Below are 72,089 nucleotides of genomic sequence, written 5' to 3' on the forward strand. Positions count from 1 at the left end.
AAATAATTTCAGAGTTAACAAATAAGTTAATATAATCACACATCACCTATTCACCAAATATCTCTCAAGTTGCTCTGATACACTATCCCAGGAGCTGTGGAGAAACTGCATATTTATGAAATACAGTCTCTTTATTTAAGGGGCTTAGAAACTATTGGAAAGAGATCATTTGATTCTAAATTACAGTTCTAGGAAATATATGATAGTCATTCTAGGAGTCACAGCTTAGTACTCTCTGCCCAATATCATGATATATCTCTGATTCCATAAAGTATTTGATGCAGTGCCTGGCAAATGGAGGTCCCCACAAATATTTGGCAACTCCCCTTTCTAAAAATTACCTACCAACAAAGTGATTATCGAATCCTCTTTTCATGGCAGAATCCTACCATGTTAGCTCCACCCTATAAATATTATTTACCATTATAAATAATAATGGTAACATTTTTTAATTGCACAGAATCTTACATTTACAAGTATAAGGTTTTTCATATATAATGTATAATATAATAAATTATATATTTACTATATTTCTGTCTATATATATTACATACTATGTATATGTACATGTATACATATACACATATATATATATAACATACATATACATATGCTACATGAATTCCTGGTCCTGGATTTTTTTTTTAAATACTAATTTTCTTTTTTTCTTTCTCTCTTTCTTTCTCTCTCTCTTTCTTTCTTTCATTCTTCTTCTGATGGAGAGTATGAGAGAGTAAGGGGCAGAGAAAGAGGGAGAGAGAGATAGAGTCCCACTCAGGCTCCACACTGTCAGCTTGGAGCCCAAAGAAAGGCTCGAACCCATTGATGTGGGGCTCGAACTCACAAACTGTGAGATCATGACCTGAGCCAAAGTCAGATGTTTAAATGACTGAGCCACCCAGGTGACCCTTGACCCTGGATATTAAGGCTGATAGAGGATTACCTATTTGGCATTTAGAGCTATTTCAAGAAGGGAAGTAGCACTAAGACTTGTAGGGTGACTAGGAGTGTCAGGCCCTGTACAAAGTGCTTCATGCAGCTGTCTCATGTGTTCCTCACAATGGGGCACTAGAAGGCAGGTGTTATATCCAAGCTGGTAAGAGGAAACCAAAGTTTTGAGGAGTTATGACACTTTGACCTAATAAGCAGCAAAGCTGGGATTAAAATTCAGATCACTCTGATTCCAAGGATCAGATTCTTTACAGAGAGTGATTTATTTTTCCAGAGACTGATTTATTAGGAGACTCTAATGACTCTAAAATCTAGAGGTTCCAGGACTTCTTCTAAAGAAGGAGGATTTGAATTTGAATTGTACATCAAAGTCCAATTCAATAGAATGGTCATGCTTCTACTTCCTTTCTAAGTGATAAAATGTTGCCGATATCCTCTAAGAATTCCTCTAAGTGCTTACTGTGAACTAGGCACATTAAATGTACTTTATTGTTGGGGTACCTGGTGGCTCAGTGAGTTGAATGACTCTTGGTTTTGGCTCAGGTCATGATCTCATGGTTGTAAGACTGAGCCCCACATCGGGCTCTGTGCTAGCTGTGTGGAGCCTGCTTGGAATTCTCTCTCACCCTCTCTCTCTGCCCCTCCTCCATGCATTCTCTCTCTCTCTCTCTCTCTCTTTCTCTGTCTCTCTCTGTCTCAAAACAAACAAATAAACAAACATAAAAAAAGAAAATACCTTGAGGGCTTGGGTGACTCAGTCAATTAAGCTTCGGACTCTTGAGTTTGGCTTAGTAATGATCTCATGGTTCATGGGCTCGAGCCCCACATCAGGCTCTACATTGGTAGTCCAGAGCCTGCTTGGGATTATCTCTCTCTCCCTCAGTCTCTACCCCTCCCCCAACTCATGCACGCTGTCTGTCTCTCTTTCAAAATAAATAACCTTTAAAATTTTTCAAAAATAAAAGTGAATATTATCTCTAAAAAATAAATGTATTTAGTTTCATAAGAATTATATGACCTTGATAGTATTAGTATCTCTATTTTAGAGTTGAATTAATTGGGACTTAGAAAAGCTAAGTAACTTGCCTGATTTCAAACAGTTGAGGAGAGGCTGAGCTGACATTGAACCCAGATTCTTTGACTTCATCACCTAAATGCTAGAGCCTCTACAGGGAATGGGTTTTTTGTTTGTTTGTTTGTTTGTTTATCAAGATTTCAGTTCATACTAGTCAGTATTAGAATTAGTTTTGGTCTGTATAAGTCAGCTTAGACTGCCATAACAAGACACTTGAACAAAATATTTTCTCACAGTTCTGGAGCTGGAGGTCTATGATCAGTGTTCCAGTATGGTTGAGTTCTATCTACACTACAGACTGAATGTTTGCCTTCCTCCAAAATTCACCTGTTAAACCCTTAATCCCTAATGTGATATGTGGAGATGAGGCCTACTTACCTTCGTAACTAGGTCATGGTAGTGGAGCCCTCGTCATGGGATTCATGTATGCCTTTTATAAGAAAAGACCAGGGGTGCCTGAGTGGCTCAGTCGGTCAAGTGTCTGACTTTGGCTTGGGTCAAGATCTCACTGTTCATGGCTTTGAGCCTCGCATCAGCCTCTGTGCTGACAGCTCAGAGCTTGGAGCCTCCTTCAGATTCTGTGTCTCCCTCTGTCTCTGCCCCCCCTGCTCGCTCTCTCTCTCTCTCTCTCTCGCTCTCTCTCAAAAATAAGTAAACAATTAAAAAAAGAAAAGACCACAAGAGAATTTGCTTCCTTTTTCTCTGCCATATAAAGATTCAAGGGGATGGTGGTCAATGAATCAAGAACCAAGTCCTCACCAGACACCAAGTCTGTCAGCACCCTGATCTCAGACTTTCAGCATTCAAACTGTGATAACTAAATTTCCATTGTTTAAACCACTGGGTGTATATAATTTTTGTTATAGCTGCCCAAAGGAACCTTGCCGTCATGACCTCAATGAAACTTAATCACCTCCCAAAGACCCCACCTCCAAATACCATCACATTGAAAGTTAGGGCTTCAACATGTGAATTTTGAGGGGACACAGTCAGTCCATAGCACCTACCCTTGGCTTAGTCTCAGTATCCCTTGCTGCAAAACCAGGTCATTCTCTTTCCAGCCTGTTTTTTGTGTAGCCAAGAATAGCCACTTAAGGCAGGCTCTCTCAATGTTGCACTGAGCCAAGCCTGGAGCCTGACTCATTAGGCATTTGCAGTCTTAGAAGAGTCAACTCAGATTATTAACAGGAGGAGACTATTGTCTTTTCTTTCCTTCTTTCTTTATTCTAAAAGGAAAGAGTAACAAGTTAGCTTCTGTTGTCAGAATAACAACAAGGGCATTTTCTGGCATTCAGTTCATAAGGAAATTTGTCTTGTAATTGAAGCTTCAGAGGCTCACTGGGCAATGATGGCATCCATGGTATAAATTAGTCTTCTCTCTACATTTACAAATGTTATCTTAATTATTGCAGCTAATTTGAATATAGCCTGGCTAAATTCTTCATTTAAAATTTAGCTATACTGAGGCACTTGGGTGGCTCAGTCAGTTAAGTGACCGGCTTCGGCTCAGGTCATGATCTCATGGTTTGTGGGTTTGAGTCCCACATTTGGCTCTGTGCTGACAGCTCAGAGCCTGGAGCCTGCTTCTGATTCTATGTCTCCCTCTATCTCTCTCTCTGCCCCTCCACTGATTGTGCTTTCTCTCTCTCTTTCTCTCTCTGTCTTTCAAAAATAAATCAACATTAAAATTTAGCTATAACAGGGTATCCCTAAGGCCAGGGACAAAGTAGGTCCCAGTGCTCTGTAGCCTCACAATGAAACAGTGCTGTGGGAGAGCTAGCCATCCAGCACAGTGTCAATAAAAGCTAAGTGACAGGCTTCTTTATGAACCTGCAAAGGTCCTTTTCTCTATCTCTCCAACCAGTGACTCCTGGACCAACTTCTAGCTCCTACAGAGTACCCTCAGTGCAGAAAATGACCCCATCCAACCTCTGCCTTCCCTCCACAAAGGACCACAAAAGACCTGCAATGCAGCAACTTGCTATCTCTCCAGTCCCAGACCTTTGGCTACCTCAAACACCCCCAGAGCTGCCAGCTCCTTCCTTTCTTCCCAGTGCCAGTGATCCCTAGGGGAGCCAAGGTCCTGAAGCACCAGGAGCAGCTTGTCCTGCCAACAGAGGACTGGCTCAGATACTCCTGGGCCTCAGCAATGGTCTGGCAAAGAATCCAATGCTGGCAATGTTCAAGAAATTCTCTTGAAGGAAAAACGTGTGACCAAGAAATCCTTTTTTTGCCATCCCAGGAGCAAAGACCACTGGCCTTCAGGCATGCAGGGAATTTTTATCTTAGAATGGTAGTACTAGAAAGTAACTGAAAAATTATCTTGTCTAATTTTTGCCTTACACAGAGAAGAAATTTCAGGAAAGAACAGGTCAGAAAGTAACAGGTTGTGCAGTTAAACAGAACAGTACCCAGCTGTCCTAAGCCCACAGCCAGTGTACTTCCCTACAGTTTACAAAGCCACAGAGAACAGGCCAGCAGGGAGAAGCCATGCCTGCACACACACAAACATGGGGCATCCTTAGCTATGTGGGAACTCAAGTTCCCCACCTCCAGCTCCATATGCTTTCCTAACCTCTCTCTCCAGAGTTTTTTCTTCCTTCCTGGCCCCTGCTTTAAAAAAAGGAGCTGAAATCTGGGTTGGGGAATTGGTTTCCCTGGACTTTCCACAGGAGATGAAATTGCTTTCAGACTTGGTTTTCTTTAGTAGAACTGACCCTTTCACTAACTTGCTTTTAGCATAAGGCTTAGAAGGGATGAGAAATAAAGCAAGAAGGCAGGTCTTTCCAGAGCCCATTACCCCACCCCCTCTTTCCAAATGGGCCTGATTTGGGCTCCATATCACCCTCTAATCCATTTCAAACAGCTTAAAACCCACACTAGCAGCAATGAAGTTCTTGCTAACAAATGTAACTCTGGCTCCATTGCTCACTTTTGAAGGGAAGGAGGCCCTTCCTGTTCTATCTTCCAGCCTATTGTGTTGTCTGTGTCTTGTTATGTAAAGTCCTGGATTTGTTAACAGTTTTAGTATCCTATGCAGTTAAAGCCTGGGCGATGGAATAAAGATGGGCAAGGATAGTCTCTGGGCTGATGCAAATTGAAACTGAAAAGATATTAGACTGATAGAGTCAGGAAGAATATAAGAAAAAAAATCTTCATAAATTGGTTCAGTGCTGCTCTGCCAAGAATGCTACTATTTACCAAAATGAAACCACATATGTGAATTTTACTGCTGGCTAATGCTATCACCCTACAGCCTTTTTCCTCAGAAGGGACACAGAGTAATCATAGCTAACATTACTGAGCACTTACTGTGTGGCAAGATCTGCTGAGTGCTTTATGTGCAATAGTTCCTTCAGATCTCATAGCAACCCTATCCTGGAGGGGTTGTTATAATGTCCATTTCACAGATGAGTTAACTGAGGCTTTGGGATTTTAAGAAACTAGATTTGGCTCACAGAGCTAACAAGTGGTAGGTCTTGGCTTTGAGAACCCAGTTATCCTGACAAAATGGGCTAAACCTTCACTCTTCATTTGTTTGCTTTCTCTATATAAGTCTTCAGCTCTAGTGTCTGGAGAATAGACTGAGGAAGATGCTCTGGACTTAGGACGGGTAGCACAAGCTAACATGAAGAAGCAAATCAAAAGAGATGCACTATTTTGTCATTCCATTTCAAGCTTTGGGCTCTAGTACTATCTCTGTCCTCTCTGCAAAATAATTTCCATATATGTAAATAAAAGGGACTAGTTAGAGGGTCTCTCTTCCATTACCACTAGTTTCCATTTCTGGTCAATCAGGAAGTAATGTAAAAATGGTATTCAGGCAAGAGTGTGGGTCTGGCCATATCTTCACTGCTGCCCCAGACCACTTTATTCAAGCTACATAGAGTGAATAAGAACTCCACACCAAAATGAGCAAAGCAGAACATAAAGCATTTTTCCTACTTCACATATTTAAATATATTGAAGTGTAGAAAGCTTTCAGTAACAAGGTTTCTTTTCTTTCATACTCACTGTTGATTAATTCCATATTTTCCCAGCAGTGGTGGTACAATATCACTCAAAATGCAGATGGGAGGACACAGCAGGGAAAGGATGAATGAGGCGCTCATGTCTCAGGGTCCTGATGACTCAAGCTTTGTTCTCATGGTTACTCTGATGTCAGAGAAGCCCTGGTGGGTGTTAATAGCTTGGTAAAAAACAAAATTACCTGCCCAGGACCTCTTAACTATCTGGATACATATTTTTACTAATCTCACAGGATCAACACCTAGCTGACTTACACAGAATAGGGACAGCTAGACAAAATAGCTATCATATTGGCAACAACATGCAGACTTCATAATAATATCATGAACTTTATGATAGAGCGTCCCAGTAGACAGGTCACAAAGGACCTCTATTGCTCAGTGTGTCCAAGGAGCCCTCAGAAGATGGAAAGTTTGAATACCTGATTTCCCAACCCACCAGCTGAATGTTTGAAATTGGGTTTAGGGAGATAAATAGAGATCTGTGGTCTCTGAATGGAAGGTCTGAATTTTAGGTCAATACTTCCCACCTGAGATGATTTCAGTTATGAGCATTTGTCTAGATTCTCATGGAATCACTGATCTATTGGTTTTGCCAACAGAGTAGATAAGCCTCTTTTGTCATGTATAATGAAAGTACCATAATCTCCCACCCTTGGAGGTAGAGGGTCTCATAAAGTGGCAAGGCATGGATACAATGTAAGGAAAAACTTCTTACTGGAACAGCAGAGAGCTGAGGAGCTCCAGGGTAAAGAGGGAAATGGTGAGCACATCAGATGTATCACGGCATAATTATAGATTCACTAAGATTTATTCATTCATTGATTCTCTAATGCAGCACTACTATTCTGTGATAGTCACTGTGAAAGAGTCTGGGGCCAGAGTAGAGAATAAGACAGGTGCAACAACCCTTGTCCTCATAAGGCTCACAGTCTCGACAAGGGTACAGAGGGAGAGGAAATCAGCAGGCAGACAATTAAGTCTGTTTGATAAGTGATGGAAGGAGAAATGGAGGTGTTATTTAGAGGTGCCACCTAACCCTGACACAGACGTCATCAGGAACACACAATCCCACTCTGTCACCCCCCAGTCCCTTCAATCTGTTTCTCCAATATCTCTTGACCACACCTACTATTCTTTTGCCTCTACTTACTCTTCCTCAGTACATCTGTCTCCTTTCTATTCCTCAAATATCTGTTTCTCCAATATCTCTTGACCACACCTACTATTCTTTTGCCTCTACTTACTCTTCCTCAGTACATCTGTCTCCTTTCTATTCCTCAAACATTGCAAGCACTCCGTCACTCAGAGCCTTTGCACTTACTGTTACCTCTGCCTGGAACACTCTCCCCAGACAGCTAAATGGTTTGCCCTTCATCTTTTCCAGACTTTGACACAAATATTTTCTCATGAGGCCTCCCTAGCCACTCTACTTATATTGCCAAATCCCTACTCCCTATCTCCTTTCTTGTTTTATTTTTCTCATTGGTACTTATCGCCATCTGCCATGTGTATATATTGACGTACATATCTTGTTGGCTGTTTATCTACTCCTCCTAAACATAAAGCTCTATGAGAGTAGGGATTTGGTCTGTTTGCTTACTGCTGAATCCTTAGTACCTAGAACTGCATTTGGTAGATACTCAATAAATATTTGAATGTTGAATAAATATTGATTTAATGAAAACTAAAAAATAAGTAGATGTTATCCTTGCAAAGAGACTGAGAGATGACAAGGTGGAGGTGAAGGAATGCAGAGGGGGAGGAGTTCACTCAAAGGAAATAACATGGGCCAGGGTCTGGAGGGGGAGAAAGTGTGGCACATGTGAGAATGTGCTCTGCTCTGTTCTGTTCCGCTCTGACTGGCTGAAAGGCAGAGTTGGCCAGAGGCAAGAAATGAGGCATAAGGTTGAACTGAGGCAAGACTGGTAACCTTGTTGTTGGACTTGGACTTATCCTCTGGTAAATGGGCAAATACTGAGGATATATAATTTTATTATATATACATTATACATATATTATATTATTAAAATATTTTAATGAAAGTTTATTTATTTTGAGAGAGAGGGAGAGAGAATTAGCAGTGGAGGGGCAGAGGGAGAGGGAGAGAGAATCCCAAACAGGCTCTGCATTGTCAGCATGTCACCCAATATGGAGCTTGAACTCATGAACTGTGAGATCATAACCTAAGCCAAAATCGAGTCAGACACTTAACCAACTGAGCCACCCAGACACCCCTAAAATATTTTAAATGTAAACATAAAATTATCAGATTTATGTTATAGGAAGATCACTTTGGATATGCATGACAAGTGAACTATAAAGCAGGGCATGAAGGGCAGGAAGGCCAATTAGGAGGCCATTGCAGAAGTTCTAGCAGGACATGATGGCTGCATAGACTAAGGTGGTGTGAAAAATGTAGCAACATGGATATAGGTTTAGAAGATATTCAGGAGGCAGAAGTGGTAGGCCTAATGATATATTAGATATGAGATATGAGGAGGGGGGAGGGAACCTACCTTCTATCATGAACCTTGGGTTAAATAGCAATGGCATTGTTGAGCCAAGTCAGAAGAAGAAACACAGACACCTGAAAGAGTCAGTGTTGAAGTCCCAGTGGGGCATTCCAGTGTAGATGGCTGGTAGAAGTCTGGTGAGCAGTTCTAAGAGGGAGTTATATGCTGAAGACAAACATTTGAGAATCAGTACACACACACACAGGGAATGAAGTCCTGAGAGTAAGTGAGACTATCCAGGGAATGAAGAAATAACCCTCAGTCCCTTAGGCCTGAGAGATGTTTCCCCAGAGAACCACCAGAAAAAGCCACCAGTCAGGATTCACAGAGTTGTCAGAGTCAAGATATTTTATTATTGTAACTAAGTCTGGCACTGTTGGGTGAGAAGCTAGAGTTGAATAGAATGAAGAATTGAGGCAAGTATAAAGTATTGACCTTGGTCTTGGAGATAAGATCTTGACTTCAAATCTTGATCCTACTATTTGTACCCTTAACAACTCCATGTCCGAGGTTCTTTATAGAAAAATAGGGATCATCATGCTTTCTTCATATGGACATCAAATTTGAATGAGAAAATGGAAATATACACAAAGGTGCAAGGTCTGAGCCTTTGCAAGTTTATTCAGCAATTTATTTAGTAAATATTTGTTGCACACAAAGTGCCAGGCACCAAGGAGTCCATGATCCAAGCAGACACACCCCCACCCTCAGGGCACTCATAGTCTAGAGAAACTCAGTAAGAGCTTTTTACTTTCTTAGAATTTAAGGGAGGTAGTGAATTGTTCCTGGGCAGGCTGAGTGGCCCCAGACAAAAGTGTGACATGGGGAAACAATTTGCCTTTACTTTCTGGGAAGTGGTGGTGCTTATGCTGCTTATATACTCCAGTCATTTCCTCTCCAGTCCTCCCACCCTGCAGCAAAGTTTGCATTTTCCTGACCACCTCCTGTCCCAAGGGCCAAACTCTCTAACTTCTTGGCCAGACCCTACCTCTTTTTTTCAAAGCCTTACTAACTGATAGAATGAGTCTACTTATTATAATTCAGTCTTATGAGGCCAGGGTTTTTTAATTGATAAAAGTGACATTTATTTCAAGGACATAATGCCATGAAGAAATTCTCTGAGGCCAGCTTGGGAGTGGGAGAAAACTGCTGCCCCCCCCCCCCCCCAAAGGAAACAGGAGTTGAGTACTTGTATGCATTCCAGCTGTTCAGGGAAGGCTGGGTCAGAGCTCATAAATGAGTTCTGTGAGGCCAAGGGGTTTTGTTTGATGTATTCGCTGCTGTTTACCTAAGGCATAAGTTGGGTACCCAATGAATGCTTGAATTACTGAATGCCTTGTCCATGTTAGGGCATTAAATAGCTGAAAACTCAGGTAGTTTGTCTATCAGTGAAGGAGTGAGAAAACTGAGCAATCAATACGGGGATCAAGAAATCAGTCAAAGGCAGTGTTTTGAAAGGGGACCCTCCAAGCCCTGAAAAACACAGCTGCTTTCTACCTGTGAGTAATGCCTGTATGTGTATTCAGGCTCAACCAGGTATAGTGAAAGTAAAGAGCACCAATGAGAGCAAGAAAGTTAGAGTGTCATGACTGCCCATGATTTCTTCTCCCTACCTACTCCTTATTGCTTCACTTAAGAAACAAACAAGGCTGCGATGTGGATAACAGTCTGTAAGTCCCCAGGGTGTGCTCTCTGACTTCCATTTATTTCTTAGGAGACATCATCACTCTCATATACAATTAGGTTTACACTGGGAAGAACCAAGAGTTGGAAAGCAGGAGCAAGTCTGACCTTCTGGCATACTGGATGGAAATCCAGCTCTGCCACTGATCATCTGTATGAACCTCAACAGCTACTGCCCTGGGCCTCAGTTTCTCAACTCTACAAAGGTAAATGGTTGCCTTGAGAATTAACCAAGATTGCATGTTTGACAGTGAATATGAAGTCTGATGACTAGAATGAAATATGGCTTCATCAATATGTATACCTCTGTCCAAATACCAGAACCATTGGAAGGTATCCTGTGGTACAGGTAATCATTAGCTGTTAATTTTCACAAAATTACCTCATTGGTATTTGAGTTTTTCTATACTGTAAAGCCAATAGAATACAGAATTCAAGACAGTTGCGGGATGCTTGGGTGGCTCAGTTGGTTGAACATCTCACTCTTGATTTTTGGCTCAGGTCATGATCCCAGCATCATGGGATTGAGCCCCACAGTGGGCTCTGCACTGAGCGTAGAGCCTGCTTAAGATTCTCTTTCTCTCTCCCTCTGCCCCTCTGCCCTGCTTGGGCTCTCTCTCTCACTCTCTCTCTGTCTCTCTCAAATAAAAAATAGAAATAAAAGAATTCAAGAATTTTTGTCTGGCATAAATAGCTACTCAATGAATAAGTTAAAGGGTTAAGTGAATGAATCAATGAATGGATGGCCTCATACTACTTTACTAATTTTATCTCTTTTTGCTCCCTTGCCCAGACTCTTGGGCCCAGAAACACTGTCTTCTTGCTGCTCCATGTTCATATCTAGCTCAAGGCCACTTCTATGATTGTGTTTCCAATGAACCAAACAATAAATATCTAATATGCTCCTATATTGTGTGCAGCACTTTGGAGGGTGGTTCATAGGGAATAAAATGGCTAATAAAATATAGTCCTATCCCAAGGAGCTTATAATTTGGTTGAAGTGAGAAATGTCAAGTGAAAAAGGCAAACTTGAAGGTTGTGATATTTGAGTTGGGTCTGGAAAGACACAGGGCTTTAGAGGCTCCCCAAGCAAATGTTACCTTAAACTGAGACTTTCTATTTTTGGTCACCTAATTGTCCCTAAAATAGTTGAAGCCTGTCAGCTTTAAATTTAAAGCTAAGTAGTGCAATTTAGTGATAATACACAGTTTGAATTTAGGAATTATGGCAGAGTCTACTCCCTGCCTTCCCAATATCTATTTTTGCTTTTTCCTTTAATGGTAGAAATGCGGTTCTGTTTGGGGGTGGCAATATGCCTGAGTAAAGATACTTAATTTTCCACATTTCTTCCCAAGTAAGGGTGTCTATGTAATGTAGTTATGGACCAAAAGATAGAGCAGAAGTTACTGGGTGGAGCTTTTAAGTAGAGCTAATGTTCAGGATAACCAATTTAAAAAGTGTACCTGATATAAACTACTGGAAAATATAGCCCTCTTTCCAGGAAAGTTTTGTAAAGGAACAGTCTCAGTGGCATGTGCTTTGCCATTTCACTCTTTCCTCCTCTTGCCTGGAACATGATCTAAGCCTGAAGGTACAGCAGCCATCTTGCAATAACAAAGACAAAACCTAAAAATGCTAATAAATGATAGTGCAGGAAGAGAGACGTCTGAGTCTTCAAGAACCTTCTTGAGTATCTGCACCTGAAGACTATTTCCAGAGTTGAATCATGTTGAATTTGGTAAAGTAACTCCTTACCTATTTAAGACACTCTTAGTCACATTTTCTTTTGCTTTCACCTAAGTGGAATTCTAACTGATACAGGCATCAGACCATGTTTAAAGGGAAGAGTGTGATTGACTTTTAATTTCCATACAATAAAAGGATTTGTGACTTATTGTTGCCTGGATGCTCAGCTCCCCAATGCCTGGCTTGTCTCAAAAAAGTAATCCCAACACCTAGATGACCGCAGAACAGAGGACCCGATAGGGCCCAGCATGCACCTAGACTGTGCTGTTACCACTGCATTTTCTAAGTGCCACCAACAAGTGTGCAATCCTGTCCCAACAAGACAAGGAAAGACATTATTTAATTGGTGAACCGCAGGCTATCTGAACAAAATATCCTCTCTGTTTTCAGAATGTGCCAAACCCTGTCTTGAACAGTAAGAAATTATAATTTTTAACTTCCTTATTGGTTAGAAACCTGCATTTTTTCCACTAGATCTTTTTATAAATAATGTTTTAATGCTTATTTTTGAGAGAGAGAGAGACAGAGAGAGAGGGAGAGAGAATGAGTGGGGGTGGGACAGAGAGAGGAGGACACAGAATCTGAAGCAGGCTCCAGGCTTTCCAAGCTATCAACACAGAGCCTAACCCAGGGCTCAAACTCACCATGAGACCATGACCTGAGCCAAAGTTGGACACTTAACCAACTAAGCCACACAGCCGCCCCATCTCCACTGAATCTTAAAAGACCAGGGAAATAGGTCGTTTTGACTTTATTCTGTTCTGCCCATTCTTTGTAAGTCTACATTTGTGTGCAAAGACCAACCTAGTTAGAGAGCCAGCTCTGGAACTGGAAGTCATTCTCAGTTCAATTCTAACTCAGGTGAAAAGTTCCGGGGCTGAGAAAAAGAAAAAAGCATTTGATGGTCCGTAGGTAAAGGCATAGAAGCAGAGAAGGATTTAGGTTTGTGCATGGGACCTTAAAGAGAGCAGTCTCTCTAGGGTGGAGAGAACACTTGGGGGATTTGAGGAAAAAAGTCGGGAAGATAAGGCAGGTACACTGTTGGGTGCTGGGCTAAAAAGACTGGGTTTTATCGTACAGTAATGAAAAAAAGAAAGTTAAAATTATAGAATTCTTCTCAGGTTTCAAAATTCTTTCACATATTAAAAGTCATCTGACCCTCGCAACAATCTCTGAGATATGTGTAGTACTTGTTTCACTTTGAGAGAAAGGAGCTAGAGATGGTAAAGATTGTCCAGTGATCCACAACTATAAATAATAGATTGAGACTCAAAACTGGGTTTTTAGCTTCTTAATCTAGTATTCTTTTCACTCTATCCTGCTGAAAATGGGAATGACATGATTTTTAGCATAACCATGTGTTTATACAGACAGTAGAAGGTAAGTGTGGAGGCAGTGTGACCACCAAGGGTGCTTTTGTAATAGTTCAGTGTTAGGTAAAAAGGGTTGAATTAAACCTGTGTCAAGAATGTGATAAAGGAAAGAGAGAGGGTTCACGATGGTAGTATAGGAAGATCCCACACACACCTACACCCACAGAGATGACAAATCTACAACCACATATGGAACAATTTTCTCTGAAGAAGACCTAGAAATTAGGTGAATAGGGCCTCCACAGCAAGCGACAGTACCAGGATGGATAGAAGAGACAGATACTGTCCCACTAAGGGGAAAAAAAACATACCCTAGGCACAGAATTCCACAGTCAGAAGGGAGCTTAGTGGTACAGAACTTCTCCCTGAGAAGCAAGAGATTCCAATTCTACATTAAGCACCCCAATCCTTGGATCCTGCATAGGAGAGACAAGTCCCCAAAACACTTGGCTTTGAAAAACAACAGGGAATACATTCAAGAAAACTATAGAAATGTAAGGAAAGGAAAATCTGCTTTTTAACGTACTGCACACAGATTCACTCCACCTGGAAACCAGCACAAAAACACCAGACCAAAATGTGCATTAAGCATAGGTGAAAGAGACTCACTTACTAATCTCGGAGCACCTGTTTGAGAGGAAAGAGGTAGCTAGGACATCCCCCTGGGGACTGAGACACTGGTGGTAACCATTTTCGTTGTCTTGTTCTGTCATGATGATTCTAGTATTGATGGATTCCATTTTGGAATCCTCTCTCTGAACTGCTATCAACAGGAGTCATGCCCCAGTGACCCTGCATCTTAGCTGGGCCTTGCAATTGATAAGGTGACTCCCTCACCCACAGTAGCTGCTGTCAGGCCTCACAGTCAGGCCAAGGGCTGGCCCCACCAACCCACATGCCCACAGCAGTCACAGCCAGCTGGGCTGGGACCCACCCCCACTTTCCAGCATGCTTGGGTAAATCACAGCTAGGCCTTCTAGCCAGCCAGGCTACGGGCATCCCCACCCACCAATGCACCTACAGTAATAGCAGTCCCATAACAAGAGGATGGTGCATAGTATCCAAACAGAGTATGCCTCTGAAGTAGCTGGCTCTGGTGTCCAGAAGAAATTGTGCTTCTGGGACTCAAAGGTCATCTTTAACATAGGCCATGTTTTCTTTCTTTCTTTTTTTTTCTTTTGTAGTTTATTGTCAAGTTGGTTCCCAGTGCTCATCCCCACAAGTGCCCTCCTCCATGCCCATTACCCCCATCCCCTCTTCCCCTCCCCCAGCAGCCCTCAGTTTGTTCTCAGTATTCAAGAGTTTCTTGTGGTTTGCCTCCCTCTCCCTAACTATTTTTTCCCTTCCCTTCCTTCCCCCATGGTCCTCTGTTAAGTTTCTCCTGTTCCATTTATGAGTGAAAACATATGGGATTTATCCTTCTCTGCTGACTTATTTCACTTAGCATAACACCCTCGAGTTCCATTCACATTGCTACAAATGGCCAGATTTCATTCTTTCTCATTAACATAGGCCATTTTTTCAAGACTGGACTTTAGCTACTAGATAGAGCTGAACTACATTATACATAGAAACAAACAGAAAGCAAATCAAGGAGATAGATGAATATGTTACAAATGGAAGAATAAGACAAAACCTCAGAAAAAGAACTAAACACAATGGAGATAGTAATCTACCCAATAAAGAGTTCAAAGCAATGGTTATAAACATGTTTACTGAACTCAGGAGGAAAATATATGGACACAGTGAGAACTTCAACAAAAAGAAAATATAAGAAAGTGCCAATTAGAGCTGAAGAACATAATAACAGAAATGAAAAATACACTAGAGGCAATAAACAGATTTGCTGATACAAAATGACAGATCAGTGATATGGAAGATAAGGTAGTGGAAATCACCCAAACTCAATAGGAAAAAGAAAAAGAATTAGAAAAAAATGAGAATAGTTTAAGAGACCCCTGGGACAAAATCAAGAATATTAACAATCACATTATATCTGTCCCAGAACAGTGAAAGAGACAGAAAATTTGAGAAATAATAGCTCAAAATTTCCCTAACAGGGGAAAGAAAACAGAAACCTAAGTCCAGGACACACAAACAGTCCCAAACAAGATGAACCTAAAGAGGTTCACACCAAGACATATTATCATTAAAGTCAGAAATTAAAGGTAGAGAATCTTAAAAGCAGCGGCGAAGCAATTAAATATGAGGAACCCCTCCTAAAACTATCAGTTGATATTTTTCAGCAGAAATTTTGCAGGCCAGAAGGGAGTGGCATGATATATTCAGAGTGTTAAAAGGGAAAAAAAACAACAGCAGCAGCAGCAGCAGCAGCAAACTAAGAATACTTCAGCCAGTAAGGTTCTTATTCAGAACTGAAGGAGCAATAGTTCTCTAGACAAGCAAAAATTAAGAGTTTATTTTCTCTAAATCAGCTTTATAGGAAATATTAAGGGGACATCTTTAAGTGGAAAATGAAAGGCCATAATTATAAATAAGAAAATATATGAAAGAAAAATTTTCACTGGTAAAGGCAAACATATAGTAAAGGTAGTGGATCAACTACTTATAAAGCTAGAATGAAGGTTAAAAGACAAAAGTAATAAAATCAACAATATCTACAAGTATATCCAGAATAAGTTAATGGGTACACAAAATAAAAAGATGTGAAATATGACATCAAAAGGATAAAACGTGAAGAGGGGAAGTAAAGATGTAGTGCCTTTAGAATCCATTTGAACTTACAATAGACTGTTGTATACACAGGTTGCTAATAAACACACGCACACGCGCACACACACACACACACACACACGGGGTGGGGGGGAAGGGAAAGGATTTTAAACATAACACTAAGGAAGTCATCAGATCACAAGAGAAGAAAACAAAAAAAGAAAGGAACAGAGAAGAACTACAAAAACAACCAGAAAATAATTAACAAAATGGCAATAAATGCATACATATCAACAACTGCTTTAAATGTAAATGGACTAAATGCCCAATCAAAAGACTGGATAGATTTAAAAAAAAAAAAAGACCCATTTTTATACTGCCTATAAGAGACTCACTTCAGAGCTAAAGACACACACAGAGACTGAAAATTAAGTGATAAAAGAAATACCCCACAAAAACAGAAATGAGAAGAAAGCTGAAGTAGCTTATATCAGACAAAGTAACTTTTAAAATAGAGGCTATATCATTACATAATGACAAAGGGATCAATCCAATAAGATAAAATTTGTAAATATTTATGCATCCAATAGGTGTAAATATACACAACAAATATTGGCATATATAAAGGGAGAAATTGTTGGTAATACAATAATAGTAGGTCACTTTAATGCTTTGCTTACATCAATGGATAGATTATCCAGATTGAAAACCAATAAGGGAAACATTGATACATTAGATCAGATGAACTTAACAGAAATATACACAACATTCCATTCAAAAACAGCAGAATACACATTCTTCTCAAGTGCATATGAAACATTCTCTAGGATAGACCACCTATTAGGCCACAGAATAACTCTCAAACTAAAGAAGATTAAAATCATTATCGTACATCTTTCCCTACCATTAGAAAATGAAACTAGTTATCAATTACAAGTAGAAGCTAGGAGAAAAACAAACAAACATGTGGAGACTAAACAACATGCTACTAAAAATCAATGGATCAACAAAGAAATCAAGCGGAAATCAAAAGATACCTTGAGAGAAATGAAAAAAAAGCACAATGTTCTATCAATTATGGGATGCAGCAAAAGCAGTTCTAAGAGGGAAGTTTATAGTGTTAAAACCAACTTCAAGAAACAAGAGAAATAATCGAATAAAAAAACTTACATTTACAGGAACTAGAAAGAGGAAAATAAGCAAAGCCCAAAGTTAGTAGAAAGAAGGAAATAATAAAGATCATGGTTGAAATGAATGAAACTAAGAAAAGATCAATGAAACAAAAAACTTATATTTAAAAATATAAAAAAAGATAAACTTTTAGCCAGATTCATCAAAAATAGAGAAAACTCAATAAAATCAGGAAAAAAAGTTACAACTGATTCCACAGAAATACAAAAAAAAAAAATAAGAGACTACTATGAAAAATTATATGCCAACAACCTAGAAGAAATAGATAAATTCTTAGAAAGTTAAAATTTTTCAAGACTGAATTAGGAAGAAGTAGAAAATATGAACAAACTAATCAAACAAATTTCAACAAAAAGTCTAGAATTAGATGACTTCTCAGGTGAATTCAACTAAATATTTAAAGAAGAGTTAATATCTATCTTTCACAACCTATTTCCCAAAAAAAAAAAAAAAATGGAAGAGGAAGGAACACTTCCAACTCATTCTATAATGCCAGTATTACCCTGATACCAAAACCAAAGATACTACAAGAAGAAGAAGAAGAAGAAGAAGAAGAAGAAGAAGAAGAAGAAGGAGAAGAAGGAGGAGGAGAAGAAGGAGGAGGAGGAGAAGCAGCAGCAGCAGCAGCAGGAGGAAGTGGAGGAGGTGGAGGAGGAGGAGAAACTTATAGGCCAATATCCCTGATGAACATAAATGTGCTCTCCATAGTCTCTAACGTTATGCTTTACATGTGGTAGGCAATTATTAAATATTTGTTGATTGATCAATGAACTGCCAAAGCCATTTGGATGCACTGTTGGTATCTGAATCTTTCAGAAACTTAATTCTCCCCTTTTTTTTCTTCTCCCCTGTTCAGGCAACATTTATTCTAGGAACTGACTCTAGCTTTAAAGACAAAGGAGTAGAAAAACTCCCAGTAAAACAGAGATCATCAAAGCAGAACCATTTTTAAGTGAAATGATTTCTCCGTACCCAAACTTTACCAGAAGGCCCCATTAAAGAACTGCAGAGGCCCAGCACAAAAGAACTATAAATTACAAGACTCCAGACATCAGGGACAGAGAGCCACAATTCCCACAGGAGTTTGCTGTACATTTCTCCTAGCAAAGCATCCAAAGCAGATTGAAATCCTGGCTGAGAACCTTGTGGAGAGAGAGAGCTGAGGCAAAGGGCAAAGGCATTAAATAATATATAGATTTTCTCAAAAGATCATTTCTGCTTAAATAGCTGACTACTCACGTTGGTGGCCAGGTTCGGGAAGGATGGAGACTGGCACCGCTGACAGTGGAAGGTACAGGGCTGATGCAATCAATAGTGGCACAATGACCATGTTTCATGGGCTTTTAAATGCCCCAAAATGAAAGTCCAAATTTCTAGAAGGGCTGTAACATAAAGACAATTTATCCTTGCTTTATTAATCCACATGAAAGCACTTTTGTCTGCTTTAAGATACAATCACTTATCTAGTGGTATAAGTTATAATTTCAGGCATGCCCACCCTAGCCTGGGAACACTTTCCCACCTCTAAAATTTCACAAATAAGCTCCTAAGATCTTCTATCATGCAAGAGCTCCCATTCTCCTCCCCCCTTAAGAAGACCATTGTCGGGCACCCTCCTACACTGCTGGTGGGAATGTACACTGGTGCAGCCCCTCTGGAAAACAGTGTGGAGGTTCCTCAAAAAATTAAAAATAGAACTACCCTATGACCCAGAAATAGCACTGCTAGGAATTTACCCAAGGGATACAGGGGTTCTGATGCATAGGGGCACATGTACCCCAATGTTCATAGCAGCACTCTCAACAGTAGCCAAAACATGGAAAGAGCCTAAGTGTCCATCAGCTGACGAATGGATCAAGATGTGGTTTATCTATACAATGGAATACTACATGGCAATGAGAAAGAATGAAATCTGGCCATGTGTAGCAACATGGATGGACCTTGAGGGTGTTATGCTGAGTGAAATAAGTCAGGCAGAGAAGGACAGATACCCTATATTTGCACATATAGGTGGATTAGGAGGAACTTAACGGAGGACCGCAGGGGAGAAGAGGAAAAATAGCTGGGGAGGGGAGGGAGGCAAACCATGAGAGACTCTTGAATGCTGAGAATAAACTGAGGGCTGATGGGGGTGGGAGGAAGAGGAAGGGGGGTGATGGGCATGGAAGAGGGGACTTGTTGGCATGAGCACTGGGTGTTATATGGAAACCAACTTGACAATAAACTATTTAAGGAAAAAAAAAAGAAGAAGACCATTGTCACCACTCTGCCAGAACTAGTGCATTTCCAGTTCTGAATGGGAACCCTGGTCAGTATAGGGAGAGGAGGACCACAGGAAGCACCCATATCAGCTGCATTATTTGATTCAGCCTTGCAAATACCTACCTGCCCATTCACCCAAGGCAAACATTGATTTATGCTGAATGTTTAGTGAGTGGGAAAGAATGATGACTCACTTTCACTGCATGACCTTTCTACTTTCATAAGGAGAAAGAAGACAGTTTAAAAAGAAAAGCAATTTGTCTTCTGCCGATTTTCACTTGTATGAAGTCCGAATTCCTCTGCCTAATATTCAAGGACCTACCTTCTAATGCATGTCCTACCACTCACTGAGTCTATACTCTCCTCATCTACATCCAATACATCATGCCTACTTTTGTCTCTTTACTCATAGTGTTCTCTCCTGTCTGCTTTCCAAATCCATCTCATGAGAGAACCTGGTCAACCCCATCTTTACTATGAATTCTTCAAATGTTACTCTCCCCATGAACATTCACAAACTTACTAAAGAAAGAAAGAATGCTGTCAGGTATTTGTTTTCCTCCCATTGTTTGGGGAGCCTAAACTTCTTATTTCTCTCTAAATCATATTTTTTAAGGGGAGAAGGGCCTGCCTTTTTATCTATGTGTCACAGTGAACACTATGGCTTATAAGACCATGAATAATTGTTAATAGCAAAACCAATCCATGCGTTTAATTTATTAGCTTGCAGAAGCCAACAGATAGTTAAGGGGGAACATCCAGTTCATTTGAAGAGTTAAGAGCTTTTAAGCTAGGAATGTACTGACCAACCTCCACCACTCCATCATTTGTTTGCTTTTTCAAATTTCATTGTTGTTGCTATCATTTCTGTGGCTATTTCTTTATTTGGTAGTGGTGGTGGGTGATGATGATGATGATGATGATGATGATGATGATGATGAAGAAGAAGAAGAAGAAGAAGAAGAAAAACAAGAATAAGAAGAACAAGATGAAGATGACAACTTAATATTTACAGAAGTGTACTAAATTCCAAGCACTGTTTTTAGCACTTAACCCATATTGTCTCATTTTTTTGTATTTAAAAGATTTTATTTTCTCATTTGCAACAACAATGATGGAACTAGTGTATTATGCTGAGCAAAATAAGTCAGCCAGAGACTGTACCATATTATTTCAATCATAGTGGAATTTAAGAAACAAAATAGATGAACACAGGAGAAAGAAAGGAAAAATAAAATAAGATACAAACAGAGAGGGAGGCAAACCATAAGAGACTTAACTATAGAGAACAAACTGAAAATTCCTGGCAGGGAAGTTGGTGGGAAGATGGGCTAAATGGGTGACGGGCATAAAGGAGGGAACTTGTTCTGATGAGCACTGGGTATTGTATGTAAGTGATGAATCACAAAATGCTACTCTTGAAAGCAATACGACATTATATTTTAACTAACCTGAATTTAAATAAAATCTTTAAAGAAAAAAATATTTTTTTTCTATTTTTTAAGCTTCATTTAACTTCTATTTGTTTGTTTGCTTACTTGTTTAATACAGTTTATTGTCAGGTTAGCTAAAATATAATGTGAAGTGTACTCTTGGCTTCAGGAGTAGATTCCCATGATTCATCGCTTACATACGGCCCAGTGCTCATCCCAATGAGTGCCCTCCTCAATGCCTGTCACTCATTTTCCCTACCCCATCAACCCTCAATTTGTTCTCTGTATTTAAGGGTCTCATATGGTTTGCCTCCCTCCCTGTTTGAAACTATTTTTCCCCTCCCTTTCCCCCATGGTCTTCTGTTAAGTTTCTCAAATTCCACATATGAGTAACAACATCTGATATCTGTCTTTCTCTGACAGACTTATTTCACTTAGCATTATACCCTCCAGTTCTATCCATGTTGTTGCAGATGGCAAGACTGAATTCTTCTCATTGCCAAGTAGTATTCCATTGTATATATAAACCACATCTTCTTTAGCCATCCATCAGTTGATGGACAGTTGGGCTCTTTCCATAATTTGGCTATTGTTGATAGCACTGCTATAAACATTGGGGTACATGTGCCCCTATGAATTCCCACTCCTGTATCCTTTGGATAAATTCCTAGTAGTGTTATTACTTGGTTGTAAAGTAGTTCTATTTTTATTTTTAAGAAACCTTCACACTGTTCTCCAGAGCGGCCGCATCTGTTTACATTCCCACCAATAGTGCAAGAGGATTCTTGCTTCCCCACATTCTTACCAACATCTGTAGTTTCCTTAGTTATTAATTTTAGCCACTCTGACTGGTGTGAGGTGGTATCTCAATGTGGTTATGATTTGTATTTCCCTGCTGATGAGCGATGTTATTTTTAAGTAATCTGTACACCCAATGTGGGACTTGAATTTACAACCTTAGGATCTGGAGCCACATGCTCTACTGACTGAGCCAGCCAGGCACCCCCCAAAATTGTCTCATTTAGTCCTCACTCAGTTACAGGAGAAAGTATCTGCATTTTAGTGCTGAGGAAACTGAGGTAGAGAACATTAGTGACCTGTCCAAGATCATCCCAGCGGAAAGGGCAGAAGTGGAATCTGGATCCAAGCAGCCCAACTTTAGAGCTAGAGCTCTGAGTGACACATCATTCCTCAGACCTCAGACTTCATTTCACCTAGTTTGTAAAGCACTTAAAATGACAGAAAAGTCATAACCCTTTCCCCAAAGGCATTAACAATTATTTAGCATTTATTTTTTTCTAAGTACTTTCACCTGTATTAACTCATTTGATGTTGACAAGAGATCTCTGTAGGTTGAGCCTTTCTATACTTATAAATAGATAGGGAAATGGGTGCCTTGCCCAGAGTACAAAGTGAGTCGGTAGAGTCAGGAAGTCATGGAAACAGAATCACAGAATGCTAGAGAAAGGGAAGAGTCAAGATCATACAACCCACCATTCATTTTATAGCAAAGCAACTGAGACACCCAGAGGCGACCAGCTTAGAATATGCAGTAAATGAGGGAAAAGCAGGTCTAGAACTGGACCATGTGACTTCTGGTCTATGGTCTTCCATTGCAACACAGTGGCCCTGAGCACATTCTCCAAAATGAATGATGAAAAGGGAGCCCTGGTCAAATATGCTGGGACCTATTGCACACCATGTCTTCCTCTTGGAGAGTCATAATGCACAGTCTGAAAAATTATGCAAAACACTTCATAAACTCACTTGACCAAAGAAAATTTTTAATGCCTTCCATTAATACCTCTTTGCAGAACTAGTATTCTATGGAAGTCATTTTGGGAAACGATGCATAACATATATTACAATATGAGCATACAGATAAATTTAATTTTTTTCTGCTGTTTGTACCAGATGTAAAAAGAAAAGAAAAAGAGTTTCTTACTTTCCTTTCTTCTCACCTCCAAAACCTCCCCGAACACAACCACCAAAATATCTATGCATCACAATCCTCTACCTTACGTTGAAATATATATGGGAAAGCATTTTACCCACTTAGATGAAACATAAATGGAGAGAGAATTAATACTCTCCAAAGAAGGAACACCTGTACTCTTGCCTGTATACACACCACATGCACATAAATACCTTGAATTCTGGCTTTGGTTGTTGTTGTTGTTGTTTCTTAGGGTTGTTACATTACTATCTTTGCATATGTGAAGATCAATAATATCCTCACTGTTCCTTTGGGAGTTGTTTGTTTGTAAAAGATTATATTAGTCTTCTCAGGCTGCCACAGATTGGGTGGCTTAAACGACAGAAACTTACTTCTGACCTTTCTGTATCCTGGACGTCCAAGATCAAGGTGCTGACAAAGTAGGTGTCATTCTGAGGCCTCTTTTCTTGACATGTAGGTCGCTATCAGTTCACTGTGTGCTCATATGACCTCTTCTAGGGGTGGTGTGTACACCAGGAGGTGGAGCGGGATGAAGAGTAAGAGGGAGAGGGAGAGGAGGAGGGGGAAGGGGAGACAAAGAGAGTGAACCAGAGCTGCCTGGTACCTCATCTTATAAGGACACTAATCTTACTGGATCATGCCTCTACCCTTAAGACCTCATTTAGCTTTAATTACTTCCATATAGGCCCCACCTCCAACTATAGGTTAGAGCTTCAACATATGAATTTTGAGAGGACATTAATTCTGTTCAAAACAAAGATGGAGGATATAGTGATTTCAGCAAAGTTTCTGTTTGTGGTGACCAGAGAGGCCTCAGAGGTAGATTAAATGTTATTTTTAGACCTAAAGAAAGAAATTTGGAAAAACCATCCACACACTGCTGCCTCACATGTTTTTCACAAATTAAGGGAAAAAAATAAGGAGTTTCAATGGATCATAATAGCTCTGTCTGAAAATGTTAAAATCTTATGAGCCAAAGAAAGGTGGCAAATTTATATTAAGACATATATAACTGACATTCCTCCCTCTGAGCACATCTCTGTGGTAGAGAGGAAGTGGAAATCTGAAGTGAAGTAAGAGGTCCTGAAGTCACAAAGGACATACCTGCCCTCCATGCAGCTGATGAGCTGAGGAGTCATACCATACTCTTGTGTGAACAGAGCCCCAGGAGCCACTACTTCTTCATACTATACCCACCCTCCCAGCCTCCCAGAGCAGGCAACACTGTGGGCAACCAGAACCACTCTCCTTGGCTCCACCCCCGCCCCTCCCCCCCTATTTGCCAAGTACAGCCAGCTGAGCAGAAATCTAAGATGTAGAGGAAAGGGCATGTGGGCTGGAAAGGGCACAGCTCTCTGGGGGGCTGAGGGCGACATTCACTAGAAGGACCTCACTGATCACTTCCTTCCTTATTATTTCAGGATTATTGTAATTTCATGCAAACACTCTTTCTTCCCCACACAGCTTCTGATGGCCACGATTCTTGTTTGGTGCTGGCCCCCAGCAATGCTAATAAATGGCTTCCGGATCATTTTTATTCATTTTGCGCATTTCACTCACAGTACTTCATGTGACTTATGTAGCCCCTGCAGCTCATATTTCTATTTGAATTGCAGGGCAAGTAGTGAGTTTTAACATTCCAACTGCACACACATTCTTCTTTCCCTAGAAATGAAAGATCATTTGAACTTTGAATTGCATTAGCATGACATTTTTCTACTAAATTACCCTGGCTGCACTCAACAGCCTGAAAAGAAACAAACCTCTTTTAACTCTATAGGCTATGTGAGTGAATAAACACCTGAGGAAACGCCAACAAAGAGGAAGAGGGAGGGCAACCAGAAATGCTGGGCATTGCCCCTGCCTTGGGGAGCCCATTTGTGATGTTGGCCTGGCAGGCTGGGGGTCCTTCCTGTCCCACCCGTGTCAAGCCCAGGTTGAGACATCTGGATAGATGGAGCACAATGTTAATGGCTCTCAGCAGCTGTTGCTTTGTAAAAAACAAACAAACAAACAAAAAACAAGGTGCAGCTTCTCATATCATTTTTTAGAAGTAACAGTGTTTGCTTTTCCTTGTATTACAATGGTGGAAAATGTTCATTGGGGGAAATCTGGAAAATACAAGATTCCTTCCTGATCACTTCCTTCCTTATTATTTCAGGATTATTGTAATTTCATGCAAACACTCTTTCTTATATGAGAAGAATAAAAAAAATTTTAAACACCCATATTCTCACCACTTAGAGAGAGAAACTACAGCTTTTGGGGGTATAGTTTTCCAAATCCTTTTTAGGGAAGTGAATAGAATCCTATTCAATTATATCTATATGTAGCATAATTTTATTTATTTTGTATAAATTAGGTTATACATACAGATAGATATAATATGAATCAGGTATATTATTTGAGTCTTTTTTTACACTTCATTTGTGAACATTTTCCCATTTCTTTAAAAATCATGATTTGTGATTGTTGCATAATATTTCATCATAGTAGTATATTTTGAGTTAATCATGTTTTTATTGATGCTGCTTCCTGTGTTTATAAGCAATGCTGTGATGAATATCTTTTTGCACATAATAGATCTTATAACTGATATTAGCTACCACTTCTTGAGCTCTTACTCTGTGCTAATCATGATAAATGACAATTTCTAGAGAATATATTACATATATAATATTAAAATAATATATAATAATATACAAATCATAATATATAACATAATAGCCTTTGTAGTCTCCCTTAGAAGTGGTCATTATTCTCTACATTTTATAGGCAAAGAAATTGGTGCAGAGGTTAACTGACTGGTTTAAAGCCATCAGGTAGTAAGAAACAATTCTAGAATTTGACCCCAGCATTTTCTGACTCTAATATCTATGCTCTTTCACCAGGGCTCTGGGCTGTTATGTACTTCCAACTCCCAGGGCCCTTCTCTGAAGATTGCAAGAAATGGTGTTAAAGATCACCTTCATAGAAACCCAACTCTGCCTCAGAAGTCTATATCCACAGGGGTCTGAATCCCAGGAGCTCAGAAGAGTTTGAAAACTTCCTCTATTAGGAAACAGGCATTTGTTTTCTCAGGGCAGGTTAGGAGAGTGAAGATTCTGCTTTGGACAACTACAGACACAGGGTTCCTCAGTGGCTCACCATCTGCAGTAGCAGCTAGATTTGATGAAGGACATTACAACCTGTAGAAGCTACCTGGACTGAGGCTTTAGACCACACTAACTGTTGGGTACAGGGCAAGGGTAGGCACCAAAAGGGAAATAATGGTAAAATAAACCATATCTTCTCAATGCCTGTTACCATGAAAGCCCAGTTATATGCTTGAACATTTTCTGGTTAAAGAGATCATATGGATCCTCTTGCAGGTTGACATGTAAGTGTGTTATTCCTACTGAATAAGTGGCTGGTGACTAACAACTATCTGACATTACAATTACTTTGGTTATGGCACACAGATCCATGTACGTTCATGAACCCCCATGACCAAGCTATTTGTTTCAGCACACTCCTCTTCCCCAGAATCTACACAAGGCAGCTTCAGCCTTTCATTGTGATGGAAAGCAGGGCCCACATATCTACCTACATATTTATCTTGGTGTAGACTCCAAGACTGCACATCCCATACGGTAAGATGGTGTAGGCACTAGACATGGGGTCAGCAGGTGCTCTCATAACTCACAGACTGTGTGCAGGGTCCCAGAAGAGCTCATCTATGTCTCAACCTCTGGGTTCAGGCTATTTCAGGATGCCTCTTTACTTCTCTCTCAAAATTTATGAGACAGGAAACAACATTTGGCACAGAAACATAAGCTTCTCCTAAGCCAGGCTGGAAATCCTCCCTGAGAAGTTACCACCAAGTTTCTGCTTGGAGCAGAAAGACACAGAGAGAAAAAAACATGCTAGATCTGGGACCTGTAGTACTATCTTGACCCTGTTGGTTATTAGTCATGTGGCCTCAGGTAAATCAATGAACTTCTCTGAACCCATTTCTTCATCTATAAAATTCACTCACTCATTATATTAACTTATTCATTTAATTTATTTATTTACTGCCTGCTATGCTAATAATAGGTAATATCTATTAAGTGATCACTAAGTGCTGGCACCGTGATAACTGTGTTTAACAATGGGCAGTGAAATGGCATGGTGTCTTCCTTCATGGAATTTGCTATACAGTGGGAGGTCACTGAGAAAGCATCGGTAAAAAAGTAAGTATATAAAACAGAATGGGGCGAGTTATATTAGGTAAATGAAAAAACATAATCAGAAATATGGGGAGAGCAGAGAAGATGAGTATTGAGATAAGGATGATAAAATACTCGGCAACACACCTGACGTTGTACATAAACAATAAATGATAGTTGTGACAATGACTATTACTATTAACCTGATGTCACCAAGACCTTCTTGACCATTGAAATCTCTTTAGGGATAATTAAACCTCCAATTCCATTCTTTATGGACACTAAAATCCAAAAATCTAAAATTTGTAAGGGAAATTTCTCTGACAATCCCAACTCTGAGTTCTTGTTCACTTCATAATGGATTATTCATTTCACACATGTTCTTTTTGTAATCCTCCACACTGACCCAGATGGGAAATCCAACCCTTAACTTGGTTTCCATCATAAATAAGTGAATGACTGAATAACACTTAGACACAACAATCTATGTATTTAGTAAATGTTACTGAAGGTATATGAGAGCAGTAGAGAAGGGTTTTTTAAAAAAAAAGTTTTCAATGTTTATTTCATTTTTGAGGCAGAGAGAGACAGGATATGAGCAGGGGAGGGGCATAGAGAGAGGGAGACACAGAATCTGAAGCAGGCTCCAAGGCTTTGAGGTGTCAGCACACAGCCGGAGAGAAGGGGTTTAATGGCAGTAAAACAAAGAACTTAAAACTGAATGCTTGACTCTTCCATTCTAAAATGTTCTTGGACCTTCCATGGGCCACTTCATTTCATGTACATCGCAGCTTTCCATCAACCTTCTTTTCAGGAAGAAAATCCATTTTTCTCTTTGATTGTCCACACAACTATTAATATTCATGTTCTCAAAGTTTCAGCTTCTACCTTAGACATCTCCAAGATTTTCTCAAAGGTAGCATTCTCCCAAAGAGAAATTCTGCTGCAAGCTAATAAAATTGTATGTATATTTTACCCGTGCTTCATTGTTATTTTCATGATTAGTGTCAGTATTAGTATCAGTACTAAGCCTGCAACTTTAGGAAAGGCTTTCATAGATGTAGTCTCCATAATTTGCTTCCTTGAAGTATAAGGGAGATGTCATCTAGGATCCAAGACATGAAGGTGTGTCTGGTGCAGACGATAGGCATCCAGTGTTTCTGGTATGAAACCCCACATATACCATAAAATGGAGAACAAATGAGATTATGCCTGCTTCGCTGTGGCTGATCTCTACACCATTGGTTCTCTCCAAGTTTGGCCACTTAAATAAGGCACCTAAAACTGTAGAGCTTGAGGATCCAGTCGTCTTTCTCTCTGCCCTTCCTTACAGTAAATATTACTCCTGAATTGTGTGTGTGTGTGTGTGTGTGTGTGTGTGTGTGTGTGTGAATTCAACAGTAAGTCAGTCTAGGACTTAGTGAAGCTTTTGAAAGTCCAGAGCTTACCAGAATCACTGGGCAGGAATGCAGAGACAGGAATGAGTTCCAGATACACTGAATCCAGGGACATTAGTGAATTTCACCTGAAAACTGCCTACTGTACTTCTGCAAAACAAATTCTTCAACATTCTTTGGGAGAACACTCCTTGTCACATCCCAGACCATATGGTATGCATAAGATTTTCTCCTTGGTCTCAGTGATGAGTTCAGTGACCCAACTGTTTCATTTGATGCTTGTGGAATAGAAGCTCTCTTTTCCACTGGATTTGAACCTGAGAGTATCAGGTCTGGAATTACAATCATGAGCTTCAAGAGGCCACCATGTGGAAATGTGAAGAAAAGGAGAGTTGAAAGAAAGGCCAGGCTCAATGCCATTATTTAAGCCCTGAATCTAGCAATGTCTACAGTTAGCCTTATCCCTGGACTTTCTAGTTACATGAGCTAATAAACATCTTTTTTTGCTTAAAATACTTTGTCCAGTTTTCTGTCCCATGAAACAAGACAAGTCTTTCTGGTACAGAGATCTGGTGGGAGATCAGGGATCTGCTAACGTAACACTTGGGATCTAAAGGATAATCACATATGGGCTGCATATAAGGCTGGAACAAGTGTCTATACATGTTCCAGAGTCAGAATTTAACCCATGCTTGCTCCAGGAAAAGAGATAGAAAGAGAAATCTGGAGGCAGAAATAGGCAGCACTTGACAATGTGCCCCTTGGTGTGTTTGTTTTGTAATAGCATTCAAAAACTTTTACTGAATTTGGCCAAATTTCCTGAAAACTAAATCAAAATGCACCTTAAATTGCATTTGTGACTCTGTCTGCTCTCTCCAAATAAAAAGTCAGATAATACTACTTTTCATATGGTGATACCTTCCATAATTTGAGGCAATGTCCATGTGACTGAATTGGTTTGCAAAGGGTTTACAGGAAATACTCTAACCAAACTGGAATGCTGTCGGACCTCCAGACCCAAGACAATTTTACTTTACCATATAGAAAGGCATTGGCCAGTGGATTTTGCAGCAGTTACTGAGCTACCTTACTGAACATCAGCATATTTATTTTTATCCTAAAACATCATAGAATCTCCTTTCTTGATTAAAATTTAGTGTGTTTTACCTTCTACCCTTTTGATGTGTGGTATCTATGCAATATTTGTGTTTACCTACGTAATAATTTTGCCTGTTCATTGGAAACTTAGTGGCCAATATTTTGAGATGTCTCCTTACAGATGACATATTCACAATATTTAGTTTTAAATACTATATATCATGACATAATGAGCCCACTTGCACACTTCTTAATCATTTTTAACAACTTTATCAAGGTATAAATTAACATGTAATAGACTATATATTTAAAGCATACAGTTTAGTAAGTTTTTACTTATCACTCATGCACCCATGAAACCATTACCCCAATCAAGTTAATAAACTCATTAATCACCTCCAAAAAGCTTCCTTCTTCCACTTTGTATTCCCTTCCTCATATAACTTCCACTTCTTGTGTCTCCAGGCAGCCACTGATTGGCTTTATTTCACTGCAGATTACTTTTCATTTCTAAAACTTTATGTAAAAGAAATCAAATAGCACATTTTTTGTGGGTATGGTTTCTTTTACACTGCATATTACTTTGCAATTCATCCAAGTTGTAGATTGTATCAGTACTGTGCTTCTTTTTATTGCTAAATAGTATTCTGTTGAATGAATATACCATAGTTGATGGTATTCATTTACTTGTTGATGGACAGATGGGCTGTTTTTAGTTTTTAGCTATGACAAAATAAAGCTACTATGAACATTTATGTACAAATCCTTGTATGGACATGTTTTTATTTCTCTTGAATAAATACCTGGAATGGAATAGCTAGATCATATGACAGGTCTATAATTAACTCTTTTAAGAAACAATCAAACTGTTTTCCAAAGTTATTATGCTATTTGACATTCCCACTATCAGTTGAGAGTTCCAAGTTCTTCCAAATCCTTGCCAATACTTAATATGGCTAGTCATGTTAATTAGGAATATTCTAATAGATATTCCATAGCGTCTCATTATGCCGTTAATTTGCAGTTCTCTAATGATATAATAATGTTAAACATGTTTCCATGTGGTTATTCGCCAAAAGTATATTCTTTGGTAAGGTGCTATTTAAATCTTACTATTTTTAATTTTTTGTGTGTTTTTATTATTGAGTTTTAATAATTCTCCATGAGTTCTGGGTATAAGTTCTTTATCAGATATCTGATTAGCAAATGAATGTTTCCATTCTATGGCTTGTTTTTTTTATTCTCTTAGCAGTACCTTTCAAAGAGCAGTTTTCAATTTCTGTTTATCAAGGTTGTCTTTTAGGGACCATATTTTCTGTATTGTATCTAGGGTATCCTTCCCCAATTCACAGTCATAATGATTTTCTTCTATGTTTTCTTTGAGAAGTTATACAGTTCGGGAGTTTACATTTAGGTCTATGATCCACATAAATTTGTTTTCTGTATATGGTGCAAGAAATGAATAGAAATTTTTGCTTTTGTTTGTTTTTTGTCTAGGGATATCCACCTATTCCAGCACAATTTATTTAAAAGACTATCTTTTTTCCCCCACCAAATTGCCTTTGCACCTTTGTTAAAATTCAGTTAACCATATGTGTGCAGGTTATTTGCAGACTTCATTCTGTTATATAGATATATTAGTCTATACATATATTGCCTTAATTACTCTAGTTATATAAATCTTAAAGTCAGGTCATGACAATCTTCTAAATTTGCCTCTCTTTTTTAAAGTTCTTTTAGTCATTATGGTTCCTTTTCACTTTTCCATGAATTTAAGAACAAACTTGTCAATTTTTACAAAAAAAAAAAGGGTCTTCTTAAATTTAATTAGGATTATGTTGACTTTATAGAGCAATTTGGGGAAAATTAACATTTTACAATATTGAGTCTCAATTTATTTAGTCTTCCTAAATATCTTTCAGCTCAGCTTTGTAGTTTTTGTGTACAGGTCAATTTTTCCAGATTTATCCTTAAGTATTTCATATTTATGATACTCTTTTAAGTGGTATTTTTAACAATATTATTTCAATTTCTGATTCTTTATTATCAGTATATAGAAATAAGTTGACTTTTGTATACCAATCCTATATCCTTTACATTTTCTAAACCCACTTTTATTCCTTAGATTTTTGGTAGATTTTGTAAATTTTCTTGGAAGATGATTATGTTGTCTGAGAAATAAGATAGATTTACTTCTTCCCTTCTGGTCTTGGTGCTTTTTATTTCTGTTTCTTGCCTTATTACCTTGGCTGAATTCTCCAAGTACAATGTTAATTGAAGTAGTAAAAGTAGATCCCCTGGCTTTTTTTATTGATCTTAGGAGGAAAGCATTCAGTTATTTGCGATTAAATGTAACGTCTCCAGGTAGGTTTTTCATAGATGCCTTTTATCAGATTGAGGAAATCCTTTGCTGTTCCTGGTTTGGTGAAAGCTATTATTAATAATAGATGCTGAGTTTTAAATTTTTTTCTGTATTCACCAAGATGATCATGCGTTTTTCCTCTTTTAGTTAGACAACATGGTTAGTTATATTAGTTGATTTTCAAATGTTAAACTAACCGTTTTTCTCATTATTAATTTTCTTTTCCTGTTTTTTTGCATATCCTATAATTTTGTTTTTATTAGATATATGACATGATATTTGCTATGTTGTTAATGGATATTTTTTATATTCCTATTAAAATTCTTAGCGTTGCACTGGAATGTAGTTAATTGGAAATAATTTGATCTTTAGTATGTCTTGCTTTTCAGCTTTGTTAGATGAGACCACAGCAGCATTAGGTATAGGTTTAATTCTGCCCTACTACTAAACCAAATCTTTCTGAATACTCTACCCAAAGCCCTGTAAATTATGAAGTTTTTCACTTTGCTGCTGTGAATAACAATTCCCAGGGCTCTTTGCTCTCTGGTATATATTCTTCTAATTCTTTTGGATGTTGTTTTCCTTGACCTTGAGTATTTTCTTTGCACATACACACTGATCAATACTCAATAAACCCTTCAGTGGAAATGTCTGCATATTTCTGAAGTCCTAACTCTGAGGTCTCTCCTCTCTGTACTCTATCCTGCCTACTCTTGCCTGTCTCCCCAGACTCCCAGCTCCGTCCCCTCAATTCAGGACCTACCCAGAATCTCTTTCCCTTAGCTACAATCTGGCAAATCTCTCAAGCTAGAGCAATTATAGGGCTTACCTTGCTCTTGTCCATCTCTCAGTGATCACTCTCATTTATTGTCTGATGTTCAATGTGTTGTTTCATATATTTTGTCCATTTTGTAGTTTCAGGAGGAAAAGAATTAATAATAGAGCACTAACCACACAGAAAGCTACTATAGTCAGTCAGTGACACACTGCAAGCAGCAATGGACAGTATAGAAGGGCAGAGACATATAATTGCTGATAGGGAAACCACAGATCTGACCAGCAAAGAGAAAATTAGCCAACACTGGGCAATCGCATATATCCTTCTCCTTTCCCCGAACTCAATTCCAGTGAATAAGTAGAAGGAAACTGGAGAGAATCACAGCTATTAAGAATAGCAGTTAACCCCTCCCACTCCAAATTTTGGAGTCACATCCCAACCCACAAAGAGAATGGGATGGGCTTTGAATCAAAACTTAAGGTGTTTAAGTAGACAAAACTAAACCTTAGCACTCAAAATGATTCTGTTTTAAATGACCAAAAATTATGGAATTGGATTCAGATATATTAAGGGAGCCCACTGCTCAGAGAGAAAACATAACTTAGCAACTATTGAAGAAATATAAGTATTTTATGATCAAACCACAACAAGCTAAGAAATCTCTGACAAACTGGTTATACATATATTGGCTAAAATTCTCTAAAAAATAAATGGCAATCAATAATTCAAACGCTATAAACAAGTTTGTACACATTGATCAGTGTTGTGCTTGCAAGCCAGCTCTCCAAAAACAAAAGAACAGAACACTGATTTGCAACATTTCTCAGTTTTTGTAATGTAAATACCCCTACCTACCAGGGATGATTTTAAGATCACTCCCCAATGATGAGTTGGGAAAAGATTTGCAAAACATGCTCTTTTAAGTTAGTGTCACCCAGCTTCAGCACACCACTGCCTTTGATCCTTCTAAAAATTAACCCTAAAGAAAATAACTTAAGCAAGAAAAAAAAGCTATATAAACAAAATTGTCATTGAATGGTTGCTTATAATAGCAAAAAATAACATAAATAATCTAAATAGTGTGTTCATCCACTTAATGGAATATTATAAAGCTATTAAAAATGAAAAAGAATGGAACAATAGAAACATTTTATGTAATATGAAGTGAATAAAGAAGAAATCAAACTTTTATGTTCACTACGATCACATTGATGTAAAATATGTATGATTATTACACAAATATAGAACCTATTTTGTTACAATATTGTGATATAAAGTAATTCTATCTTAAGAACTTGTTATTTGTTACTCTTCTTTAAAAAGCCTTTTTCTGGGGCACCTGGGTGGCTCAGTCGGTTAAGTGTTCAACTTCAGCTCAGGTCATGATCTCACGATTCATGGGTTTGAGCCCCGTGTCGGACTCTGTGCTGACAGCTAACTCAGCACCTGGACTCTGTCTTCGGGTTCTGTGTCTCCCTCTCTCTCTGACCCTCCCCTGCTCATGCTGTCTCTATCTCTCTCTCAAAAATAAATAAAACATTTAAAAAACTTTTTTAAATAAAAAGGCCTTTTCTTTAAAGTTGTTATAATAATATTTTTAAAAATACAACAAAACAAAATTAGCAGTAATTTATTTAACCTATCTCTAAAGATACATTGGTGCACTGGATTAGGTTAAGAACATCCAGGCACTGAAATATCATTGGAAATCCAGCAAGGAAAATATTTACCAAATCTCCTATGAAGGGAACTTCCAAGTTGAGAACCCCCAAAGGGCAAGCTGAAGTAACAATGTATTGTTCAAATGCCTCTAAGGAGGCTAAATGTGTTTAACTGCACATTTTTTGTTTATGTGACTAGGTTAGAAAATGGGAGGGGTGGTTTCTTCCTTAGTAGCCCTTTGCTCACTCAGCCATCAACTTCTTCTCTAAATAGTTATTGAGAAAATATTTAATAATATTATTTGAAGTGGTGCCAAGTTGTTAGCTTTTCTGGGGGCAGCCACATGTCTTCCTCTGGCTGTAAACATAATTCCATTCAAATTAGCAGAAGTTGAGTCCTGATTTACCAGTAGACCCTGGCTAAATTTTGGGGACATGGTAAAGGATAAAGACTCAATTCCTGCCTTTATGAAGGTATTATATGCTACTAACAGAACAAAATAAAAATACATTGGTATAAGTGCTGCTATATATAGGAAGTTTACTAGTGCCTTCCTGGAGCCTCTTCCAAAGACCTTAGTGAAACATGTTGAAAGGATTTCCTGGTGCACATCAGTGAAAACTGTCCCAAGTCTATTAACCTCTTAAACTTTGTTCTCCTCCTGGGCTCCCTTCGCCCTTTGCCAAGATCTGGCCATTTCCTGCACCGATTTATTCCAAAGCAAATCTAGCCTAAAAGACTACAGCTTGCTTAGTCCAGCATCAGGTTGCCAAGGCAGCCTGCCAACTGGCAGAGTCTTCTTTGCCCTTCCTGCCCTTATCTGTCAGCAGAGCAGGTGGAAGAACCTGGCAACATGGAAAGCCCATATCGTGAGCAGAACCAAAGCTTGCCAGAAAGGCCCAGGTGTCTCTTGCCACAAGTGCAGTGAGTAGGAATAGACAGAGTTTCATGGCTCCTAGAAGCCACTGGGGCTCTCCAAATGAAAATGGCTGAAGAGAAGAATAGAAGTACTGATTCCCAACACTGGAGGCTGGAGAAAGAGAAGGCACTTAGTGATGCTTTTATTTGAAGGTATTTGATTTCTAAGTTGTGGGTCTGACCTTTGATTGTCTTCTTGACTTATCTGAACAGCCCAGCCTATGTTATGCAGGCATCTTCCCAGCCCTCCAAGGACCTAGAAAACGTAAGTTGAGGAGAGGCTTTTCTTCCTGAGGATAGGAAATTTTGAAGATAACAGTTATTCAACAGTAAAAAATAGCAGAGATTGAGTTAAGAGAGCTCTCCTACCTCCTTCTCTGAAGAGAGAACAGAGAAAGAACTCTGCAGATACAGGGGGAAAGCATGGTGTTTGAGTGGATAACAAGGCAAGTACTGAACAGTGCCATTCAAATGCAATGCGATTGAATGGTCAAATCAAAGTTTCTAAAATGTGCATGTTGCTCTTAGATACATGTTAATAAATGTGGTCTATGTCACCACCTTGCAATTCCTCTCTTAGTTATTTCTTCCCTTAGAAAGTTCACCAAACTATGGTTCCTCAGAAAGATGACAGAATATCAGATACAACAAGCCCCATAGAGTGTTTTGTAGAAACTGATCCTTTCAAGTCTGAACTACAAGTGAACCAAGTAAACAAAGAATCAATTCCAGCAAACTCAAGTGTGTCTGCACTTGACAGAAGTTGACTGACGTTGCAAATGGTAAGTTACCTGTGCTTCCACTGAGCTTGGTAAACCAAATGAAGAACTTATTAGAAGGTACTTAACGAAACTTTCAGACTTGGGTAAATGGATTTCAATTAGATAGATAGAAGGGAAGGTAAAACTAGTTCCTATGGAAACCAGCTTTTGTCGGTCTAGGTTATCTGAAGTCTGGGACACCAGTCCTGATGGTTTTGAATGGCCCTAAATGGTACTACAAATGTGGATATAGTTGATGTCCTAAACATAATGGACTTATTTTTACATTTGGGCCGTAAAACAAGTACTTTACAGCTGCTTTCAACAGCAAGCAAGACATTAGCTGGAGATATTTCAGGTAAATCAAAGGAAGAATGCTCCTGCTTCCTCACACCCCCACAACTGTGGGATCAGAGATCATTGTACCAATGTAAGGTGTGTTATCTCTTCAAGTTATCATTTGTGTTGTTTTGTATATTTTAAGTAGAAAATATTCAACTTCTAGTCCAAGAATTAAACACTGTAATAATAATACAACGTTTTGCATGCATTCTCTCAATTTATCTTTCTAAATACCCTATACAATAAGTGCTGTTATTATTCTCCATTTGATATATAGAAAAACTGAGGTTCAATAACTGACCCAAAGTTTCATAGCTGATAAATTGTGGATTTTGCAATCCTGTGTCCCTGGAACCCATAGATATTACCCATCTGCCCAAACAATTCCCACATTTCTTTTCACTATTTCTCCTCAATTCTGACTCCGTGGCTCAAAAGATTGATTTGATCCTTTTTAAAATTAAATTGTACGTTTAGTTAACAATAATATAGTACACGCTTTCTCTTTGTCGGGAACTGACTAAATATATATAAAAAGAACACATGGTTTGTTCCCTTAGTATACTCATAGTTTAATAAGAAGACACAGTAAAATTTTAATATATTTTTCTTCCTTTGAAAATGTTGGGCTACTGGAGTCAACTCACAGAAGTCATTTTTTGATGCGTAGCTCCATACTATAGGTAAGTAACATTTATCAGTAGCCAAGGTGATAGGCATATATTCACAAAGATCATGGCATCCAAGAGTGATGGCTAACAATGTCAAGGACCACAGATATTAGCTTGCCCAGATTTCTCACCTTGCCTTCTTATACCTTAACCCCCACTTCCTTTAGAAGTAGGCTGAATCCAAGATTCCCACAATGTGATTATAACTGGTCTCTATCAGTTTACATTTTATGTTTGGCCACCACCACACCATCGTACCCTACTGCACCTAATTTCCACCCAATGAATTTTTAATCTGCCTCATCACTGTCTCCTTTCATTCAGTCATGCAGTAATCATTTATTATAGTTCCATTACATGATTACATTAACAATCCAGTTCCTACTTTCAAAGAGTAAAAATAAATGAATGCAAAAACTAAAATACTTAAATATTATGATAGAAAGGATTCAGGCAAGGTGAGTACAAAAACACATTCAGCAGTGTTTTATAGTTTTCAGTGTACCAAGTTTTCACTTCCTTTGTTAAATTTATTCCTGAATATCTTATTATTTTTGATGCTATTATAAATGGAATGGTTTCCTTAATTTTCTTTTTGGATAGTTTGTTGTTGGTATACAAAAATGCAACTGATTTTTTGTATGCTTGATTTTGTATCCTGCAATTTTACTGAATTTGCTTGTTTGTTCTAATAGTTTTCTTTTTTGTGGACTCTTTAGGCTTTTCTACACATAAGATTACATAATTTGCAAACAGATAATCTTAAATCTTTCTTTTCTGATTTTGATGCCCTTTATTTATTATTCTTGCCTAATTACTTTGGCTAGGACTTTCAGTACTTTGTTGAATAAGTAATAAGGCCTTGTTCTGGGCCATATTTTATTTTTGTTTTTGGTTTTGTTTTGTTTTGTTTTTAGAGAGAAAGAGTGAGTGGGGAGAGGGGCAGAGGAAGGGAGGGAGAGAGAGAGAGAAAGAGAGAGAGAGAGAGAGAGAGAGAGAGAAGGCTCCATGCTCAGTTCAGAGCCCAATGCAGGGCTCAATCCCACAACCCTGGGATCGTGACCTGAGCCAAAATCAAGTGGGACAATTAACCAACAGAGCCACCCAGGTGTCCCTGGGTCTTGTGTTTTATTCACTAATAATAGTTAAAAGTAAATAAAGGGGCTGGAGAGGAAGTGGAAAAACCTAAGGATAATAATAAAAATTAAGGAGGGCAAAAGAAAATTTTGGAGGTGATTTTTTACATGTTTATGGCATAGGTTGTGATAACAGTTTCATAGATATATTATTATTTCCAAACTTACCAGGTTGTATACAATAAATACGTACAGTTTTTTGAATGTCAGTCATACCTCAATACATTGGTTTAAACACACATTTAGGTTTAAGTAACTAAATAGTACTACTTCTGGGAGCATTTATTTTTAAAAGACTATGGAAAGAAAACTGTCTTTAATCCAAGGAGAAGAATTATCAGTAGCATAATAACTAGGTATCATTGAACTGTGAACATAATTTGGAAGACACTTGGAGAGAGCAACCTTCCCAGTAACAGCCAGCTTAGACAAGGTAAATGACTGCCTTATCAGTAAGTCTACTTTCTAAAAAATATGTTTATTTATTTTGAGAGAGAGAGAGCATGCATGCATGCGTGAGCTCAGGAGGGGCAGAGAGAGGAGAGAATCCCAAGCAGGGTCCCTGCTGTCAGCCCAGAGCCTGATGTTGGGCTCGATCTTAAGAATTGTGAGACTACGTCCTGAGCCAAAATCAAGAGTCTGATGCTTAACTGACTAGTCACCCAGGCACCCCAGTAAGTCTACTTCTAACAATCACAAAAATTTCATTCTCTTTCTCCCTCTCCACCAGCCTGAGAGCTTCAACATCCAGTTTAGGAGCAAAAGACCATGGGTCATTTGTCCCTGGGTCAAATGAAAATCTATCTTTTGCCCCAAAGCCTCTAAGCACCAGTTTCATTGCAGATGCCATCCTCCACACTGGCCTGCTCTCAAACCCACTTCCACCTGGTGCAAGGCCTCTTTCCCTGACCCTACTTCCAGGCCCAGGTGCTTGCTCTTTGGTCATCACAAATGACTTAAACCCAAGACAGCAGTTTCAGTAATTGGTCTGAACAGAACACCACCTGTGGCCTGTATAGTCTTTGGTCTCCCTCCTGCATCCCCCTCACTTTTCAGGGCTCTCATTTGGAATTGATCTCTGAACTATTCCTTAGCCTGCTGCAAAGCCTAGGAGTTGGAGGAGATGGGGAGCACAGGCAGCAGTCATCTTTCTTTCCCTCTCCCCAGTCACTCCTCATGCCTCCTCTCTCTGCATTACTTCTAAAACTCCAACTGGGCTTTTACCCAGCCCATACTCTCCCTGCATGCCAGCCCTACTGCTCTCCCCCACTCTATACTTCTTCCTCATTTATAAGCATTTCCATCTGAAAGGGGGAGGTTTTTTCCTTAAAAAAAAAAAAGTCTCTTGAGTTGGGAACATTGCCGATTGTAACTATAGTGATGCATCAATCACGTCGCAATAATTGCACAGCACAGGGTTTCCTGTTAGAGCTGAGCTACCTGCCAGAAAATGGCAGCAATCAGGCTATTGGCAGCAGACAATCAGGCATCATTTGTAATTCTTTATGGCTGCATGTTTCCCAGTCCAAGAATTGGATGCTAATCAATCAGTTGTCATAGCAACCCAGCATCACACAGCTATCAATACAGGAAAAAAGATGGCAGAAATTAAGAGGGGGGTGAGCACCATAATTCCTAGAAGGGAGTGCCAAGTGACCTTTCCAGGTGCCAACCCATGAAAAGCAGTACAAAGAAAAAGCAGGAGACCCTAAGGGTAAAACATCATAGCCAGTCCAGGGAAGAACTGTTGTCTGGGCCACAAGTGTAGAAGCAGGTGCGTGATTTGTGGGGGGGTCACCTCATTTTCCTTGGATAGCTGAACATCCAGGGCCAGGCAATATAGAAGCAGTTTGATAAAAAAAAAAATACAAGCATTAGTTATAGAGGAGAAGAGAGATTAGTTATCCAATCAGCCAGCAAATGTTTATGGAGTATACATTACACATGAGGCCCTTCACATGGCAAATACTTACTCTCTGGTCTGGGCCATGCAACATAGATAGCAAAAGCCAACCAGTGCTCACAGGAGCATTTGAGGTGCCAGAAAAGTGGTACAATCTTTGAGTAATACTAGCAGCGATCAAAATGGAAATGACCAGTGTGACCAGCATGGTGAAGGGAATGGATCAAAACTACAGGCCAGGATTGGACCAAAAATGATCACTTATCTTATATTACCAACAACATGAGAGGTAGGTTTCACTATTTCTATCTTATAGCTGAGGATACCTTGTAATGCTGAGTAAGCTGTCTGACATCACACAGCTGGAAGAGGTGCGACAAGACTGACCTAACGTTCAGGCCTAGCCTTCACCCAAAATCATATCGACAGTGGCCACACTGCAACTGGGAGTCTGGGAAGGCCAGATTCATTCAGACTTGCAGAAGCCCTAAAGGCCACACAGTCCAAAGATTAGATTTAGTACAAGACAGACTCTTTGCTAGCAATTCAGAGACATCCCCCAGAAACATCAGTTCATCTCAGTATGACCCTAAAGTAGTCATTTTATCTCTTGTGTCTTCGACTTCCTTTTCTGTAAAATGAGAATAAGAACTATGATTAATGGTGATATTCTGGCCTGAGCAGCTTCTTCATCTCTTTTATCCTTCTTCAACTCTAGGGTATGAGGGATACGCTAGATCTAGTGGCACAGATAAGCAGTCTCCTTGAAAGGGGTTAAGATGTTGTTCTAAAAATCTTTCTAAGCTTTCCACAGTGCCACCAGAGCAAGCTGAGAATTTGTTGGTTTCTACCTCCATAGTCTCTGGCCCTGCATTAATTTTAGGGTTTCCAGAGAAATAGAACCAACAGGAATATATATAAAGAGATTGATTATAAAGAGTTAGCTCACATACTTATGGAGGCTGAGAAGTCCCCTGAACCGCTGTCTGTAAGTTGGAGACCCAGGAAAGCCAATGGTGTGATTCAGTCTGAGTCAAAAGGCCTGAGAACAGAGTAAGGTCAATGTTACAGCTCAAGCAATCAAGCAGGAAAGCAGAATTTCTCCTCCTTCTACTTTTCATTCTAAACTCCGGTCCTCAACAAATTGGGTGATGCCCACCCACACTGGACAATCTACTTTACTGAATTCACCCATTCAAATGCTAATTTCATTTGGAAACACCCTCAAAGACACCAAAAAATAACACTCAGCCAAATATTCCAGCACCTTTTGATTCAGTCACATAAAGTTAGCCATCACAGGCCTCTTCTACCTGCACTATCTTAATCTTTTGGGAGGCTTGGAAAGAGAAAATCAAATGGTCCCATACAACACGAGTCACTCACAGGCCCTAGTGCCAAGCCCCCCTCATCTCCATCAGGGCAATGTCAGAGAAATAATGTTGTGACGGGATTTCAGCTCATCAAGCAATTCCTGGCATTTTTCTGTGGTATTACAAAAATGACACTTAAAACACTGTGAGCACGAATCTAGTTACCAACTAATTATTTTACCAAACTGTTCTTATTAATGTAATTGCATACTTCAAACTCATTTCTTTAAGTCAGATGATATCCAGGATTATCTTATGATGCACAACTTTTTTGCTCAACTCTTTGACTTTGGTGATAATGTTTCACTGCCTGAGAAGGGGCTTCTATTAAGTAGCGTGGCAGAAATGCATAGATCTTGGATTCTATTCCTGTTCCTTCTACTAATCATTGGTTCTGTAACCTCGTGCAAGTGATTCCCTGATTCTGAGCCTCAGATCCCTCATCTATAGAGTGAAGGAGCAGCATTTCCAAGACAGCTTCCTCAGAATATTGCTAGATATTTATATAACATTAGTATATACTTATATACAGATATAAATAGATGATTTGAAGAGAATGTTTTCAGGAGTGAAATGGCCAAAAACAAGTTTGGGAAACTGGATGAAGCTATGTTTTTCAGGTTTTCTTTCTGAGTGAATTCCTGGAGCTTGTTATAGGCCATTGGAAGAGCAGATCCCAAATGTAGTGCTTTCCACACTTGTTTGATCTGTAAACCATTGTTATTTTTGTCTTTATCACTGAACATCTCTAAAAGCTTGCATTCCAAGGATCAAACTTTAGAAAACACCGAATTAAAGGCTGTTTGAGAGGCACTGTTTGCTGCGGCAACAAGGTGGAAATAGGCTGGGTGGCCAACGCTAACCTTCACTTCCTCAGGAGATGCTAGGCAGCCCTATAAAGAACAGAGCAGATCCATGCATATTGGCATGAAAAACTTCCAATATGTCTCACTAAATGCAAAGAGCAAGATGCAAACTTTATAAGATGTTCCCATTTGTGTGTGTGTGCTTGAGTGCAGGTAGAGGTGAGTGGATACAAGGGTACATATGAATGCATAATTATGTGTAGCAAGTTTCTCAGTGCATATATAAGAAACCACAGAGGATTCCTTGCAGAGTGGTACTGAGGGTGGAGATAAAGGGCATTTTTACTTTTCATTTTATATCATTAAGTATTGTTGAACTTTATTGTTACCAACTCATGTATTATTTTTATAATTTAAAAAAATTATTTTTTTGTTTGTCTTTGTTTTTGTTTTTTCGTAGTAAATTTTTTATTAGTTTATTGTCAAGTTGGTTTCCATATAACACCAAGTGCTCATCCCCACAAGTGCCCTCCTCCATGCCCATCACTCCCCTTCCCCCCCCCACCCCCATCTGTCCTCAGTTTGTTCTCAGCATTCAAGAGTCTCTCATGGTTTGCTTCCCTCCCTCCCCACCCCCCCAGTATTTTTCACCTTCTTATACCCCATGGTCTTCCATTAAGTTCCTCCTAATCCTCCTATACGTGCAAACATATGGTATCTGTCCTTCTCTGCCTGACTTATTTCACTCAGCGTAACACCCTCAAGTTCCATCCATGTTGCTACACATGGCCGGATTTCATTCTTTCTCATTTCCATGTAGTATTCCATTGTATAGATAAACCACATCTTCTTGATCCACTCGTCAGTTGATGGACATTTAGGCTCTTTCCATGAAAAATCACAAATTTAAAAGCTCTCTGGAAACCCTTTTTTTTTTTTTNTCCAATCAAAATTGCACCAGCATACTTCTCAAAACTGGAAACCCTTTTAAGTCAACTTTCTTAATTTTGTGGTTTCTTGAGCCCCAAATTGAGGCTAATTTAAGCCTGTCTTCTTGATGAGAAATGGTCCACCTGGATGCCAATTCTTCTGTATTTTTCCACCTTGAGATTGCAGGCACAGTTGGATGACTGAGCACCCTGAGGAGTAACTGACCCCTCTCTCTGGGGACTTACACTATGAACTGCATTTGGGTTTCCAAATGCTGGCCAAAGAACCCAGCCATAGGAGCAAGAATGGAATGTGTCATTCCACTGTAGGCAAACATTAACAGGCAAATCATGACTAAGTACAGAATTCCAGAATCTAAAACATCTAAGCTGGATCTTTCTACAGAGGAGAAATCTGACACCCAAGGGAGAAAAATTGAAGACCATACTACAGATTTCAGATCTGGGACTCCTGATTCTAAGTCCAGGAGAATTTACACCATATGATGTCTTTCACACCTCACCCAAAGCCCTGAGCCATCCACAAGGAAACAGGAGAGTATTCCTGGCTTGAGGTCTTTAAAACTGACCAAAGCTAGACATACTGGACTGAAGAAACAAAGTCCAGCCAGAAAAGGCAGAACCAAAAATGAGGAGAAGGCAAATCTGTGTGGCTAATTCAGCTAATCTTGAATGTGAGGAAAATTTGGGAGAGAAGGCACCAAGATAAACTATGTGCTGGCTTCAGCAGCACATAAACTAAAATTGGAACGATATAGAGATTAGCACAGCCCCTACATAAGGATGATACACAAATTCATGAAGTGACCCATATTTTAAAAAAAGAAAGAAAGATAGAAAAAAGAAACAGATGCAGACATAAATCAAAAGATCAAGACAAATTTGTGCTGTTAAGGAAACTGGTGAGAATAATTTCACCAGTTGCCTTTTGCATCTACTCTACATAACTGGGAGGAATTAACTTCTCAACTAGTTATACACATTGTAAACTTGTTGGTAACTGTGAAGCATAAGGATAGCATAGGTGGAGAATGAGCTTTTCTGTCTACGTGAATTGTCCAAAAGACAGAAGGTCTTTTTTCAATGCTGGTACTTCTGTGTATTTTTACAATGTTTACGGAAATCTTTATAAAAAGCACTATATGTCCCCCAGCCTTGTTAAACAGAATCTGCTGCACACCATTTAACCTTTTCCTCAAGTTTTTGTTTATTTGTTTGTTTTTACATCTGAAAAAGAAATCCTTTTTCTGGGTTTTTGTACAGAGAGACCCTTGGAACTATGGAGATATATTGGTTCTACCCGCTTGTTTTCTGTTCATTACATTTATATTCTGTATAGGTTTTACAAAGCACTATTAGATCTGAAGGGATACATTCCCTTCTAGGAACAGTGAAGAAGATGTGGGAAGCAGCGGTGGCACAAGAACAAAGGATATATGAATAGGTAGAGTGTTCTCTCTTTTGACTCTCTAGTTCTGATTTATTCCATTTCTTTTTTTTTTTCTCTTTTACACCAGTTTGTTATTTCTGTATAAAGCAAATAATAGAATAGAGAAGTAAAACAGAAAATAGTACCCTGATACCGGTTCTGCATCTGACAGGAATCTGAGGGTATTTGGGGTTGTTATTGTTGCCATTTATAGATGAGAAAACTGAGGTCCCAGAGAGGTTTAACAAACTTGCCCAATGCTGCACAGGGAGTTAGTGGTAGAACCTGAGTGTGAACCTGGGTGTTTTGGTTCCTAGGCCACCATACCCTCCACCTGGCAATGTAAGCCCCTGGCAAAATGTAGCCTACCCTGAGTGCCAACCTCATTATGTTCTTCACTGAGAGTCAGTCGACCCATATGTCTGTCTTTTTTCCCCACTCTCATTATACCTTGTCCTAGCAACCTCTGCTCCCTTCTAATTTGCCATTTTTACTGTATCATGGGCTGGAAAGTCAAACCTCAACTCCACACAAAGCATAGTATAGCAAAGGAGCAATAAATGTCTCTCTGTATGCAGTATTGAGGCATTTCCTCTGATAAAGGCATGAGCCTTAGTCCATGGTCAGTGGGGAAGCCCCTTCCCTTCCTTCCTCATTCCTACCCATTTCCAGGTAGTTGATATTAACTCTATGATGTACCTAGAGTCTGTTCATCTGTAACCGGAGTACTCAGAAGCAAACCTAGATGAGAGTATATAGCTTTTGTGATGATCTTAACCAATATAGGAGAGAGTTAAGAAAGGTAGAAAGGAAGAAAGGAGGCAAGGTGAGATATAGGAAAACGTTGTTACCAAGATTAAGTCATAAGAGCAGAGGTGACATTAGTGAGAAACCTAGGCAGGTGGCATGGGCAAATAGCATGGGGTAGTGGGGGAAACTCTGGTGTTCGCTCCCTATATCCTTTATCAGACCGCTAGGCTATACCTAACCAGCAGATAATCCAAGTACAAATAATGTGCTGTTGTAAAACATGGTTTCCAGGGAAGGCCTTTAGCTCTCTTTTCAAAATATTGTCACCTCTAAACCCCTCCTGCATACAAATTCTGGAATCCCCAGCATTCATGAAATATGCTGGTCAGTCCTGTCTTCCCAGCCACTCTCAGTTGGAGTCCTCCCCAAGGACAAGTCAAGACAGGATGAGTGAAGGCTGCCCAGAGGTTTCCCAATGCTGGAGGGAGCTCACTTCTTGCCTCCACCCCACCCGTGCACCAGCCTGCTAAACCCAGTCCTCCAACAAATAAACACCAGAACCTATGGAAGTCAATCAATCCTCCTCTGTTATCTGAATCACAGACATTTTTCTGACATCAGCACACACACACACACACACACACACACACACACACTCACACTTTAGCCTAAGGCCCATGGGAAAGAAGGGCATCTGTGCAGTCCAAGGAGCCAATTTCTCCATGTGGCAGTGGTATTCACAAGGGGTGGGATTAATAGGAGATGCCTGTGTGCTATGCGATTAAAAAGATAAAATGACCTGTAAGGTTGGTAGTAACCATCCTTGTGAAGAGAGATGAGTAACACTGAAGACATCACATTAGAAAAAAGGAATGATTGCTCAAATCTTCTTACATTTACTGTCCCCACTGGTTGCAGGAACCTCAGACACACTGAGCTCAGCTGAGGTTGGTCAGAAAAAGAATGGAGCCAGGAAGATGGGTTTATTTCAGCTCAGGCAGGCATCCAGTCCAGTATTGGGCAGTGTGTCGTGGTGGTTCCCAAGCCACTATGCTTCAGAACTACCCAGGGGGCTTTCATACAAAGACACATCCTAGGGCTCCAGTCATACTTGCAGAATCAGAATCAGATGTCTGTGAATTTTGTAAGCTCCCCAGGTAATTCCGTTGCAGCTTGTCCACGGACTGGCATTTGGAAACCATGGCAGTGAGGGATATAATAGAAGTATAAGATACAGTTTGTCCTTATGGAACTTATATAAGCAAAGAGATTAGATTCATTCATAGGAAAGAGATATAATTATTCGCTCGTCAATGTTCAAATAGCGCTTTTGTACATATCTCTATAGTGCTTTTGTTTCCTTGGGTTGGAAGTGTTCGTTAGTCTCTCTCCTTTACAAGCATTCTGTGAACTATGTGAAACCAGGGTTGTGTTTATTCACTGTGGATACATTTATTCACAAAATCATCTAACCACTCACTCATCCCATTACTTCAACAAATATTGAGTCTCCAGGGTGCCAGGTGCTGTTCTAGGTGCTGGCAAGCTAGCAGACTGACAAGTAACTTCCTGAAATTTACATTCTGGAGGGGTGGGTGTGGGGAAGCAATAAAATAAACCATTGAATAAGACGAATGCTACAAAGAAAATAAAAGAAAGCCATGGGAAGGAGATGAACCAGGAGGCCAGGAGGCAACATTTAGTAATACAGTCACAGGAGGCTTCTCTAAGTCCATGACATTGGAGCTAAACCCCAAATGATGATGACACTGAGTTAGTGGCATGAACATCTGGAAAGAGCACCCAAGGCAGAAACAGAAAGTACTAAGGCTTGCCTCCTGGAATGAACTGGGGTGTTGCAGAAATGTAGAGCAGGCAGGGCAGGCTGATCCCAGTGGCTGGCAGGAGAGAGCAGAATGTGGCTGGAGAAATGGGCAGAGGACAAACAACAAGCAGCCTTATATTACAAGCCATGGGGAGAGGAGGTTTATTTTATTTTCTATTTCTGTTTGATTCTAAGTGCAATAGAGCACCACTGGGTGATTTGTAACCAAGGTGATTAAATAATATAATCTGATTTCCTCCTTTAAAATTCACTCTGTTTTATGGAGAATGGGTTGCATAGAAGCAGGAAGGGAAGTGGGAAACCAGTTTCAGAAGAATAGACAGGAGATGGTGGGTGAGGCAGAAGCAGTGGGGTGCAAAGAAGCAGCTGGCACAGCACACATCTTGGGGTGAAGAGAAAGGAATCAGAGATGACTCCTAGATTAATGAATAACCCCAACATCCAGACTATAATAATAAGCATTCAGTGAATGATTACTGAACAATTGGATAAATAAGTATGAAACAACCCAACATCAGTATCTCAAACGTAATCCCATGCCAGCATGTCTGGTACAAAGTACTCTCGGCCATCTTGAAAGATGTCAGTGTGTATTCAAATTGTCTAGGTAGTGAGATTTGAAATTTGACTAAAAAATTAGTAGCATTGGGATAGAGAAGCAAACACTGGGAGAGATTCTAGACCAGAACATACAAATAAATCTAATATGGTTTTTTTGGAGGGGAGGTTTCTTCCTTCTTTCCTTTCTTCCTTTCTTTCTTTCTTCTCTAGGACTACTTAAGGGTTGGAGTTCAGGGGAAGGATAAAGACAACTGTATTGGCAAAGCAGAGGATAGAGATACAGTTCATTGAATATAAAAACAGAAGAATATGAAGCCTCTTGAAAACCAGGCAGTGGTTTGGATTCAAAAAGCAATAGAGATCCATCATGGTTCGTGTCTAGGGAAGCAACTTGCTGGCAGCAGGTGATTTATGCCTTGAATTCAGACAGTCTGGGGCCGGAAGTCAGTGACAAAACACCATGAGGCAGAAGATCAGATAGAATTACAGTAATCTAAACACTGGGTTCACCAAACTATCCTCTCTGGAAAAACAAAACAAAACAAAAACAAACAAATAAGCAAATGTAATGTTCCAAGCTTGGGCTCCAATTCAGAAGACATACAGATGTTGCAGAGGTTCTTGGAACCTACTGGGGGACAGGGCAGTAGAAGAAGTGGGAGGTGGTCAGTGGGAGAAAGCAAGTCACCCTGAGCCAATAAAGGAGACTCACTAAAGCTTGAAGAAGACACAGGAATTTTTACCTGCAGGTGGCTGAGTGCCGTGGGCCAATTTGTTTATTTTCCTTCTTCAGATTCCAAATCTGAGTAGAATTCTTGGTCCTTCCCAGCACATTTGCATCTTCCACATGTGGGCCATGTCTATGGGGAACACCTCTCCTTGGTGACCAGAGATTCGAAAACCAGCCATGACCCAATCCCAGCCTCCTGGCCTTTGCAAAGTATGTGGAAATCACTCAGTAGAGAGTGGAAGAGAAGTGAGATTTTTTCTTTTAACATTCAAGATGCTGCTGGAACATGGCCTTTCCCATGATATATACAACACAAATCTAAGAATTTTTTTTCCACAAATCTAAGAATTTGAGGACCTTGCCCCCCATTCCCCTAACAGGTTAGTGAACTACACCTGGTCACTTAGAAGTGGAGACCACAGTAAAGGGTAGTGGACTATGGAGTCAGGCCTCCTGAATGGAAAGGAAATAACAGAATTAAAGAGAATGGCAACAGGAGCCTGTGGTAGAAACTAGTCACCTTACAGCCCAAAAGTTGCTGACTTCTCCAACCCAGAAAGTCAGGGGAAACAGGGCCAACATCCAATTAGGTAAGAATAAAAAGCCAGATTTCTCTAAAAAAGCTGGAATGGTTCCAAATGAAAACTATCTACTCAGGGGCCAGTGAAGCCTAGTTCATTGGGAATTGTTCATGGTCAAGATGCACTAGGGTCCTCTGGATGACCATGCAGCAATCTGTTACCTGTGGTTCAGCACAGATGTCAGCTTACCCTTCCCTATTTGTTTTTTGAAGCACAACAACTAGTCTCAAGGATGCAGTCTACTGACACAGAGCCAAGGACTTGTCATGTTCCTTCCCACTCCAGGAACTGCCTGTACATATGAATGCCACATGTGCGTGCACTTATCAACCATCCAACATATATTTCTTGAGCACCTAATACATATCAGACATGATACCTAGAACCTAGATACACAAAGATGAATATGACAGGTTTCCTTACCTCCCAGGGAAGACAGCCAGATACACATGTCACACTCTGTAGAATATCATAGCATTGTTAGAGAGGAGCTCAACTTAGGCTGGCGTAGCTAGAGAAATTTTACCGAAGATGATATAGTGCTATCTCTTGAAGACAAGAGTTTTTTTCCAATCAAAAAATAGTGAAAAAGAAACTCCCAGAAAAATAACAAGCATGTAAAAGTACAACATCTGGGAGGAGTCTAGGGAAAGGTCCAGGGGTAACAAGAAGTTTCATATGGCCAGCAGCAATTGCAGAGAAAATGAAAGTGGCTTGGTCAGCTGAGGACAGATTGTGAAAGGCCTTTGCTAAGGAGTCAGGATTCCTGAACAAGATAGAGGCATAATTAACAGTGCATTAGAAACAAACAGATGCTGACATCTGATGACCAAGGACTTACAAATGCCTAATTGCACCCATCTGATCACATGTCTTCCCCACAATATTTTCCAAAGCACTTACACACAAGTGATATGATTATTGGTTATGCAAGTCCTATATTATCCCAATTCAGGATTCATCAGGAGACGTTTCACTGGAATATGTGGCTTAGGCTCAAAGACCTGTGTAGGATCTTATGTTCTCACTGGACCAAACACAGGGGTACGTGTGTGGGCACAAAATAAGAGAAAAAGAAGGAAATTGTGTGACAAGGACCTGCCTTAACCACAATCCTGCTACCTGTGCCAAAAGAGCTGTGGCTAGATCGCCCTCTGGAGGCAGGAGGCTGAAAAGCAGCAAATTTAGGTGCAGTGGACCTCAGGGTGGTGACTGAGATTAAACATTATCTTCAGTAACCACATAAAGAGTGACATTCTGCCTTCAGTTCTCCCCTGTGGTCTGTCAGTGTGATCTCTGAAAAAATCCTAGATATAAACAAAGCTGTTTCTTCACCAAAGGAGCCTGTTGAGTGTGGTTCCTTCCACACCCCAAATGTGAACTAACCCAATCACAAGTCTTTCAGGTTTTCTACTCTTCCAAATTTGCAGGAGATGTATAAAAGATGCCCAACAATATCACTGCACCCCAGTACCCAACCCAGATTCAAAATAGAGAAGATATAACCAAAGCATTCGAATTTCCCAAACAAAAGCTAATTCCCATTTTGTTGCCAGTCTGAAATATAGCAGAGTTGCAAATACCTATGAAAGGAGGAAAAAGAGAACCCTAAACTAATTAGGGAGAGACTTGCCATTGAGCTGCCTTGGTCACCATATGCAAATTTCATAGAAACTGAAAGCTTTAATGGATCAACTCAGGTCTGAGGCATGTGGCAACAGAGGCTATCCAGGGTAGTAACCTTTAAGCTCAGTGATATGACCCCCTAACATCCAGGTATGGAAGGGACTGCAAGTGACCCTGGCTTATTAGATTAGCAATTTTCCAGATCATCTCCAAAGGCCAAATGAGAACAGTGTCCTCAAGCTTTCTAGTCCCAGAATGTTGAGCTTCACTTCCCCATTTGCATCCCAAATATCTTCTTCTATCACCAGGTTTCCTCCCGCAGCAAGGCTTGACTTCCTCAGATAATAATATGACAAAACATATACCTGTCCTCATGACGTCTTCCCTGATCCTTCTATCCATAAATAACCTCTGTTCCCACTTAGACCTTCTCTGGCCCTTATCTGTGTTTTCCTTGTAATTATGTATGTGTGTAACTTGTCTATTCTATTAGAAGATTATAAACTCCTTGAGGACAGAACTAAGAACAATTAAAATTGGAATTTTTCTTCCTTCTTTATATGGGAAAGAGAAACTCCATAGGGCACTCCCTTGGAGCCCGGGGTTATTTCACAGTTCCCACTGTTCTCAAAGTGACCCCAACCAACCTTGGGGGGTGAGACACATCTGGCAGAACTGGTCATTTATGTGCAGAGCAGGAAGTGGCTTGGGTGGTGTGCTTTGGAGAATGCAAGGAATTTCCCAGTTGTGTCCCCAAGCCTCCCACCTCCAATACCTGAAATTCCACCAATTTGTAATACATTCCTTTCAGTCTTTGAGGTTTTTCTCTTCTGTAGCCAGCTCTTGATTAAACTCTAAATACCCTATAGAAGGAGAGTATCTTAAGCTCTAACCATGCAATGTCTTAGCAAGAGATTCACTGGCTATTAGATGTAAACAAATTTGACAGGAGTACGTGACTGTGTGAGTGTTTCAAAGGCCAGGCTAATTACAGCAGGGATCTGAGAGTAAGGAAACCCATGAGGGGAAGGCTTGTTTGGTTTGTTTACTTCTGTTACGCCAGCACCTCTTATGGTGCTGAAACATAGAAGATGCTCAGTGAATGTGGTTGAACATAATGGATGAATGAGTAAATGAATGATGGGGAGAAGTCCAGAAGACAGGTATTCTCCAGGGGAAGGTCAATTCCTTATTCTTCTTGTATGACTTCACAGTATCTTGGACAGCATAAGAAGTACTGAAGAAACTCACTTCAACTGAAGTATCCTTGCTCTGCAGTTTGGCCTGGCCCAGGAATAGCCAGCCTTGCCTGTCAAAAATAAGTGTCACCACCAGGGGGCAATGCAGACCAAATTCCAGAATTTTCTTGTCTAAACCCCTGGTGGCTGACAGCAGGGGGCCCCCAAATGCCATTTTGGACCACCAAAAACAGCATTCCCTCCCCCTGCACACTCATTAATATAAAGATCTCATCTAAGCAGCTTTGTTTTTCAGACCTGTAACAGAGACAATACTGAAATCCACTCAATCAATAAAAATAGTGGCCTGTACTGGCGGAAAGGAAGAAGAAAAAGAAAACTGCTGGTGGTATTGAGCTCACTGTTAGGAACATTCCCTACGATAGTTTTCTAAGCAACACTACGGTATTATCCCTGTGGAGCCTAAAGCATCCCACAGATGACTTGTATTTAATTGATAATTAATATGCAGCAAGTACCATATAATATCTATGAAAAGCACACGGAACTTTTCTCAGGATTGATGCCAAGCACTAGACTATTACCTAGTATTTGGAATCAAACTGGATCAAGATCTTAGATAGTGGTCTGGCCCCTTCATTGTTAAACTGTAAAAAGGAGTTGAGACTAAGAAAGAGACATGCCCAGGTCAAACAAGGAAGCAAAAAAGAAATATTTATTAATCTAGATATTGCATCCCATTAGGCATATAGGGTACTGTATTTATTTAGCCTCTGCCAGGCTAACACACGTTTTCTCACATGAGAAAACAGACATATAAAGGGATTACAAGACTGTGCTTTATTTTGCTTGTTCTTTTATTCAACATTCATTGAGCTCTTATTTGGGCCAAGAACTATGTGAAGCAATAGGGATACTGAGAATATAAGACCTAAGTGGAGTGGAACAGATAGACAGAGAGATTATTACAATTGAATGCAGGGAAGATTTAGCCAAAGTTCATCTTTTAAGCCAAGGCTTTTTATTGTACTACATTTGCCTTCTACTACAGAGTCAACATTCCCTCCCCAGGGCAGGGTCTGTCCTCTTTGGGCCTCCAGTATTTAGACTAGTACTTTATTGTACTCCGTAAATAAGTGGGTGACCAAATGGATGGATGGATGGATGGATGGATTGGTGGGTGGGCAGATGAACAAGTAAGTCAATTTAAAGACCATGGGGCAAAAAGGAGAAATAAATGAAGGAATATATAGTGAGGTAGTAGTAGGCTCTATACAAAATTATATTTTTATTAACGGCACAGGTGTTTGATCTCTTAGTATGTTGTGAAAAGCAAGGAACTTGAAAGCAAAGAACCCTCCCTATATGTTTTCTATCACCAACAGAGTCTAGCAGAGTGTTAAGTATCCTCCAGGTACTCAATAAAACTTTGGGAAATAAAGCAGTATCTTTCCATATTTGATTTCATTTTCTCTCCTTTGACAACTTTGGACAAGAAAGTGGGTAGGGTTCATCCACCTTTCATGCAAAGGGAAAGACAAAGCCAAAAAAAAAAAAAAAAAAAAAAAGGAAAGTGTCTAGGGGTCTGAACTCTAGGTCTTCAAGACTTAGCTTCTGGGGCAAGTCAATGAAAGAGTATGCAGCCTTTAGAAGAAGCATTCCAGAGGTCTCAGTACTGAGGACTGAGGAGAACCTCCCAGCTGTGTCTGGAGGAAAGCTCCAGGCCTGAGTCCCTGTGAGCTAAGTGGGTCCACAGGCATCCAGGCATGTAAGAGGCAGGCCACCCATGCCACAGAGGGAAACATGGGAGCTGGGGTTGCCTGCTCTAGAAGACAGTGGGGAGGAGGAGGCAGGAGTGGGAGCCCAGGGAGGGGACTTGGTGGAGCAGCAAGTATATCCCACCACAGCTAGCCCAGGAAGCTCAGAGCCTGTTCTCCTCACACCTCTCCAGTCTACCAGGGAGAAGGTCATCCTGAGGGCTCAAGATTGAATTAGAGAAAGACAGAGAATAACCACAAAAACAACCTATCCCTTGCCTATATCCATGTCCCTTTGCCCCCTTTTAATGAGACTTTGCCCCATTCATCAAGAAGTGGAGTTTATCTCATTTCCTTGAATCTTGACCCCCCTCCCCCATGACTTTCTTTGATGACTAGAATATAGTAGATATGCTATAGTATGGCTTCTTAGTTGAGGAAGCAGGAACTGGCAGCTTCACTCTTGTTCTCTTAGATTAGAATTCTGTCACTACCATGTGACAAGCCTGAGTTAGCCTTCTTGAGAATGAGAGACCACGTGAAGAGAGGGGCCTGGATGACAGCAGGCACTGACTACCAGACATGTGAGTGAGGCCATCTCAGTCCACTCAAGCCCACCCATAAAACACCACATGAGAAAGTGTCAACTCTGGCACCACCTAGTAGTCTTCCGCTTTCTGTCAGGATCTTCTTCCAGAGTTGAGACCTCCCAAATTGTTGATCCACAGACTTGTGAGGAAATAAAATGGTTGTTGGTTTAAGCCACCAAGTTTTGGTATAAACCAAAGATTATAATATATGTGTATGTAGGTTTTTTTTTTTGTCTATGTGAATAATTGAATGCTATACAGATACCAACATCAAACTAGTTAAGTGAATGACTGCATATGTGGATTCAAAGCCTTAATATACTCTATTTTCAGATTTTGCCTTCTGAATCCATTAATATAACATTTATTTGGTAGAGCTAATGTTACTACTCTCTTCTCTTATCATTTGGAGGAAATTTACCTAGCTCTTAGGAGTGTCAAAGATGTAATGGAAGAGTCCCACCCATTGGTTTTTCTTCAATGAACAGAAGGCCTTACAGTGTGATGTCAAGGAATTGAACTTAAAAGCAATGGCTACTTGAGGCCTGGTTTTAACATTTACTGATTTCTTTAGCATGATCAGTTTCTTCTCTCTGGACCTCAGTTTCCCTATCTGTAAATGGAAGCATTAGTTTGATAACCTCTAGTCCTCTCTCACCAATAACATCCCTTGAATTGTTGGTAAGAATGTTTTAACCCTTTCATGGCATATTCCTTTAAGTTTATAAAGAGCAGTAGATATGGATGGGGGATCTATCCCTTGGAGAAAAGAAAATAGGACTTAGAAAGGGAGTTGAGACCACTTAGATTATACTGTAAAACAGGAGGGAATTAGAGCTAGAATATATGTACAACATCTGCATTTTGGAGATTGGCTTGGACATCCAGGCTATACTAGGTTCCAGATCTGGAGAGTTGCATGTAATCTGTCTAACAAACAGGTTGGAAATCACAGGACGTGGTGTTTTATAAGATGATCCTGAGTAGGCCTCAGAAATAGCTGTGGAAAAAGATGACTTTCCATCTGTTGTAAGTCTGATTAGAATGTACAAGGATAAATTATGCCTGCCTTTTCTGTCCTCCTTCTATTTCCACCATTTTTATGATGATAGTAACGATCAACTTTCATGGAAGGTCTATCTTCCTACCCACCTTACTCATTTCACTTTAAATTTGAAGAAATTAAAATTCAGAATGGTGAGGTAAACTGCTCAATGTCACATAATTAGAAATTTCAAAGTCAGGAAATAACCCCAAATTTGTCTGATTCTAAAACTTACAACCTTTCTACTATATCATTCAGTCCCTGGCACCATATAAGGGTCTTCTGTTTCCTGCCATAATCTTCTCCCAGAGGTAAGGCCAATCAAGCGGAGGGACTCTGCCCAGAAGAACACACACATAGCACCTGGGTCAAAGGGCTATCATGAAAACTGAGCTGCCTATGAACAGGGCCATAGCAATTCTTGATATGGCCATTTCACTTCCACCTTGGACAGAACCTGAATTGGATCTACTTCAGCCTAAATTATAACCCTCTAGAAAATTTATAGATATATATAATATTTATATATATATTTATATGTAATATATAATTATATGTATAAATAATTGAGATAGCTATATATCTAAAATTGAGAGATATATATATATATACATTTCCAGGGAATAAGGAAACATGAATGGCTGCAGAAGCTTGAAGCCCCTGTCTGAAGCTTCATAAGATGTGACTTCAGTCCCTCATCCCAAACCAAAAACAATCAGAGATCACTACATATTAGGCACATGTGCAAGAGCATAGTCCCCAAACCTGGGGAGATTAACCTGTAGTCAACATAAAAATACACAAAACATGTAAATGCTGAGCTTTGTGGAACTAACTTGCAGTACAAAATAATGAAAAAAGAAATATCCTTAAGAACTAGAAGGGAAAGTGAAGATTTCATGGAACAAGAGAAGTTTGAGCTGAGCCTTGAAGGAAAAAAAATTGGCCAGAGAAGAAGGAAAGGCCCTCTTAGCATTGAGAACAGCACGAGAAAAAGCTTGAGTTAGAGGAATGTCCAGGCTTATATAGAGGATAGCGAGAAGATAAAACTCTGATGCCTGGGTGGTAGGGGGAAACCATGGTGAAGGGCCTCATAGTGGGCTGGAAAGCCAGAGGTGAGCAAAAGAGAGAAATTTGGCACATAGGCCCCATCCAACCCATCTATCTCACTTTCTAGAAGATTGAAGCCATACCACTCTGCCCACACAAGCCAATAGGCAGACATATGCATGTATGCGCGCGCGCACACACAGACACACAGACACACATATAGACACACACACACACACACACACACACACACACACACTGCTTTGTGTTTGTTCCTGTCAGAGACCAGCCTGTGAGATTGTTGTGGATTCCAGAGGAGGGTGGGGAGGGCCAAGATAGCTGATCATTGAGGCTCTAATTACATATCTTTGAGGTGGAAATTTAGCAGAACCACAGACTTGGAACAACATAAAAGTACATAAAACAGTCTCATCCGTTCATTATGCAAAGGAATTGCTCATTTATGGAGTTTGGATTACAGTAGAGAGCTCATAAAGCAAAACGATGGTGCTTTATGGAATCCCATAAGTACCAGCACATTCTCGTCATGAAGAGCACACCTGTTGGATGTAGCCTAACCAATGCTTGTGGTGGGTCCCCTACCCAGGGAAGAATGGTCCCACAGTGCCATCCACCTCCAGGAATGATGACGAAGAACAAGGACCAAGAGAGGCTAGCTGAGAGAACAACTACCTATAACAATTCTAGATCATAGGGAAAAGGTCCCATCAAAGAACCATGTGTTATGAGAAAAAAATCTATAAATAGTATAAATATTGTCATGCTGGGGGCAAAGGACTTAGAAAAATGAGGTAAGAATTAGCCACCACCATATGCACTGGCAGTCACCCATTTGTGACCCACGGGATTCCCTGCAACCCGGATCCCCCACTTTAAAAAAATCTTGAGTTTAACTCACCTTAGCTTTTCTACATTTCATTATCTATTTTCCTTTTATTTTACATTAAAATTGCTTTGGGGAATGATTAAGTCACTAAAAGGGCATTTCTCAAAGTATGGTCTTGTGGAATACAAGTTTAAAAGAAAAAAAGTTGGGGTGCCAGAGTGGCTCAGTTGGTTCAGCTCAGGTCATGATCCCCCAGTTCGTGGGTTCGAGCCCCGCGTCAGGCTCTGTGCTGACAGCCAGCTCAGAGCCTAGAGCCTGTTTCAGGTTCTGTGTCTCCCTCTCTCTCTGACTCTCCCCTGCTCACGCTGTCTCTCTCTCTCTCTCTCTCTCTCTTAGAAATAAATAAAAACATTTTTAAAAAAAGTTTTGGTGGATAAATACATTTGGGAAATCTCAAATTAAATTCACATTCCATACCACCCTTTTGGAATGTATAGTGAATGTTAACATTAATGTGTTAAATGCTCTGAGAAGTCTTGCAATAAAGAAATTTAAACTTGTTTAATTTTGTTTGGTTGTTTCTAAAATCCAAGTAATTAAGACATTTTTGTTTACAAAACCACTATAGTTGACCCTTTAATAATGCAGGGTTTAGGGGTGCTGGCTAGCCCCACTTCCTTGCAGTCAAAAATCTGTGAATAACTTCTAACTCCCCAAAAACTTAAGTAATAATAGCCTATTAATGGCCAGAAACTTTACCAATAACATGAAGTTGATGAATACATATTTTGTCTGTTATATGTATTATATACTGTATTCTTACAATAAGGTCAGCTGGAGAAAAGAAAACTTAATTAAGGAAACCATAAGAGAAAATACATTTACAGTACTATCCTGTATTTGTAAAAATATGTGTGTGTGTGTGTGTGTGTGTGTGTGTGTGTGTAAGTGGGCCCACACAGTTCAAACCTGTGTTGTTCAAGGGTCACCTTTATTATCATCCTGAGGAACAAATGTTTTATTAAAGAAGCTTCGGGAAATAATGACCTTTCAGGGTTTTTTTTTTTTTCCAATTTCTGTCTTTAGGTATATATTTGAAAATTGTTCAGTGACTTTTCAATACCTATTGCTTGATCCTTTTGTTTTAGTGCAGCCTGCTAAAGTTCTGTCCTAATTCTCTTATAAAGAAATAAAGAGATATAATTACTCATAAAGAGATATGATTACCAGGTTTTTGGATGGAGCCAGGGGATTCTTGAACTGCTAGTTTTCTGGGACTTAAGAAGCCGTGTTGTAGTCCCCAGAGACAAGAATGGAATCAGAATGCTCTGATCAGGAACACTCAGCCACATGCAGGTACCAAAGGAAAGACATGTTAGAGTATCCTGTGTATGTATGTTAGAAAACAATGGTGAAACTGGAAGCAACCCAAAGCCCACGAACAAGCAAATGGATACATAAATTGTAATTTATCCATACAGAGAACTGGTGCTACCCATCAATCAAATGGAATAAACTATGACACAGACACAACATGAATAAAATTCAACAGCATTATGCTGAGTGAAAAAAGAGTATATACTGTATGATTCATACATATAAAAGTCTAGTAAATTCACATAACCTCTAGTGACAGAAAGCAGATCAATGGTTGCCTGGGGGTAGGAGCAGAGGGAGGGAAGAATTGCAAAGGGGCACCAGGGAATTTGGGGGAGTGGGTGGTGGAAATGTTTGAAATCTTAATTGTGGTGATGATTTATGGTATACACATATGGCAAGATTCATAAAATTGTATACTTACATATGTGCAGTTTGTTGAATGTAAGCAAAATCTCAAAAGAGTTCCAAAAATAAATTAAAATGAATAACAAAATATATAAAAAAAATTAAATTTTTTTCTCTAGGAAAAAAAATAAAATGATGAGAAATCTATGCCTGACTCGCCTCCGGCTAATGTTTCTGGTTATCAATGATATTCAGATAATCAAAAGTTGCTAAGAAAGTGAATGAATAAGTTCAGAACCTTCATGGGCTCCGTTTCTAGATACTGCCTTTTATGCTCATTTATAGGCCACATAGGCAAAAGTGACTCTGTCTTTCATTATTTTCTCATCAATGGAAGAGACTTTAGAAGAATTCCATCTGTTTCCTAGAAATTTCAGGAACACAGAAGAGGCCTGTCCATTTTCTTTGATAGCAAAGTTTCACCAGAGCTAGTGTGGTCTAGGGGAATGAACTGAGTTGATGTCCCCAGTCAAGCCTTGGCACACCTTCCCTGGATGTACATCTTTGGTGGGGTCATTTTGTCCCTATGTCTTTGAAGAGTCAGGCACTTCAGAGATGTAACAGATGTAAAGAATTAAAAAGGCAACCCACCTTGGAGAAACTAAGGCAGTAAAAGAGTTTCTTCATTCCTAAAAATGAAAAGATGGGAAAGTTCCATCTGATTCTGACATTTTATGATTCTTTGAATTTTTCTTTGCAACTAAGAATGACACTGAGCATTCTAAATGGGTAGATGAGTTTGAGGAAGAGGAAAGAGAAATGGATAGGAACAAGAGAAATGGATGAGTGCTAAGAGTCTGGTCTTCATTGTCAGACAGTTCTTAACTTCTCCCCTGGATGGTGACAAGCCATGGTGAGCAATTTGCAGCTCTAGTTTCCTTTGCAAACTAGAGTTATTAGTAACTATCACACAGTTATTCTCCAAAGTAAATGGAAAAAAAAGTTTGTAAAAGTACCCAGAATGATGCATATTTTAGAGGCAAAATGTCAATTTCTTCCCCACCTTCCAGCGACAAATAGCCAAAAAAACATTTTGCTAAGAACCCTACAAATTTACTAGAAAATGCAAGTTCAAGGTGTTCCAAATCCTCAGAACTGATTAAATGGCACAACCTAAGCCCACCTCAAACCATGAGGATCTTGGGTTTCTATCTTTGCTTAACTGAATAACTTACAGCATTTTTCCCCTGGTGACTCATTGCCTCTAGGAGAGAGCCCACAACTTAGCAGGGCTTTTTCCCCCCAGCCATGAGGCTCTCTCCTTCCATCCCACTTTCCCAGGTTCTATAGCACTGCTTCTGGTATTTTGACTTCGATTGGCCAACACCCCCACTCTGTCTCCAACCTTGTTTCCTTTCTTTCCCCCCTTTGCTTTTTAAGTGACAGCTCAGATCCAAAACATCTCCAGAGATCAGCATGATGAAAACAGGTGGACGAGGTCAAATGAGGGGACAGAGTTTTGTGTGTCCCAGTAAGTTAAGTCTATTAGAGCTGGAAAACTCCTGAGGGTGTGTATCTGTTTCCTGTAGCTGCTATCACAAAGCACCACAGTTCAAGTACTTTTCTGTGGTACTTAAAATAACAGGAACTTACTCCCCCACAGTTCTGGAGGCCAGAAGTCTGAACTCGTGATGTCATCAGGGCCTCTCCTCTCTGATGGCTCAAAGGCTCAAGGAGGGTCTTCTCTCGCCCCTTTCATCTTCTGATGGTTGCAGCAATACTTGGTGTTCCTTGGCTGTGGACACAGCACTCTAACCTGTCCCTCCACAAACACATGGCATTCTCCCTGTGCATCTCTGTCCCTGAGTCTCTGTGACCTTTCTTTCTCTTATAAGGACACCAGTTTTATTGGATTAGGTTTAACCTAATCCAATTTATCTTAATTACATTTGCAAAGTCCCTATTTCCCAATAAGTTCATGTTCTGGGGTCTAGATGGATATTAACTTAGGGGAGAAACTATTCAACCCAATATAGCATACCGGATGTCAACTCATATCAAGAGAATAAATCCCAGAGACTAACGTGCCTTAATCTAGATTACGTGACCAATTAATTAATGGCAGAGCTAAAATTGGAATTCAGACCTTTTGTTCCCATATCCAGGGTTATTTCTAAGGCACAAATATATGTCTCCAGGGAGCATCAATTAGGCTCCAAACTCAGGGTGGGGAAAAGGGATGATTTAATTTAGGATGCTTTCCTGCACTGGACTAGGGATGTCAAAATAATAGCCAGTATGTACTAGGCTTTAGAGGCATGGTCTCTAATCTCTACCACAATGGTTAACATACTCATAGAGTTTACTATGAATGAGCCACTATTTTTAGCACTTAAAAGTATATTAACTTATTTAATCTTCCCAAAAAGCTGAGGTCTGTCTGAATCCAAAGCCCATGTACTCCCTGTAGTACCAAGCTGCCCTAATGAGAATATAGAGTGAAAAATGGCACTCTAGACAATCCCTCTCCACCCCCACTGAATGCTTATGAGTAATTTAAAGCTCAGTGGAATTTGAAAATGTCCACCTAGGCTGAGAATTGGGATACCACAAAGGACAGGTTTTTTTTTTAATCCAAAAGCCAGCTGCAAGCCAATTATCTGGGAACCTCCCAAAGCCAAATCGTTAAATGTGCCTGTAGACTGAGACAAGGAATGTTCAGTCAAGCCCATTCCAGCTGATTGCTGTGGTTTCTGGCCACGGCAACTGACAAATGTGCATCAGCAGCCTCTGCCAGTCAGGATGCAGATGTGGAACAAATCTCTCTGGCATGATGCTTCTCTAAAATAAGGAAGGGCAAAGAAGAGGATAGCAGCTCAGGCCATCACTTCAAACAGCTCAGATTTTAAGGACTGCTAGTTGATCCCAAAGGCACTGGCTCACCACCCATTACATGCTGGGGGGCTACAGGCAGTAATTAATGATTTTCCAATGACATCTTTTAAAAACAAGAGCTCAGTAGGATGTACTGACTCTCAGAGCAAGAGAGAAAGAGTAGAAAGAGGGGAAAGCCATCTTTTCCTGGGCATTTGAGCATGGAAAGTGCTTGTGGATGCCACAGGGGATTTAAAAAAGGGACTGGAATTTTCTTTGCCTCTGCCACTCCCTTTGTAATGATAGTTCTTACTTGAGGGAAAGTATATGTGAAGGATTTGGGCTCTGAAGTGGACTTATTTTAAGATCACACCCCGGGTGCTGAACAAGGTTTTTAGAGAAGTCTGCACATACTCCTACTTGTCTGTATTTGACACATTAAAAAAACAGAAGTACTTCTCTCATTAGTAAGGATACTTAGGAAGCAGCAAAGAGCACTGACCTGGAGCCTTGAGACCTGTGGCCCCATAACAGCTCTACCACTCCCTTACTATATGACTTTGGATAAACCCTTTAACCTCACTGTGTCTGAGATTCCTTTCTCAAGTAAGAATTATGATACATGTTCTTTACTTCTTCGTGGGCTATTATGAGACTCAGATAGGACAATATACACAGAAGCATTTTGAAAAGCACGATTTTGGTAGTGAGAACAGAAATTACTGATGACTAAGAGCCTAGAGGAGCCACTTAGCCACCAACTAACCAGCTATGGGAAACTGGGAAAGTCATCATAAAACTTTAACAGTGCATTGCAGCCTTGGCTCATGGAGTTGTTTTTTTTTTTTTTTTTTTTTTTTTTTTTTTGCAATCTATGCAAAGCAATGAACCTAAGGTCCCAGAAAAATGTCCAAGTAAGCAATAATATTTGCACATGACTTCAGAAGCTTCCTGGCCTTTCTAAGACTATTCATGAGCCTCAAGCAAGTCCCAGGATCCCAGATTAGGAACATGGCAGTAACAGCCCAGATCTGGGTTAATATACCTTGAGAAAGAATGTTGCAGTGTCAGTGGGGACCATTCCCAGGAGATTGAAAGTGAGGAAATGTATTATTTCTTGTATTTACCAGGATCATCATGAAAGCAATTCTGCATGTGATCTATTTTTCAAGCAGTATTTAAGAATAACCTGCTACACTTTCCTAAGCATGTTCTAAGACGTAGCTTGTTCCTCTCCAGTCTATCCTTCCATATGTTCTCATCTACATTCTGTCATTCAGAGATTCATCAAAATTTCTGGGCACCAAGGGCCATCCCTGCTGTTCTCTGTACAGTTATGGATTGATTTCCTTTTTATATCTCTGCTGTTATCTCAGTGGGATTTGGGAAGCAGGGGAGACAAATATGTAAACTCAGGGCTTGAGCCAAAAGTTCCTCACTTCTTTCCGATGATATAAATCTCCACCACTTTCACCCCTGGAAGGTCAGACGGAAGGTACTGCCTTGGTTTGTTTTTGCAGTATCATCTCAGGCCAGATCATCTACCTAAATTATCCATCCTGAAATTTGAGTGCCAGCATCCATGCAAGGCACCATCCCAGCCATCATGAGCCAGGACAGGAGCAGGAGTTACAGCAGCAGCCAGATCTCAGCTGATATAACTGGAGCAGGAACGTCTCAACATCACAGGGGACCATTCCCAGCAGTGTGCATGTCTCCCTGCGGCTGAGTGATTGGTGCACTCTCCTGAGTGACTATGTGGCCTCTGCTATTCGGGTAGGTATGAGCATTAACTTCATGTCCAGGTATGTGGGTTTTCACCTGAGAGTCAGCACAGCACAGAAGTCAAGAAAGCAGACTCCAGAAGTACTCACTAGCTGCATGATGTTGAACAAATCTAACCTTTTCATGCCTCAGCACTGTCAACTGTAAAACAGGGGCAATATTAATATTAACTTCATGTTGCTGTTATGAAAATTGAATGAGTTAATACATACAAAGTGCTTAGGACAATGTATAGCAACCATAGTAAACACTCAATAAAGGTTAACCTATTTGAGGATGGTGATAAAGTGTTATAGACTGAGTGTTTGTGTTCCCCTAAAATTCATATATTGAAGCCCTAGCCCCCAGTGTGATAGGGATTGAGAGATTTGAGACATAATTATGTCTGAATGTCATGAAGATGGAGCCCCCATTATGGAATTAGTGTCCATAGAAGGGGAGGAGAGGCCAGAGCTCTCTTTCCACCATGTGAGGACACAGTGAAAAGGCAGCCATCTATAAGCCAAAAAGAAGGACCTTACTGGGACAGAATCTGCAGAAACATTGACCTTGGACTTTCCAGCCTCCAGAAGAGTGAGAAATAAAAGCCTATTATTTAAACCATCCATTCCATGGCATTTTGTTATAGCAGCCAAAGCTGACCCATACGGAGGGTGTATCAGAGTTCTCCAGAGAAACAAAACTAATAGGATATATGTGTGTATATATATACACATACCTTGTTTTATTGTTCTTTGCTTTATCGTACTTGTCAGATAATTGTGGTTTTTACAATTTGAAGGTTCAAGACTACAGTGGAAATAACTGGATGTGTGGGGGAGAAACGGCAAGAGAACCAGAACTGGAAGAAGAGCCTAAAGATGGCACTGAGTCACCACCATCGCATGATCAGACTTGAATGGATGAGGAGTTGCTCCTTCTGGATGAGCAAAGACAGTGGTTTCTTGAGATGGAAACTACTCCTGTTGGAGATGCTGTAAAGATGGTTGAAATAACAACAAATAATTAGGAATATTACATAAACTTAGTTGATAAAGCAGCGGCAGGGTTTGAGAAGATTGACTCCAACGTTGGAAGAATTTCTACTGTGTGAAAAATGCTATCAAACGTGCTAAAGAGAAATAATTCATGAAAGGAAGATCAGTGTGGAAATTTCATCACTGACTATATTTTTCAGAAATTGTCAAAACACTATCCTTCAACATCCACAGCTCTGATCATGAAGCATACATCAAGATTGAAGCAAGACCCTCCACCAGCAAAAACATTATGATTCGCTGAAAACTCAGATGATGGCTAGCAGTTTTTAGCAATAAAGTTTTTTTAATTAGAATCTCTACAGTTTTTTTAGACATAATGCTATTGCACACTTAACAGACTACAGTATAGTGTGGACGTAGCTTTTAGATGCACAAGGAAACTAAAGAATTAATTTGACTCATTTTATTGTGATACTCACTTTATTGTGGTGGTCAGGAACTGAACCCACAATATCTCTGAGGTATGCCTATATTTAAAAATCAACTTATGTAATTGTGGGGCTGGCAAGTCTGAAGTCTATGGGATAAGACCATATGCTAGAGACCTACAAAACTATTGATGAGCAGCTCAAATCCAAAATCAATCTGGAGGCAGAATTCCCTCTTCCTCAGGCGATCTCAGTCAGTTTTTTTCTTAAGGGCTTTGACTGATTGAATGAGGCCCACCATGCTACAGAAGGAAATATGTTTTACTCAGTCTACTGATTTAATGTTAACCTCATCTAAAAACTATCTTCACAGTAACATCCAAACTGTTTATTGACCAATTATCTGAGTATTGTGGCTTTGCCAGATTAATGCATATTAGCACTAGAATTAACCATCACAAGGATAATTATCACAAGGATGACTGAAGGTAATCAATATGCGGGTGCACATATGCACATCTGAGTGTATTTCCTCAGTAGCAGACTGGACACATACCATATACTTAAAATGCCAGAGAGACCAAGGCTGTCTCTGGATCAGGGGGCTCCTGTGTCTAGATTTGCTGAAAGTAATTGCAGAGGGCTCTGTGGGCCAATGTCATTAGCACACTTGGAGCAGCAGCTTTTAATGGAAACCAGATAGCAGGGGTCTGTGTTGAGGGTAATCATGGTCTCAGCATTGTGCCTTGGATAGGGTCCAAGGGGCTGCCACCTAGACCTCCCAGTAATTGTTTTCTGCTTGGTGCTTTGCCTACATTATCTCCTTTGGTCTGCATGGCCACCAGGGAGGAAGGCTGGGTAGGGATTCTCATGCCTATTTCACAAAGGAGTGTTTAAAACTAGAGGCTACCACCTAATAAGGATAGAGTCTAGACTTTCACTTTCCTGGCCTTATTTCACAGCATTTTTTCAGTATATCAAAGGGTCCTCCAAGTCAACAAATGGGGTCAGCCTGTGATGTCGAGGGGAGGGAACCAAAGAAAACAGACAATGTTATTATCTCTAGCAAGTCAGTTCACCTCTCTGAGCCTTAGTTTCTTCATGTGCAAAATGACACAACTAGAGCATAAGTTCTAAAAGAATAGAAACCTTATCTTTCCCCTCATAGTATATCTCTGCCCAGTCCTATATAGTAAGCATTCAGTATGTTTGTTTAATAGAAGGGGTAGTAGAGGACTGTATTGTTTGGTAGGTCTGTCATAACAAAATACCATTGATTGGGTGCCTTATAACATAATTTATTTTCTCATAGTTCTGGGGGATAGTAGTTCAACATCAAGATTGGTTTCTTCTGAGGCTTTTTTCCTTGGCTTATAGATGACTGTCTTCTTCTTGTGTCCTCACATGGTCTTCCCTCTGTGTGTGTCTGTCTTAACCTCCTCTTCTTATAAAGACACCAGCCATAGTGGATTAGAACTCAGTTTAACAACCTCATTTTAACTTAATTAACTATTCAAGTTCTAAATACAGGTACTAGTGGGGGTTAGGTCTTTTAACATATAAATGGGGGAGGGGCATAAATTAGCTCAAATCAGGGACTTGCTTCTCTCTAGAGTCATTCTAGCTCTGACATTTGACTTCTCTGATGGTGAATGAGAAACTTTGGCTAGGCCTTCTTCCCACTAATAAACAGTTCCTGGTAAAAATAAATATGTTAAACTCAACAGTAAAAGAACAGAGAACCTATTTTTTTAAATGGGCCAAAGTCCTGAACCGACTTCTCATAAAAGAAAATATACAGCTAGCCAATAAGCATGTGAAAAGACAAGATGCTTAAGGAAATGCAAACTTAAGCAACAGTGAGACACCACTACACACATATTACCTTGTCCCAAACCTGGAAATCTGACAACATCAAATGTTGACAAGGATCTTGAGCAACAAGAACTCTCACTCATTGCTAGTGGGAATACAAAATGGTACAGCCATTTTGGAAAATGATTTAGTGGTTTCTTACAAAACCAAACATACTCACACAATCTATTAATTGCACTCCTTGGAATTTACCCAAAGGAGTTATGTCCACACAAAAGCCTGCACATGGGTACTTATAGCAGCTTTATTTTATAATTGTCAACACTTAAACGTGACCAAGATATCCTTCAGTAGGTGAATGGATAAAGTATGGTACATCCAAACAATGGAATAGTATTTAATGCTAAAAGAAAATGAGCTAGTGGTGTGTCCGGGTGGCTCAGTCACTTGAGCATCTGACTTCGACTCAGGTTCGTGTGTTTGAGCCCTTCATTAGGCTTGGTGCTGTCTGCACAGAACCTGCTTCAGATCCTCTGTCCCCCTCTCTCTCTGCCCCTCCCCTGCTGGTGTTCTCTATCTAAAAAAATAAATAAACATTTAAAAAAGGAGGAAACCAATTTTTAAAAACTGAGGTACCAAGCCATAAAAAAATTTGGAGGAAACTTAAATACATATTACTAGTGAAAGAAGCCAATCTGAAAAGGCTACATTCTGTATTCCAACTATATGACGTTCTAAAAACTATAGAGACAATAAAAAAAATGAGTGATTGCCAGGGGTTGGGGGGAGAGAGGGATGAGTAGGCAGGGTACAGAGGATTATTAAGGCAGTGGAAAACTCTGTATGACAAAATAATGATGGATCCATGTCATTATACATCTGTCTAAACCCATGGGATATACAACACCAAGAGTGAACTCTGAAGTAAACTATGGACTTTCAGTGATTATGATATGTCAACATTGGTTTATCAATTGTTAATGAACATAACATTCTGGTGGAGGATGTTGATTAATGGGGGAGGCTGCATAAGTGTAGAGGCAAGGGGTGTATGGAAACTCTCTGTAACTTCCTCTTAATTTTGCTGTGAACCTAAAATTGCTCTAAAAATAAATTCTTTAATATTTTTTTTAAGACAACACCATATTGTTTCTATAATCAGCCTGGAAATATGTAAAATCTGGGGGGAGGAGAGAAGGGAAGATGAGTGCATAGTCCAGTGATGTTTTGCCTCCAGCAAAAAACCATGTCAGTCAGCCAGACAAAACATTCAGGCTTTGAAAAAATAATGAGGGGAGCCTGTTCAGTATAATTTATTATTAATAATAAGAAAACAACACCATTTAAGGTATTTAAATATTTTAAAATCATGTAAAACAATGTATTTATGTTTATAGTTTGTCAAATAATTTTTTTAATGAGCATGTCAGGGCACTGTAGACATGCATTAGTGTCTGTTTCTAGACATGGATGCCTTGACAGGTGGATATCTATTCAGTGGATAGCCCTCAACAAGAAAATGGTGTGAATTATCAACACATGCAAATACATGTTGTTTTCAACCAGTAGCAATCATGGCAAGGACTGAGGACTGTCCATTTGATGCAGACACAATTGTGTAGAAGATGTAAAATTTCTTAACTCTCAAATGGATACAGTGCTTGCTTTTTTAAGTTGTAAATTGTTTTCAAAACTAAAATAGTTACATTATCAAAGTAAATACTGAGTGTGAGAAGCTGACAAAAACCTGTTTGCTGTATGATTTCATTTACATAAAATCTAGAAAGTGTCAACAAATCCAGAGTCAGGGAAAACAAATGAGTTATTGTCTGGGCAGGTGGGTGCAGACAGGGATAGGAGGGCAGCTTACCAGTCACATGAGGAATATTTTGGAAGTGATGGCCATGATCAGTATTTTGAAGTTGGTGATAGTTTCACAGGTATACACATTTGTCAAAACTTATCGAAGAGAACACTATAAATATGTGTGGTTTATTTTATATCAATTATGCCTCAATAAAACCACTGAAAGGAGAAGCTAGAGGCTGGGCAACCAATTTATCTTACAATTTGAGGCTTACAGAGAGAATACCAAGAAGATGAGAGACAATTTGCCTATAGATTCCTAAGAGATTCCAGGAAGCAGGGTAAGAGGAGATGATGAAAACAAGGGGAGTAGAAGAAAATCCGTACACAGAGCATGTGACCCTCAGGTCCCTGCCCCATCCCATGCATAGTAGTGCCTGCTCCTCCAGGATTGGACTAAGGACAACACGACCCAGATTCAAGTTCCTGGAGGCTGGACTCTGGTATCTGAACCGAGCGAAATTCATGACAACTATCTTTATTTTTTTTTAATTTTTTAATTATTTTTTTATTTTTTTTACAAATAGTTTCTTGTCAAGTTGGTTTCCATATAACTATCTTTAAAGCTGGGTGAAACCAAATTGTCCATCTGTGTAGTCCATCAGGATTTCCTCATCTTTTAAGTAGTTTGACAAAAGGAGGCCCAGAGGTCCACAGTGAAACCTGGCTGAGAGGCTCCCCTTCATGAAGGACAGTACCCCCCACTGTTCTATAAGGAGGCCCTGCCTGGGATACTGGCCATGCCTCTCCAGGGCCTCCTGTCTAATGTCCACTGTCAATTTTCTCTGTAACATCGTCAACCAGCTGCTCAAGGCCCAGGAGAGGGCAGGAGCATGGGCCCCTAAATCAGCCCTTCTAGTTCAAATACGGGCTGCTGTGGCCTTACCCAAGAGCAAGCTTCCTAACCTGTGTGCTGTGTACTCATCTGAGGCAGGGATAATAACAACCCTGCCACTAGGCTTTGGTGGCGTCGGCAATTAGAACACTGCCTGTACCCTGGGAAGATCTATAACTGACAGCACTTTGGTCTTAGTTGGGGGAGATGTCTTTCATACTCCTTTCCTTTTTCCTTCTGGTTTAACTGTATTTTCCCTTTTAGGTCTTCAGACTATGGGGCTTTTCTGTGTCTGTCTCTGGCTCGCCACCAGCTTCTGAGTTTCAGTCTGTGCTCATTCCGCCTCCTGAACTCCGTCGAAACGGCTGCCCAAGTAACCGGCTACAGATCTTCCAGGAACTTGACGTTTCCTTTCTGTTTGTTCCCCTTCCCCACCAGCACTGCCAGGTGCATCCATGTCCAAAGCTCCCACCCACACCTCCAAGCATCATAACCCCTAAGTGAACATTTCATCCTGGCCCCCCAGGACCCACGGAGAACGGGGCCGCCTCTGCTGGACACACTTCTCACCTTCATATCCTTCATTAAACACCCATTAGCACACCTAGTGTCTAATTATATTTTGATTATGTCTGTTTGCGATTTCAGATATTTTGTTGTTTAGTTTTAACACCCAGGATTTGGGGGAAGGTCTTTGTGGTCATGAAACTCACTATTAACTGTAAACTAGATACCATTGCTGTCAAATAAACAGATCTGAGCATTTGTGCATGATGTTACCTGATACTTTAAAGAGGAGCTCAACGGATGGTTAAGGGGCTGAGGGATTGCCTTTTATGAAGCTGTAAACACCACAGCTATGTCCAGCCAAACGCCCCACATTAGCATTTGCAAACTGACCTGGGGAGAGGAGATATGGGAAAGAAGGAGATAAGGTGCTTGACAGACTCTACACAAACTTTCCTTCAGCCCTCATCTATCCCCAGTTTATTCCTCATGATTGCACAGGATTGTTTATAGTTTGGAAGTGAGAGGGAGAAGTGGAATAGTAGAAGGCAGGTGGGTAGATGCTGGAGTCACATTACCTGTGTTTGATACTGGCTCTTGCTGCCTAATGGCTACAGACCTCAAGCAAGGCGCTTAACTTCTCTGGACCTCAGTTTTCTCATCTGCAAAATAGTGCCATTAACTGTATCCCTCTCAAAATTATTATAAAGAATACATGAGAGGGACCACTAAGTAGTTCAGTCGGTTAGGTGTCTGAGTTCAGCTCAAGTCATGATCTCACAGTTCGTGAGTTTGAGCCCCAGGTCCGGCTCTGTGCTGACAGCTCTGAGCCTGGAGTCTGATTCAGATTCTGTCACCCTCTGTCTCTGCCCCTCCCCCACTTATGTGTGCATGCCCTCCCTCCCTCTCTCTCAAAAATAAATAAACTTAAAAAAAAAAGAATACATGGGATAATCCTCACTCTTTAAATGAGCTGTTCATCTAGTCCCACTTTTTTTTTTAAATTTAGAGACTGAGAGAGGAAGAGGGAGAGACCCCTTACCAAGGTTAAAGAGCTAATTGTGGCATAGGGACTAAATCCAAACCTCCAAGACTCCTTGCTCAAAAGCTTCCCTATAGTAGCACATTAATGGTCCTGAGCACACTCTATTAAAATGCAAATGTTCCCCAGAAGGCCTAACTCCAAGTCATTAGCACCTTAATGTTAGTGATGTGCATTTGTTTAACATCTTCTTTTCCTTCTTTTTAATTGAACTCAGCCTGGTTGGAAAGGAGTATAGAAAGGATGCGGAGGGCCAGACTTGATGCCTGCGATTTTGGCAGCCCCTCACACTACAGGTTGCCTCAGATAAAAAAGCTGTTGCCTCTCCCACCATCATGGAACAAGGTTGAGATGCAAGTTTGAGGATCAGACTACACAATGAAAAGTGCTGCTCCCAAACACTCTGCATCTGTTGCCTGACTATCTCAGAAGGAAACTGGGAACAGCCTGTGATCCAAAACTGGCTTATGACCTTGCAGGCAAGAGAAGGAGGCACACACCACTTCAAAGTCCTTAAGATGCAGGCAGGACAAGGCAAAGATTCACTGTTTCATTAATTTGTTCATTCACTCAGCCACATACTATTGAGCACCTATTCTGGGCCACAAATGAATGACATCCCACACCTCAGGGAATGTACCCTCTGATCATTGTTGACCGCTGGCAGCATCATGGGCTCCTGACGGTGTGAGGAATGTTTAACCCAGGCCTCAAACAACCCAGACCAGCACTATCAACCAAACCACCTAAATGGAGGTATAAAACCTGTTGATCGTCATGCAGTGCCCTCCTTCAATGAAGGAAAAGCAAGGGCTACATAAATGAGACTGTTTCCCTCTCCTGCTTCTAGAAAAAAATAAATAAATAAATAAACATCATAGGTTATTTTTCTTCTTAATTAAATCCTATAAGCTTATGCCTGCTTCTCTGAGATCCTTATCCAAGGAAAGGTACACTAAAGGAAATATAAGAAGGAAGATATTCTG

At 39.9% G+C, this 72,089-nt stretch overlaps 1 long non-coding RNA gene and 1 other non-coding gene across 3 annotated transcripts in view; one reads left to right on the forward strand and one right to left on the reverse strand.

The window, feature by feature from the left end:
* The window catches only part of LOC144239106 (uncharacterized), an 18,634-nt gene extending 12,303 nt beyond the window's left edge, over positions 1-6,331 (reverse strand). Inside the window, exons 1-2 of one of the 2 annotated variants that reach the window (XR_013337316.1) lie at positions 6,041-6,331; positions 3,034-3,252 (exon numbers count right to left, since the gene is read on the reverse strand). This is a non-coding gene — a long non-coding RNA (uncharacterized LOC144239106). The remainder of the gene's footprint in view (positions 1-3,033; positions 3,253-6,040) is intronic. The other variant, XR_013337315.1, reaches the window with a different exon arrangement.
* A 37,618-nt stretch (positions 6,332-43,949) lies between these two features.
* Positions 43,950-44,053, forward strand: LOC144239137 (U6 spliceosomal RNA). The gene has a single exon (XR_013337325.1). It is a non-coding gene; the product is annotated as a U6 spliceosomal RNA (small nuclear RNA).
* Positions 44,054-72,089: the final 28,036 nt, after the last annotated feature.

Source organism: Crocuta crocuta, unplaced genomic scaffold, assembly GCF_008692635.1.
Source record: "Crocuta crocuta isolate KB4526 unplaced genomic scaffold, BGI_CrCroc_1.0 scaffold177, whole genome shotgun sequence".
NCBI classification, from domain to species: Eukaryota; Metazoa; Chordata; class Mammalia; order Carnivora; family Hyaenidae; genus Crocuta; species Crocuta crocuta.